This window comes from Patiria miniata, unplaced genomic scaffold, assembly GCF_015706575.1.
Source record: "Patiria miniata isolate m_02_andy unplaced genomic scaffold, ASM1570657v1 HiC_scaffold_10, whole genome shotgun sequence".
Classification (NCBI taxonomy): Eukaryota; Metazoa; Echinodermata; class Asteroidea; order Valvatida; family Asterinidae; genus Patiria; species Patiria miniata.
The window spans coordinates 16,967,784-17,039,872 of record NW_024037048.1 but is presented as its reverse complement, the minus strand read 5'-3'; the positions used below and the strand labels follow the sequence as shown (position 1 = coordinate 17,039,872).

The following is a 72,089-nucleotide window of genomic DNA, read 5'->3' as shown; positions in this document are numbered from 1 at the left end:
AGTTTTTAGTCACTGCTCAGGAAATCGATGGCACTATTTAAGACATGTGGGGCCGTCCACCCTTCACATCAACCGCGGGTCATCAACACCTTCGGACGACAACCAGAGAGAGAACTGACTGCAAAAACAAGATTTAGCTCGGTGAGTGTTTGAAACAATCATTTTCCCTCTGAAGAAATTTGTTGTCTTTTGCACAATGTGTTTGAATCAATGCGGGATTCAGATTTTGTTGAATGTTGCTGATTCAATGATTTTTCAAACAACGAGCTCGGTAGTAGGCTTGATATTTCCTCGTCTTTGTGTGTTTGTGAAATGTGGTAGCTTGAGGACTGAATTTTTTTTTTATGAACAAATGTTCAATTTCGTTTTACTATGACTCTGATACACGTTTGCTAGCAGCAAAGCCAGCGTGCTAATTCCGATCCAGAAGTTGTGCCTTTTCCCAACGACCACTTTGGAGTTGATAAAGTATCGCGATGATTTACAAATGTGTTTGAAATTAACTTGTTCAGACGGGCTTTGTTTGTGCATAACATGCACTAATCAAAGTCCGTCTGAAAGAGTTAATTTCAAACACTTTTGTAAATTATCGAGCTATTTTATTTCAGCTCTTAATGTAAACAGTTGGTGCGGATGCAGACCACGGTTTTGTGAGGTCAAATTTCAAGGCAATATAAATGAGGAATTCCTGTCTGGCAATATTTCCGCTACTACTTCCATTGTGCACTCTCATAAACAAATTGTCCAAATTCTTACTGGTTTCTTTTCTTGAACAAAAATCATTTGGATTCTTGTCGATATGGATAATACACTACAAAGTCACATTTATGGCCTTTTTTTTTAAATTAGGTTCGACTGTTAGGTTGGACTGTTTTCTGACCGCCGTTTTTCGCAAGTATAAACCATCAAGTTCCCTGCTGTGATTCAGAACAGTAAAGATGTATTGATCATTCAAAATAATATTTAAGAGGAACTACAAATCGGTGTTTCACATTTTCGGTTTCAAAAAAAAAGTCTCGCAAAACCTGGACTCTTTATAACCTGGCCAATATTTTTGGCACGGTCAAGCACACTCTTATTTTTTGCCTCCTTTTTTCCTATTGACTTTATCGTTTAAATTTTCAAACATGAAATCCTAGTGCAATGTACTCACATTATTTCCGGATATCACTCAAACTCAATCGGAATGAAAAGTTATGCGGAAGTTGGTCACGGAAGAACATATACAGGTATCCGGACATCTCAAAATGCCGGTCTTATTTTTTGTGTTATTACTTGGGGATATTCTCAGTGCCTTTGAACTTTGTTGTTCAATTGGCATTTTGCTTTAGTTCACAGTGCGCCATTCCGGTTTCATCAAGTTACTTTGAAGCATTGCAGGATAAAAGTGTCACTGGTCAGAATAGACTAGAGGACGCAAATACAAACGCACTGGATCATGATGATGCACACAGTTTTATACAAGTTCAATAGCTGGATGCATTTTGTAGAATTCGTGGATAGATTTGATTTTTGGAGAACGCATTTGAGATAAATAGTCAACCCGAATTACATTTTCACTGTACAGACATTTTTTGGCCGTATTGTACTTGTGGAATTCAGCTATGCCTCCCCACCAGACTCCAAGTTATCTCCTATAGGATTTTTAATGACTCATATTTTTGTTGGTATTTTTTTCAGCCAGCAATCCGCTCAAGTGTTGAGGAGTGCTTCCGCGAGAGAATTCAAGAACCGTGCTTAGGTGAGTGTCTGTTGACATTTTCTTCATTCAACCATCAGAAAAGAGCAGTGATTTTTTCCTGTTCCTTTTTTTTCTATGCATTTAATCTTTCGGTCAAAATTAGAAACCAGAAAACGTCATTACCTCTACGAAAAATATCATCCTGGCCATGATGGTTAGGCTTCTCTATTATCCCTTCTAAAAAAAATATATTCCAAGCCATAGTCTCCTCAATTATCCCTTTTAAAAATATCCTCCTAGCCATGAGTGTCAGTCTTCTCAATGATCTCATCTAGAAATTATCTTCCAAGCCGTGATGCTTTGTCTGTTCAATAATCTCGTCTAAAAAAGTATCCTCTAAGCCATGATGATTACTCTCCTAAATTATTATCCATTCGAAAAAAAAAAAGCTTCCAAGCCGTGATGGTTTGTGCGTTCAATAATTTCTTCTTCAAAAAAATCCTCCCATTCATAATAGTTAGTTTCCTCAATTATCCCTTCTTAACAAATATCCTCCAAGCAATAATGGTTTTTATTTCAATAATCCCTTCCAAAAAATCCTCCTAGCCATGATGTTTAGTCTCCTCAATTTTCCCTTCTAAAATATCCTCCTAGCCGTGGTGATTAGTCTCCTCAATTATCCCTTCTAAAATATATCATCCAAGCCATGATGGTTTTCATTTCAATAATCTCTTCAAAAAAAATCCTCCTTGCAGTGATGATTAGTCTCCACAGTAATTATCCCTTTAGAAAAGATCCTCCTATCCATGATGGTTAGTCTCCTTAATAATGATCACATCTAAAACATATCCTCCTTGCCAGGATGATAGTCTCCTCAATTATCCCTTCTAAAAAATATCCTTCTAGCCATGATGGTTTTCATTTCAATAATCCCTTCTAAAAAATATCCTCTTAACCGTGATAAGTCACCTCAATTATCCCTGTAAAAAAACCCTCCTAGCCGTGGTGATTAGCCTCCTCAATTATCCCTTTTCAAAAAAAATATCCTCCTAGCAATGATGGTTAATCTTCTCAATGATCTCATCTAAAAAATATCCTCCAAGTCCAGATGATTAGTTTCCTCAATTATCTCTTCTAAAACATATCCTCCAAGCCATGATGGTTTTTATTTTAATAATCCCCTCTAAAAAAAATCCTCCTAGCCATGATGGTTTGTCTCCTCAATTATCCCTTTAAAAAATATCCTCCATGCCATGTTGGTTTTCATTCAATAATCCCTTCTAAAAAAATCCTCCTAGCCGTGATGATAAGTCTCCTCATTTAACCCTTCTAAAAATATCCTCCAAGTCATGATGATTAGTGTCTTCAATTATCACATCTAAAAGATAACATCCAAGCCATGATGGTTTGTCTGTTCATATAATCAATAATAATAATGTTCAATAATCCCTTCTAAAAAGATACCTCCTTGTCATGAGTGTGAGTCTCCGCAATTATCCCTTCTAGAAATTATCCTCCAAGCAATTATGGTTAGTCTCCTCAATTATCACATCTAAAAATTAATTTCCAAGCCGTGATGGTTTGTCTGTTCAATAATCTCGTCTGAAAAATATCCTCCTAGCTGTGATGGTTTTTATTTCAATAAGCCCTTCTAAATAAAAATATGCTCCTAGCCATGATGAGTAGTCTCCTCAATTATCCCTTCTCAAAAAAAAATCTTCCAAGCCGTGATGGTTTGTCTGTTCAATAATCTCGTCTGAAAAATATCCTCCTAGCTGTGATGGTTTTTATTTCAATAAGCCCTTCTAAATAAAAATATCCTCCTAGCCATGATGGTTAGTCTCCTCAATTATCCCTTCTAAAAATATCGTACAAGCCATGATGATAAGTCTCCTCAATTATCCCTTCAAAAAATATCCTCCGAGCCATGATGGTTTTCATTCAATAATCCCTCTGAAAAATATCCTCCTAACCGTGATGAATAGTCTCCTTAATTATCCCTTCTAAAAAAATATCCTCCAAGCAATGATAGTTAGTCTCCTCCATTATCCCTTCAAAAATATCTTCCAAGCCGTGATGATTAGTCTTCTCAATTATCCCTTCCTTCTAAAACATATCATCCAATCCATGATGGTTTTCATTTCAATAATCCCTTCTACAAATATCCTCCCAGCCGTGATTATTAGCCTCCCCAATTATCCCTTTAAAAAATATCCTCGTAGCCATGATGGTTAGTCTCCTCATTTAGCCCTTCTAAAAAATATCCTCCTAGCCATGAGGGTTAGTCTCCTCAATGATCACATCTAAAACATTATCTTCCAAGCCTTGATGGTTTGTCTGTACAATAATCTCGTCTAAAAAAATATCCTCTAACCATGATGGTTTTTATTTCAATAATCTCTTCTAAAAAATATCCTCCTAGCCGTGATGATAAGTCTCCTAAATTATCCCTTCTCAAAACAATATCTTCCAAGCCGAGATCGATTGTGTGTTCAATAATCTCTTCTACAAAAATATCCTCCAAGCAATGATTGTTTTTATTTTAATAATCCCCTCTAAAAATCCTCCTGGCCATGATGGTTTGTCTCCTCAATTATCCCTTCTAAAATAATATCCTCCTCGCCATGATGGTTAGTCTTCTCAATTATCCCTTCAGAAAAATATCCTCCTAACCATGATAATTTTCATTCAATAATCCCTTCTAAAAAAATCTTATAGACTTGCGCCTGGAACACACCTTTTTGAACCGTAGCCTTTTTGTTTGTGGTCTTTGAATCAACATGCGATTCAGTTTCAAATTCTCCCTATTATAACTAACTTCGTTCGATGACGTCACAATGCTGAATTGTCGCAAAGACGTTTATGGTAATTCAAAGAATATCTACGGCTGCAGACCGGCAAATAAACTGCCATGGACCTCAGTGATAAATACCCCCACTTGTAAAGATCAGGACAAATACTCACAACTCTCCTAGGTGTTTGAGACACCCATCAAATTACAGCTTATTTCATCATCTTTTATTGTCTGTTCAATTTTTGCGGTATAATCCGATGACCTTTTGGGATAAAAATTCCATCCAAAGATGATGACCCTGTAGTCCTGTAGCCCATCGCCCAAGGCACAATCTGCCACTTCACAAAACACTGAACACTCAGGTTTATTAGGACAAAAGATATTGCTCAAACAGGGGCGGATCCTGGAATTTTTGCAGGGGGAGGGTCAGGCTCCTAAAGAAAATAACAAATTGTGACAGGCGAACGGGTAATATTTTGTGTGCATGTTTCACAGCGGGGGCTGGGGGGGGGGGGTGGCCCCCTCCCCACCCTCTGGATCCGCGCCTGTCAAACTATTTTGTCAAATTTGGACTTGAAATGCTTGTAATTTGATGTATGATGACGTCATAACGACGTCACTAAAATATCCACATCTTCACACTAAGGTTCATATTCATATCAGGTTTCGTCTTTCTGCAACTTCTTTTTGCATTTTAAATTCACCTAAATTTGACCTACCAGTAACCCCGGAAGGAAAGGTTAGACGACTTTACCTTCGAATATCAAAAATGTTTATCAATCTATAGTTAATCAGATTTCAAAGTGTGAACATGATTGTTCATTTTGTTTATGAGGTTTTGCAGTGAAAGTGCTTGTAATTAAATACCTGATGATGTCATTACTACGTCAGAGTATAAAAAGGTATACCTCTGAGCCAGTGTTGATGTTTGTTAAAGGTTTGAAGTCTGTACTGTTCAAAAGAAAAGTCGCAGATAATTAGTGTCAGAAAAAAAACCAGAAAGAAAGAAAGAAAGAAATTTCTTAACATTTCCAAACATTGATCGGGTAGTACCTGATCACCCAAATATATCAGGGTTTTGTTGTTCGGAATGAGGAATTCCTGTCTGACATTATTTCCGCCTCTACTTTCATTTCGCACGCTTCAAACTAAATTATTGTTCACATACTGACTGGTTTAGGTTTTGATAAAGTTGAAATCTTGTCACTATAATGGATAGCACACTGTACATTCACGGAAAGTTGTGTTGTCAAAACAAAGGCTATCAGTAGGACTTTTTTTAGTCATATCTGATTGCAGTATTTTGAAGAGTTTAAAACATCAAGTTCCCTGCTGATTTCAGAATAGTTTCAACTGATTGTGATTAATGCTTAAACAAATTCACGCACTATTAATACTTTTAAAAAGTGTCTTTCTTTGGTTTAAAGATGACATATTGCAAAAGCTCCAACCTTTATAAATAACCTCACCCATAAAATCAGTATGATCAACCACCCCTTATTTTCTTCCTTATTTTGCCATTTTAATTTTATCACTTTGATTTGAAAACATGCGATGTACTCACATTGTTTTTCCGGCAATCAGTAATTCAGGATCAACAGTTATGGGGAAGTTGGTCACAGAAGAACGTTTTTCAGGAAATCCGGACATCAAAAACATGCCTGTCTTATTGTGTGTTATTGCTCAAGCAGTACCCTTTCAACTTTGTCATTTCGCTAGAGTTCACAGTGCGCTTTGATCATCAAGTTTCATTCAATCATCGCAGGATGAACGTGTCATGAATATAGAGGGCGCAAATACAAACGGATCGGATCGTGATCGATGATGCACACAGTTTTATACAAGTTCAAACTGCTTTATTTAACTGGATGAATTTGTAGAAATCATGTGTAGAGTTGGTGTTTGTACAAATTGCTCAGGCTTTCTGCTCGCCTGAAGAGATTGAAGCAAAAGCTCTCGATGAATTCACTCATGTATTTGCATGTAGGGTTCCACTCAGCATGCCGCTGAGATTCTGTTGCATATTTGGACAAACAGCGATATTGATTTTTGGCTTATTTTTCGAAAGTTTTTGGTGATTGGTACAGATTTTTACAAATCTGAAATATTTTGTGAGACAAACTTCAGTTGACAAACAGATGGTGGCTTACTAGAGCCAAACCGGTGCGCTGATTTCCCATCCGGAAAATAAATCTTTATTTTACGACTGTAACTTGACTGCGGTAGTCCAGCTGTAGTGTTTGCGCCTCTACTTCCTTGGTATGAGATCGATTTCCCCCACAAATGCAGAAACTGTATGCTCATTGTGATTCCTATAACTACAAGTTCAAGAAACTTTGAATCAGTTAGAGGAACATATGATCAATTGCTCACAATCTTAAGTATGATGCAGCACAACTAACTTTTGAACTTTTAGCTTAGTTGATGCTATACATTTGACCAAAACAGATAAATTAAAGGGATTATTTTTTTTGGTTCTTGTCACTGAATTCCGTTGCTAACACACGTTAATAGTTTGCCCACCGGCACACTATTTCGAAAACTTCTTCAGTTTTTTAAGACGATATATCTTGTCTGATATAACACTATACAAACACGAAATAATTCAGTGTCAAAAACAAAGCTGGTCAGACTCGACTGGTTTTGAATCAAATTTTGGGAGCATTTTTTTAAAGAGCTCATTACATCAAGTTCCCTGCTGTGACTCAGAATAGTTGAAATTGATCGGGATTCGCACTTATTCAAAATAATTCACGCACTTGTAATAGTTCAGGTAAAAAATTACTGCGTTAACATTTTGGTTTAAAGAAAACAATCTTGCGAATGTTCGACTCTTTAACCTAAACAGTATATAGGTATGATCAACCACCCCCTTATTTTCTGCCTCGTTTTTTCCCTGTTTAATTTATCATTTTAATTTTTAAACATAAAATCCTGATTCGATGTACTCACATTGTATTCCGGCAATCACTCAAACTAATTCAGGATGAAGAGTTATGGAGAAGTTGGTCACGAAGAACGTTTATCAGGAAATCCGGACAACTCAAACATGCCTGTCTTATTTTGTGTTATCATTTATGTGGATACTCAGCACCCTTTGAACTTTGTTGTTAAACTGTGTCATTTCGCTAGAGTTCACAGTGCGCCATTCCGGTTTGATCATCAAGTTATATTTAATCACTGCAGGATGACCGTGTAACTGAATATAGAGGGCGCAAATACAAACGGACCGAATCGTGATGATGCTCACAGTTTTATTCAAGTTCAAATTGCTTTATCTAGTTGGATTCATTTGTAGAAATCATGTATAGCGTTGATGTACGTCTGTACATATTATTCGTCCCTTCTGTTCTGCTGTCAAGGGCGGATCTAGAACACTTTTTTGGGGGGGCCCAAAAATAATTTTGTCCTCTAAAAGTTGGTCAAAAAAATTACGGCGTGGGGTTCAGGGCCCGCTTAAGGGCCCCGAATGTTTTTTTTCTTTTGTTTGATTCGAAATGCTCTGTGGTGCGATCTGAGGCAATTTCTGACCACTTTAACCAACTTTTTTGAGTACACAAATAATGAAAACATATGGGACATTATTCAGTTAACAAACAGATGGTGGCAGATGCTAGTAGTCAAACCGGTGCGCTGATTTCCAATCCGGAACATAATTATTTTTGTAACGACCGTACCTTGACTGCGGTGCCCACCTGATTTCCGCCGCTACTTCCTTGGTGTGAGATCGATTGTCCTTGATAATGCAGAAAATGTATGCTCATTGTGATGCCTACAATTTCAAATGCAAGCAATTTAAAAAAGAAAACATAGGATTATTTGCTTTTGAATTTTTTTTTCGTGAGAAGCAACAAAATGGTTTAAAAAACTTAAGAAGGTCGCAACTAACCTGTTAAAGTTTCAGCTCAGTGGATACTATCATTGAGAAAAAGCAGAGAAAACGTATGCACTATTTTGTTGGATCTCGTAACTTGATTCCGTTGCTTTAAAACACTTTAACTATTTTTTTAATTTTAAAAACACCTGCAAAGTTTTCAACCGATATATCAGGCGAAATACTTTCACCGGGTATTTGATACCAGTCTTATCTTCACTCTCAGCATTGCAAGGTTTCTGTCATTAAATGTACTTTTCCGGGCAATTGCAAATTATCCTACGTGGCCTTAAATTCTTTTTGCATACAGATTTCTCTCAGAAAATCTGGGCATTTGTTTTTTAGTAGTTACTGCGTTTGATTCGAAAATATTAAATTCTTCAAAGAAGACATGAATATTGTTGCTCGTGCGTGGGTCTGTTCAGGGCCGTTGCATGCAGGACGCATTCCGCTTAAAAAATATATTATCCATCCAGATCACATTTCGCCCGACAGAGATTTTGATCTGGGGGTGTTTTACTTGTGAAATTCAGCTATGCCTCCCCCAACAGCCCCCAAGATTTCTCCCAGCAGATTTTCAATGACTCATTTTCGTTGGTATTATTTCCAGCTCGCAATCTGCTGAGTGCTGAGGATTTCCTTCGTGATAGAATTCAAGAACGTTACATCGAGGTGAGTGTCTGTTATTTGACGTACACTTTCCTGACTCAATCCTCAGAACAGAGCAGTGATTTTGGTGGGAGACTGTATTTTTTTTCTATATTTATACACCTTTTGGTCAAAATGTTAACAGAAAACATCGCTCGAGTGAAATTCCCTCCCTATAACACGCACCGTAGAACTATGCCAGACATTTTGGCCTGCAGTCTTTGCAAATTCCTCGTCAAACTCATCAGGGTGCCTCGAACTAATGGCGGATACACGCTGAAATTTCCCTTACATTTTTTTTTATGGACGTACATCAGTTTGTCAAAAAAGAGAACTAAGATGAAAACAAATATTGATCACACCAATATTTAGCTGCTGTGTTATCCGATTCTTTGGAATTTGTCTTCTTTTATTTTTTTTTTAAATCGGAATTGTGTTCGTAACCATTGTCCTATTTCTTTCTTGATCGTTGATCACTTTGTAATTCGTTTTTGATTGTTCACCACGTTCGGGAATCATAACATATAGCTTTTCCCACATAATTTCGCAACTTGTTCGTCCAATCTGAGAGACTGTTCATTACATTGAAAAAGGTCGCAGTTCGATATTTTTTTTAATATTTACACCCACCAAAGAGTGTAGGCAACTTTTTCGTGCAAAAGAAAATCCATTTCTTTTGTTGGTTTTCGATCTTGCACCGAGTATAGGCGAATCTGTAAGAGAAAGTATCCATTTTCAACGAAAGTGCAATGGAATAAGGAGTCTATTTAATTTGCAATTCGCAATTCGCCAATTGTATTGGCTACAAAAAAATTAGGGCCTAGGCCTATACGATTTTTTTTTCTTTCCACAGAGTGATTACAACAATTAACAAACTAATTACTTAATTGTCCTTACATAAAAACCTGTATTTTGACATAGTATTTTATCGGCGAGTGTTCTAAATGTATTTCCTTCTATCACTTTGACACTTTACATTGATACAGTTCTGTTCTGCTTTTTTTTCATATTCCCTTCCCAGGCATTCCAATCTTTGAAATAGCTGTACATTCCTTAATCCAAACTTTTCAAAAGCCGTGTCATTTTATACTCTGTTGTATCACTATAACACAATATCTTGCTAATACAACTTCCAAATATCATTGAACTGTGTTACTTTTGTAAACGTATGCATCAAAGTGAATTCCCGAGCGAGACTGATATTCAAATCACAAGAAATTCAATGCGCATGTCACGTAATTTGCTGCTTACTTTTCACGCGTGAATGAAGAATACCCTGAAACATGTTGAGCTTTCGCTAAATTCAACCGGGTGTGAAAAGGTCTGCATGTTTTATGCGATTTTGAAAAAAATGTTTTATTATTATTATTATTATTATTATTAGCAAAGTATGAAATTGGGCGGGAAACCCTATAAAAATTCATAGTGAATGAAAAGTTCATTTCTGCTTTAAAACTCATAGTGAACTGGAGTTAAAAGTAAATTTGCCTGGACAAGTGCAACGAAAGCTTAGAATGCCAACAGACTTTTGACCGAGTTACTAGTGTCTCAAAAAAAGATACATGCCTTCACAAATATTAATTTGAAAAAAAAATCGTTTCAATAATAACGTGTAAACAAATTGAAAGCTTATTTCACGAATCAGTCAATTCGAGAGAAATTGAACAATGCGACATTAAAACAGGTTGTTTTTCTTGACGAATTCGGCCGAGAAAACCTAATATTTTAATTACTTGACCCTAATAATTTGGTGAGTATCCTGTTTTTGAGTGGCAATGTATCCTAATGAGAAAAAAATCTCACTCATTTATCTTAATTGATAATAAAATAGTATTAAAATGTAATCTTAACCAGTATTCGTTTGTATGTTTTTTCAGCCTACACTGAATTCCTTGTGATCTCTTCTTGGACCTGATCTTCAAGAACGAACCATCGAGGTGGGTGTGGTGAGGTTTAATTAATGATTCTATCAGGACCGGGGAAGGGGCAAGATGTGCTCCGCCTCCCCCCCCCCCAAAAAAAAAAAATACTACAGCTCCGGAACGCTTCGCCCTATCGGAATGCATTTTTGGTGACCTTTCCTAACTCTTATTGACGGCCGAAATAAAAAAAATTCGATTCGATGGGTTGCCATGACAACCGGTTTTATAAACTAGGCTTTTCATAAATGTTAGCCCCTTGACCCCTCATACGCCACTGTTATATAACAAAGAAAACATTCTTTGAACAATAATTCCTCCAATCTCATGTTTTTGGGGTGTTTTTTGTCTTCAAATCTGACGGCGGATTGTCATGAATTTTAGACTAGTTCTCCTTTTTATCAAACCTCAATATTTTTCTCTACTCTTCCCTATTTTAAAAACTATTTTATTGAAAACAATTCTCACCTGATTTGTTTCAGTTTAATCATTGTTATTCTGTACAGAATGAAGATCTTCTTGGCAACCGTTCTTTCAATCGCCCTCCTTCTGGGTAACTCCGTCAACCTCCGAGCTTCTGTTACTGGGCCAGTTCCCTTGGACGGTGATGGTCCTGCGTCTCAGGCGGGCCAAACGTGCTGCCAGGAAACAGCTGCAATTGTAGGAATTTTACAAGGGTCAAAGGGTGATGCAGGTCAGCCAGGACCGTTTGGGCCTCCGGGTGAGCGAGGAATACCGGGTGAGAGGGGACTAAAGGGTGATGCAGGCATCGATGGTCACGGTCAGATCGGGCCGATTGGCCCTCGAGGTGACACTGGGCCTAAAGGTTCAGTCGGAAAAACCGGTCTGACTGGTGTCAAAGGTCAAAAGGGTGAGCCAGGGGAGACACCAGACGACTCCAACCAGCGGGTAGCATTCACCGTGGTGAGGACGAGCCTCTCGGATGCCTCTACGAGTGTCGACACCCGTTTGCCCTTTGAGGAGACCGAGACGCTTCTGCCGGGTACCACTTTCGATCTTGAGACCGGCGCGTTCACATGTGGTGTGCCGGGCACCTACGTGTTCATGTTTTCTGTGCGCAAATCTTCTTCCAGCAGCGGCCTGTGGGTTCATCTCCGGAAGAACGGCGACGCGGTTGTCGCTGGCGGTAGCGGTGATTCAAGTCACGAGGAGCAGGTGTCTGGGAGCGCGGTGGTGGTTCTGCAGCGTGGAGATACGATGTATCTCACAATGCACGGTAGGGCGTATAGTAGTTCCTATCACTACACCTCATTCAGTGGCTTCCTCCTTTACCCCGAATAAACACAATCCTACACATAGAGATACACGAGCATCGTGTTGCTGATTTTTTTAAATCGCTTTCCATTTTGCCGAAACAATAACCAATGAAATAAAAGAAATAATGTTTAATGACAATGTCACAAACATTAAGATATTATTATTAATGGTTTTGCATTGCGCATGCGCCAATCTGTATAGCCTACAACAATGGATTTGCCATTTTTTTATTTTTGCAAAACAAAAATATTTAGCTTTATATGCATGAGTACTGAGATATAGTGAAAAGTATGCGTTAAGTTTTTTGACAACGATTTTTTTTTGGACCCATTGTAGGCCTATCGAGAAGTATTTTGATGGAATATTTTTTCAAAGCAAGCTGGGTCATTATTTTTTTTAGAACAAAAGATTTGCAATATAAAAGCAGTGCCACCATATGTATCCAGAAATGTTAACTGCTAAAAAAAAAATGTGTTTATCTCGACCAACCTGGATTTTTTAGGCCATGTTTCTGACCGCCATTTTTTTTTATTGCCACATTTGGTCAACATATAAAATAACGTGTTTCTTTTCCCGAAAATAAATGCAACTTGTTTGTAGTATTGGGTATTTAAAACAGATTAATTAAACACAATAACTGTATCCTAATTGAAGCAAACAAAGTATAAAAGACATACAGACAAACAAAATATTTTGCTACCTACCTGGATAATTTTAGGGTGTTTACTGTAACATGTTATTTTCTTCACCTTATTTTCCCTGTATGCCCAGCACAGATGATGTCATTTAAATCAATCCCATGCATGTATCAATTTCATGTTTCAATTTCATGTCACGAAAAAAGTCTCGAGTGATTAAATCTGATTTTCTTATAGACTTTAAGCTTGGCATTTGGATTAACAATTGTTTGAAATATTCTAATGCTATTCACAGCAATTAGAACACACTGGTTTTTATTAAATGATTGCATTATTTTAAATGTTATAATATGTGAGAATTATGTAAAAGTAACAATTGACTTGCTATGAAAACAGTATGCATAAAACCTCATTCTGAGGATTACCAAAAGCACCGCCATTGTTTAAAAATACTCTCTTTTTTTCGCTTGGCTTCGTTATGAAAAAAACATGATTTTCATTACTTTCAGTTGAAACAGAAACGTGCCTACAGTAATGAAAAAAGTGGAGTTGGCTGTTGTTTTTAAAGCCCGAAAAAGTGCGACAAGTGTTTCTTGATTAAAAGACTCCAAATTATTTGAAGTCTTTTATTGTTCTTAATCAGCATTACTTGATTGCATTCAAGAAACTCACTTTGAAAACATCAGTGAAAGTGTGAGCCTGTTAGATGGTAAAGAAACAATCTCAACGAAATCAATCAAAACAAAGCACAAATTCCATTCAAGTGAGGAGGGTCTTTCAACTGGTTGGAATTGTCCTTTGTCACTTTATGGTATTTCAAGTGAAATTCGTTGTATCGACTTTTATTTGGATGCCATATTTGGTCAAATGATGCAATTAAGTACGCCCCTGCTGACAGCATATCCTTGGATAATGTCTCCAGCCAGCACATGTACATGTCAGCTGAACAAGTACGCTTCCTGGGAATAGGTAGACTCCTGCAAGAAATCAAAGAAAAGGTTATAATGGACCCTTCCTGCATGTCAATCAAAAAGTGCGCATTGACCAATCAGATCACCACTTTTGATCAGGTGACCACAGTAGCTCGGTAAGACTGGGTCACAAGCACTGTTAGATCTATTGCTCACCCCGCCCCCATTTTTTTGCACCAGCGGTTAACACCCCCCCCCCCCCCCCCCACCGAGTATTCTGTAAAGAGTGCCCTTTTTACACAAGTAACTTTTTAGTTTTTACACAAGTGTCCTTAGTTTTGTTTAAAAAGTTTCTTGTTTCGCCAGCGGCTTGTAAAGAATTTTTGGTATTTCGTGTAAACGTCAGCAATTGTGCCGCCATGAAAAGCGCCACCCATGGACCTACCGCCGTTTGCGAGAGTTAACCACGCCCCCTTAGACAACTCTATAAGCCGTTTTTCGGATACCGCCATCTTTGAATTATTTTTTTCGAGGGGGGGGGGGGGGGGAGGCATTACAATGAAAATACGTCTCATCATGCAACTGTAGCTGAGAATGATGGGATGTCTTTTCATTGTAATGCCCCCCCCCCCATTTCAAAGATGGCGGTATCCGCGAAACGGCTCATGGAATTTTGTACATTAATTTTTGTTTGTCTCAGATTTTGGCGTACCGCGTCCATTTGTATATCATGTTTAGACAATATTTCACAAGCTGCGTTGACGCAGTTGCACCGTGATAGGTTAATTGTCCGATAGTGGCCATTATCGCCGGTTTGAAAAGCACCCCATAGGAAGATGGTACCCAGCCCCGTCCCCCTACACCCCGCTTTTGGATTTTACGGAGGCCGGGTGACTAGTGAAAAAAAACCTATCTACATGTTCCTTCAGCACGAATTGGCGAGTGCCCTTTTCATGTCTAAATGACCCCCCCCCCTCCCATAAAAAACAACCTGGCTTAAAATCGTGCAATCTCTATAGACATTAAAAGTAATTTTCACAGCTCTCAAATAGCGAGCGTGTTGTTTTACAGTGGTTGATCTATAGGCGGTCACCCCACACCCCCCCCCCCCACCCGGCACAAATAATCTAAACATTTTCCAGACCCCCCCCCCATACCTGACATCGCAACCCCCCAGCCAAAGATAGATCCACCCCTGTTTAGGATTTCACGCTAGTTTCTGCTATAGTGAGTAGGTTTGCGTCATTGTGAAGTAGGTGCCCTTAAATTAGCCACTCATTATTTTCATGGGAATTGCCAACACTACAACAGACATTTTTGCATGACACTTAAAAATTACGGCTTTTACAAAAGTGTAAACAATCAGTTACACGGGGTAACTTCTGTGCTTACAGGGATAGCGCAGGATTTCTGTGCTAGTGTGCTAGATCATCAGCACAGAATTGTGTGCTTAAACCATGAAATTGAGTCTATTGAGTTAGTAGTGGCTTTGTGTACTTACATGACAATGAGCTGAGCCTCCTGGGAATGTTGGAGAAGCAATTCACGGATCCGCATCTGTCTGTTGGTCTGAAAGAAAAAGAAAGATTTCAGGCGAAAAAATGGAGTGATTTATTGATGTTTAATAAAGTCGAGTTCCATGCACTTGGCAAATCAAATGAACTGAGAGTTGTACGGAAAAATGGATTGAAAGTGATCAATCTCATTATTGAAAATCACCCACCAGAATGTCAAAGGTTGGACACAATTAACAGATGTTGCAAGACTGGACTTAAAAACACACAAACCAGGGACTAAGCGTAAAGTGGATACTGGGAAAGCTTTAAGTGTATTGTCTACATGCATGGACAAAAGAGGGCGCTTTATAGTCAAACTAGCAGAAGCCGGAATGAGGGACACTTCACTGGTTCACTCATGCTGGTTATCGTGTATTTGGTACCAGCATTTATAAGCCACGATGGCGCCCAAAAGGCCCTCGTTTATAGTTTTCTCTGTGGAGGGGGGGGGGGTGCTTGAGCGCAAGAAGGAGATTCTACCTTCTCGTTGAGCTTAGTGACTTCCTCCTTGCTGATCTTCCAAGGAAACTTCTCCGTGGTCTCTCCTGCTTCCTCATCCAGCATCCAGGGTTTGGACAGCTCCTTGAACCGTCTCAGGCTCTCAGTCCTTGGGGTTCTTGTTCAGGTCTGGGATGACCTCCACGTCCGAGCAGTTGATGCAGAACTTGCTGAGCATGTTGGCCATGTTCATCTTCTCCCTGTCCATTTGCTCCTTCTTGCTCGTGGTGGCAAAGACGCGCATCTTGCATTTCTCTCAGTTGGATTTCATGGAGAGAGGTGATCGATGAGTAGGATCAAGCCTGGGGGTGATGGGAGGTGGAGGCGGAGGTTCGCAAACAAAAATTATACAGAGCATTATTTCCCTTTGACATAAAGCATGTGTTTCCTTAGACATGCAGCCATCCAGAATAACCTGAGAGATCTCTGAAAGGCTCCATGAAATGAATTGGACACTGAAACATAAATAAAAATAATAAGGCCAACCAAGAACAAAAAGTGTGGTGTTTTCTATAACATATAAATAACAACTGTGTGGTAGGGTAGGTATAAAATCTGTTTTGGGGGGATTGACATTTCTATAGCCTAAAAATATAGGGTGGGATGATAGTCATAAAAAAATTACTTTTTTTCTCTATTTTGCATGCATTAGTTAACATGTGAATCATTCTGCACTACTGACCAACTTACACAAAAATAATATAAAGTTTATAGTTTTCACTGTGGGGGGAGGGGGGGGTGCTTGAGCTTGAGGATATATCAGGAGGGAATTATTGAGTAGACTAACCATCTTGCATAGGAGGATATGTTTTAAAGGGAATTATGGAGGAAATTGACCATCTTGGCTAGGAGGATATGTTTGAGAATAGGGAGGAGACTAACCAGCTTGGCTTGGAGGGTTTTTTTTTTAGAAGGGAATTATGGAATAGACTAACCATCGTGGCTAAGAGGATATTTTTTAGAAGGGAACTATAGAGAAGACTAACCAGCTTGGCTCGGAGGGTTTTTTTTATTAGAAGGGAATTATGGAATAGACTAACCATCGTGGCTAAGAGAATATTTTTTAGAAGGGAATTATGGAGAAGACTTATTCAATATTTTGGCTAGGAGGATTTCTTTTTCAAAGGAAAATATATGGAGAAGACCAACCATCCTTGCTAGGAGAATATTTTTAGAAGGGAATCGTGGAGGAGATAACCATCTTGGCCGGTAGGATGTTATTTAAGAAGGGAATTATGGAGGAGACGAACCATCATGGTTAGGAAGATATTTGTTTTAGAAGGGATTTATGGAGAAGACTATTCTTGGCTAGGAGGATATTTTTTTAAAAGTGAATTATGGAGGAGACTACCCATCTTGTCTAGGGGGGGGGGTGTTTTGTGAAAGGAATAAATGAGGATATTAACCACCTTGGCTAGGAGGATATACTGTTGTTGTTTTTTAAATTGTTTTATTTTTTTAGAAGAATATTTCATCAAGTATTAAATATCGTGACAAAGGACGAATTAGTTATAATGCAGGCTAGGGGGCTTACTTTGTTAATGAGGAAAAAGGATTATGAAATTTGAAGGAAGGAGGTTAATCGAAACATTTTCCAGATCCCCACCCATACCTGACATCGCACCCCTCCCCCCCCCCAGCCAAAGCTAGATCCACCCCTGTTTAGGGTTTCACGCTAGTTTCTGCTATAGTGTGTAGGTTTGTATAATAGTGAAGTAAGTGCCCTTAGTAGATTAGCCACTCATTATTGTCATGGGAATTGCCAACACTACAACAGACATTTTTACATGACACTTAGAAATTACGGCTTTTGCAAAAAGCCTAAAACAATCAGAGAGGATTACTCCTGTGCTGACAGGGATAGCGCAGGATTTCTGTGCTAGTTTGTTTTGTATTTTAAAATTGAATATTCAGTGATTTGTCATGATGACTGTGTTACATTATGAGATTTAATTTCATGAGAAACCATCAAACAATGAGAAAGAGCATACTCGAAAGAAATATAGTGTTTAAAAGTGAAAAATACAAACCAAATGAAAAATGAAAAGTCAACGTCCATGGAAAAATAATAATACACTATTTGTTTGAGCAATAACCCAAGCTCACCAGGTCAAGCTATATTTAGTTGTAAGTTCAGCAAGTGATCGGTCTTGATGTCTTACATGAGAAGATTAAATTTCGTGAGAAACCGTCCAACAACTAAACAAAATCTTTCGAGAAAGGGCGCGCTGAATAAAACTGTGGTCTCGCACCGCCAAGACGTACATCGGCAAGCCGTAGAATATTTTAAGATTCGTCCAATAGAGGGCGCGCCACATAAATAGTGGTCTCAACAACGCATCTACGCGTATGCTGCAAAATTGGACAAAAAGAACAATCTCGTTTCCGATGAATTACTCAAGAAATACGTAATGGATTCAATTGAAAATTCGTGCAATTAGTCTTCGCGTTGTGTAGCAGAAGTTGTTCGAATGGCGTGAGAAACTGTGGAGCTATAAATATAATATGATCGTAACAATCTAGTGTTTGAAACGCTAAAAATCCACGTTGACTTCCATTAGGATTGTATTTGTCGCGATTAAAACCCTGTATTGTTACGGTCATAATAGCTTGATTGTTTGACCTTTTCTTATGAAATTAAATCTGTTCATGTTAAACATCATGACAAATGAGTGCACGAAAATTCATTTAAATGTAACGTGTATTTCTTGAGTTGTTGCCTCCAAAACGAGTTTGTTCTGTATTTCAAAATTGAACATTCAGTGATTTGTCATGATGACTGTGTTACATTATGACATTTAATTTCATGAGAAACCATCAAACAATGAGAAAGAGCATACCCGAAAGAAATATAGTGTTTTAAACGTGAAAAATACAAACCAAATGAAAAATGAAAAGTCAACGTCCATGGAAAAATAATAATACACTCGTTGTTTGAGCAATAACCCAAGCTCACCAGGTCAAGCTATATTTAGTTGTAAGTTCAGCAAGTGATCGGTCTTGATGTCTTACATGAGGAGATGAAACTCCGTGAGAAACCGTCAAACAACTAAAAAAAATCTTTCGAGAAAAGGCGCGCTGAATAAAACGAGTGGTCTCGCACCGCCAAGACATACATCAGTGGTCTCGCACCGCCAAGACATACATCAGCACGCCGTAGAATATTTTAAGTTTCGTTTAATAGAGGCCGCGCCATATAAATAGTGGTCTCAACAACGCATCAACACCGATGCTGCAAAATTGGACAAAAAGAACAAACTCGTTTCCGATGAACTACTCAAGACATACGAAATGGATTCAATTGAAATTTTCTGCAATTAGTTTTCACGTTGTGTAGCAGAAGTAGTTTGAATGGCGTGAGAAACCGTGGAGCTATAAATATAATATGAGCGTAACAATCTAGTGTTTGAAATGCCAGAAATCCACGTTGACTTCCATTAGGATTGTATTTGTCGCGATTAAAACCCTGTATTGTTACGGTCATAATAGCTTGATTGTTTGACCTTTTCTTATGAAATTAAATCTGTTCATGTCAAACATCATGACAAATGAGTGCACGAAAATTCATTGAAATGTAACGTGTACATGAGTTGTTGCCTCCAAAATGAGTTTATTCTGTATTTCAAAATTGAGTATTCAATGATTTGTCATGATGACTGTGTTACATTATGTCAGTTAGCCAAAGGTTTGCTGTTTACAATTTCTTAGGTCAACTTGCGAGGCATTGTGGGACCCAACTGGAAAAAACTGCAAAAGGATTTTTGCGATATGTGCCCTCCATGATATTCTGATGCCCCCTGTGCCCCCTCCCCCCCCCCCCCCCCCCACTTAAAAGATCCTAGCTACGCCACTGAGCTAGGGTTACCCTAAGCTACCCGCCCGTCGAATGCACCCAGCTATATAAGCTTGGCTACCCCCCAGCAAAACACAGCCACAGCCGAGCCAAACCCGACCACCTCGTCCAGCAGCCCCATCAAACCCCGGCCCAGCCGGAAGTTGGATCCCGTCATGCTCAAGGGCGGATCCAGAACACAATTTTAGGGGGGCCAAAAAAAAATGGTCCCCCAAAAAGTGGGTCAAAAAAATTACGGCGTGGGGTTCCGACATTTTTTTGGATTCTACATGCTCTGTGGTGCGATCTGAGGCAATTTCTGACCACTTTAACCAATGTTTTTTTGAGGAAAAGATGTACTCATTGCCTGCCTTTATTGCGATGTTACATATATTGCGATGTTTTTTTTGGGAGGGGGCATGGCCCCCTTTGGCCCCCCCCCCTGGATCCGCCCTTAGTCATGCTACCCCAACCTGTACCCGTGCCCCTCCACCTAATGATCAAACCCGGACACGGTAAACAATCCACAAACCAGTTTCAAAATTGTAGTTCGACCGAGCCCCACCGATCACGCACGCAAAATGCCTCAATGCCTCGCCCCCACCCCAACGAAAGCACAACAAAACCGGCGGTGCCCTTACCCGCCGCCCGCTCCCAGCTTGGCAACCCCAGCACATCCCAGTCCCAGCCGAATCAAGTCCGATTATCTCGTCCAGCAACCCCAGCCCATCAGCCCGGCCCGGCCGAGCAAAGCCCAATTGGATCCTGTCAGGCTTACCCAACCCGTACCCGTACCCCTCCACTTAATTATCAAACCCCGACACAGCAGACAATCCACAACCTGGTTCTAAGAACTAAACTTCGATTGAGCCCCACCAAACCATCACGCCTGCAGAAGCTGACGGGCGACTTGTCTCAACGGTCGAGTTGTCTCAACGATCGAGTCGTCTGAACGGTCGAGTTGTCTCACCAGTGTAGTTGTCTCAACGGTCGAATCGTCCCGTAGTCGAGTTGTCTCAACGGTCGAGTCGTCCAAGCCCTTGCGTTACATGTACAGGAATCTTCAATCTGCCCCATAAGGGAATTACATATGGAGTTTGAGATTTCAATGGGAACAAAGGAAAACTAGAGCTAGGTGCTTCACGAAGCATGGATATCAGCCCGGCCTTTTGAAAGTAAAATGACCCCTACTGACTATTAGGTGGCCATATACTATTATTGCCAAATTATGTGAATATCCCATATCAGGCCTGGTCCAAAGATGTAACTGACCAAGTTTTACTAGTAAGAAGCAATTTGTATTTTTGAAGAAAATGACCACTGGTGACCACTTGGTGGCCTTTGACCCCACATGCTGGTCACTTAAGATAGTTCTAGGGTCAAGGAAGATCATGACCAAATTTGGCCGAAATGTGAAGAAAATGACCACTAATGACCACTAGGTGACCTTTGGCCCCACATGCTGGTCACTAAAGAAAGGACTCAGGTCAACGAAGATCATGTCCAAATTTGGCTGAAATCGACCACGAAATTTGGCAGATGTAACAAAATTACCACTGAGTGACCACTACCTGAAATCTACTAAAATGCAGTATGTGGTATGGGCTAAGGATATAATGGACGAACACTTGTTCAAATTAAGTGAAGAATTTTGGCAAAAAGTACAATGACCCCTACTGACCATTAGGTGACCATTGACCAAATTATGTGAACACCCCATATGAGGCTTGGTCCAGAGATAACTGACCAAGTTTGACATGAATAAGAAGCATTTTGTATTTTTTAAGAAAACGACCCCTTGTGACCACCAGGTGACCTTTGACCCCACATGCTGGTCACGTAAGACAGGACTCAAACCAAGGAAAACCATGTCCAAATTTGGCTTAAATCGGCCGCGAAATTTGGCAGATACAGCAAACTGACCATTGAGTGACCACTGCCTGAAATCTACTAAAATGCAGTATGTGGTATGGGCTAAGCATATAATTGACAAACCATTGTTCAAATCAGGTGAATAATTTTGGCAAAAAGTAAAATGACGCCTATTGACTATCAAGTGACCACGGGCCAAATTCTGTGTACACCCTGTATGAGGCTCGGTCCAGGGATGCAACTGACCAAGTTTGGCTATCAAAGGATGAAGACCGTGGGAGAAGGAGCATTATGTAATTTTCACTAAAATGAACCCTAGTGACCACTAGGTGGCCTTTGACGCCGATATGAGCACACCCAATATGAAGCTTAGGTCATTTGTCAATAGCGTTTGGCAGTTATACTAATTTAAAGACTCAAGATAAGAAAGAAGAAGAAGCTCAAGACGAAGACGAAGATACAGGAGGACCACAATGTATCAGCCGGTTGCACCGGCTGCAACCGGCTGATATAACAATAGAAGGGAAGCAAAGGTCTTCCCCACAAGTATATGCATGTAAGGCTGTGTGACGGTGTAGTCCAGATCTCTATGTTACAAACGATGAGCACTTGTACAATGGATACGACGTAAATTTTCCACTGTATTTAAGTATCGTCAACTTTCATCACTTTGGGGGTAAAATTTGAAAATGAAAATATTTCGGGCCGTAAATACACACATGGTTTGAATACTCCATTCGTTCAACACATAGACATTTGCTGAATACAAATATCTTCTGACTACCGACTCAATTTTTGGAAGGCACGTTATCTGAAGCAGAACTAGTTGTTTGGCCTTATTATGAGTTCGGCTCTCAGTAGCGTGAGTTGAAACGTATCAAAGATTGCGCCCCCCCCCCCCCTCCGGTTTGGAAATATTGTACTTCAAACCGACGTGGGGATTTTTGTCAACATTAGAAGCAATTGTCGCCATCTACTTATCAGTAGCAATAACGAAAAACAATACGAGGTACCACCACGTAAACAACTGAACCCCTATCATGTTCGCGTGCATGTCTTATCGTTTCAAACAACTGTTGCTTTCTCACGAAGTGGGAGAAACAATATCTGCCTGACGTTCATTCCGAGATAATCAAACCGCTAGCCTTAATCATGTTTACGACTACTTTGAAGTTACAGTGTTGGGTAATATCTGCATTGCCTAGTAAGTTATATATTAAATATATAAATATTGTTTTCCTTATTAAAAATCGTATTTGTTAATATAAATGGTCTCTTTATTAAAACAGTTATTCATTAATTAAACTTATCCCACTTGGTTGGAAAACGCAAGCGTTAGGCAGGGTTTTGCTGACCAAAACATTTTATGTTCTGGTTTCAGTAGCGTGAGTAACCATACAATGTTGAAGTCAGGGTTGTTAAGAAAAGGCGACTGACATGTTGAAGTCCACTCTTACAGAAAACAAAGACCTGGTGCCATGAACTGAGAATTTACAAATGTTTTTTTTTCACCGATGGATATTTTGAATTGTTCCAAAAATAGAGTAACACTGTTCAGAAGGAAGGAAGGGGTGTTTATATTAAACTCAACCTGTATCGTCTTCACACATGAATGATTTATTTCTTGAGGTTACAAAAGACGTGATAAACGCTTATTTTGTTTTAAGAACATAATTACATACTTTTTGAAAATAGCAATATATGTTTCTGTTTGATAATTTGTGCAGGTCAGTTTAGGCACAACAAATGATATGGTGTTTGTCTCCTTGTTTATAATTATTATTGTAACTGCGTAGCCCAATTCAGTCGAATGCACTGGTCTCCCATGTGCCGAGTAACGAGAAGACAATGTGAAAAAAATCACAGCTTTAGATGTGGGTGAAAAACTCTTGAAGAATATTCTTTGAAATATTCTAATGGAAGGCGAGGAAATTTACAGCTACACCAACTGACATCCTTGTTAGCTCTTGGCTGACCGATATCACATTGACATATTTACTTCCGCCTTATCGATCGATGATGTTAGATTGCCAGCACGCAGATGCCATTCACGAGCCGGGTCCAAGTTTATCAGTCACTGCTCGGCAAACCGATGACAGGATATAAGGCACTCTTGGCCGCTTCATCGTCACAACGACGGAGCTCATCCTGCAGACGACAACCGAGAGAACTGACTGCAAGAACAAGATTTTACTCGGTGAGTGCTTGAAACAATTATGGTCTTCCCGAGAGAAAAAGAATACATTTTTGCACATAGTGTGTTAATCAACGTAGAATTTAGAATATGCATATGAGGATTAATGTTGACACAACAACGACCGCGGTATAGGCTTGATATTATTTTCTCTTCTTTGTATGCATGTGAAATATACTTGCCTAAGGACTGAAACGGTGATTTTTATTTGCGTGGCTATGATACTGATACACGATTGCTAACAATCCAAGCAGTGCGCTAGTGTGGGATCCCCACAATTAGGTTCCATCATTTTTAAGCTCGGGCAGGAGCAACCCTTCGAGCTTCGAGCGCAAAACAATCACGCGGAGTAGCCACATGGAGAATTTTATCACCACACGTGTTTCTAGGTCAATAACCCCCCGCATGCCTGGACATGCACAAGATATAGGTCATTCACATGGCCAGGGATTGTTTACAACCTGTCTGAGCTCTGGGCGGCACGAGGGGTTGACACAAAGAGATCGGCGGCACAAAGGGGTTGGCCACTAAGATCTCCAACTACTGCACAAAGGCATTGGGCGCCATCTTGGCTGCTGTCTTTCAACACTCTTTACTCTGCAGTGGTTAGGGTCTGGCCAATGGGAGTCTCTACAGGCTTGTGGTGTATAGTAGGGGTGGGGATTACATGGAAGCTTGGCCTTATTGGCCCATTGAAAAAAAAAATGACCATATTTGGAAAATGTGGAGAAATTTATCACCGCCTCGCTTCTCGAAGCCGGGTTGTCACTTGGTGGTCGGTCGGTCGGTCGGCCAGTTGGTCTGTCTGTCTGTCTGTCCCTGAAAAAATGACCAAAAGTACGGTGTTCCATAATATGTGCCACCGGTGTCACATTTTTAGGTGTCGCATTTTTTTAAGCTCTGGCAGGGATCATTTTGATCGATTTCATACAAGACTTCATGCAAGACTTCTTGCTATACGACCAGAGCTGATTGTGCACTCGCACTTGTTTAGTTTAGTTGCAATCTAACATTGTTAGATAAACGTGCGACTGGTCGAAATAAACTCTCTGTACTTTCACTCTTAGAGGGCGTAATACATGTATAATCGGAACGGATGATCATGCACCCAGTTTCGCAGTTTCACAGTTTCGCTGTTTCATTTCGCTTGTTCACAGTGCTCCATTTCGGTTTCATCATTAAGTTACTTGTAAGCGATCATAGTGGTATTTCGCTAAATATATGGACTGTTTTCAGTTGTGCGGTTGGTACAGATTTTCACAAAAACTAAAGATTTTCTTGGACACAATCGGTTGACAATAAGATAGTGGATGATGCTATTAGCCAAACCGGTGCCCTGATTTTGTCATTAAGATTTGTTCAAAAACAATCCTTTGTTTGTAGTTTACTTCGTTTGATTTTATAAAAGTAAATCCTTCCAAAAATAAATATTTTTCGTGCTTGAGTCAGGTCAGGGCCGTCCGTTGGTGAACGCATTCTACGCAATACAAATGTTTGATCCAAATCCCAAAGATCTTTGACTCTGTTTTACTTGTGAAATTCAGCTATGCCTCCCCCTCCAGCCCTCAAGACCTTCGAGCGGATTTTCAATGACTCATTTTCGTTGGTATTATTTTCATCCAGCAATTTACTCGAGTGTTGAGGAATCCTTTCGTGGTAGAATTCTATAACATTACTTCAAGCTTATTGTCTGTTATTTGACTTTTACGTCACTCATTATGGAGCCCCAAAATTTTCCAATTTTTTGCCAGCTGAAATTTAGTTTTTAATTTGGAGATTCTCTCAGCACCCCGAAAGTGGATGGAACAATCTAAAAATTCAAATTTCATACTAAAAAGTGTAAAACGTTTTACGAAACCAGATCTCCAATTTTCTTCGAGCAAAAACTGTTTTGTTACTTTAGCCAACAGTTCTAATGAGGCGGATTTCCTTTTAATTGAAGCTCCTCCGTTTGGTTTAAGCATTTTCGTGAGCAAAACAGGTCCTTTTAGCTTCTGTCATCCTGAGCACGGCAGTGGTTAATTTTGTCCCCGTTTATTTTCCAAAATCGATTTCATAGTTCTGTTCAAAATCGTTCCACTGGCACAGGAGGCTAATTCCGTTGCATAGTTCAGCCATTATGCGTCCGATACGTTAATTTGGCGAGTTATGTTGTCTAAAAAAAAGTCCAGTATATTCTTCCCAAAAGAAAATTTGACTTATTCGTTTGTCAACTTTTGGATCACTACCAAATATCCATAGGCCTATAAGAGATATTTTGGTTTCCGCAAAACGTGAAATTGGCCCATACTTTTAGTAGTGAAGTTTTCCGATTTTTAGTTGGCCACTCTTGGGGCACCGAAAGAGTCAAAAGGTAACAACCAATTTTCTGCTTTGCACAATATCACGATATTTGAAAACGGGTTGCGCAAAATTGAATGACCTGCGCTTTGTTCCGTCACTGTGCAGTTTGCGCTTAGAAATTGCAAGTTTTGCAAGTTTTCAAACTGCATCATTTTTCATAAATCGTTGTCAATGTTTGGACGATTAACAGTCTTTGGTTGCAGACGAAGTTTCAAAATGTAGCTAACAAAATTTCCCAAAGATCATAAATGACGTCATCATAAGACAATCAGATTCAAAGTCACCCCTCCAATGAGTGTGGACTTTCTTTTTTGCGATGTTTACTCGCTGAATTCATGCTCATTGTGACTCCTTCGAATTCACACACTTTTGAATTAATTGACGTTTCTTGAAACTTGCAGGGTTTTTTTCACTGTTAGATGAGATATTTAACGAAATTGTTAACCAGCATTGAGATATTGAATCATTAGTTTACAAATTTTGAATTAGTTGCCACTAACAATAATTCAGGAGGAGTTTTTGTACATGGAACAAAGGAACTCCCCCCCCCCCAAAAAAATAAGGTTTACAAATAGCAGTTTTTGAGACGAAAAAAAATGTTTTGTTTTTGTTAAATTAAACCTGTGGATTCAAAATTTGTTGTGAGCAAAATTTGACAATATTGATGGAGAATCAACTACTTTCAAATTTCTCAAGTATGTCTTTTTGTAATCACCTCCTTTACTTCGAAATAAAAAAAAACCAACAAATCAATTAATTCAACAATTAAAGGTATGAATGTTGCTCATGCGTGAATCACGTCAGGGCCGTTGGTTAACGCAAAACAGTGACTATAGTCAAACAATAATCGAGGATTAGAGTCCCATTTCTCCAAACAGAAAACCTTACAGGCAATGCAGGTGTTTGCCTCCCCACCGGCCCCCAAGTTATCCCTGAGTGAATTTGATAACACTTTTAATCATTTTCGTTGATATAATTATTTTTCAGCAAGCAATCTGCTCGAGTGTTGAGGATTCCTTTCGTGACAGAAATCAAGAAGCTTCATCATGGTGAGTGTTTGTTAATGAACATTTTCTGCAAGGAATGTTACCCCACGAGACACCAATCTAGACAACATTTTTGTGAATGAAGCATTGCGTATATAACGACGCAATTTTCTTTATAAAACCCGTTCATTCAAGCGGTTTTGTAACTTTACAAAATTGTAGCAATGCGATTTTTAGCTATAGCAATATGAAAATTGACGTCAATTGGCATCACGTCTGTTTATGCCCCGCGGGGCATTCGCTCGTACCCCAGGCTGCCCTGCAAACAGGACGCTGGGATACTCTGATGAATTCACGCTCTGATTGGTTGGATTTTGCGTGACCAGTGACCTGCGCGTCAACAAGGTCATGACTCTGCCAGGTTTGAAAAGGCCGTTAAGACTGATTCATTTCTCTTTTATTCCAGTTTAGAGATGTTTTTTTCTCGTTAAAAAGCGTAATAATGTAGGAAATTCTGTCAAACTTATCTGTGTTGTAAATTTGTAATTCCCGTCACTTGCTCAGCCTCCGTTTCGAATCACGAACGGTCTGATTGCATCATGTGACGCTCAAAATTGTGTCCACATGGTCCGCAATGAAACAGAAATCACATCCGGTATATGGAATGTGCGCATTTTTATGGGAAGTTTTCGGATAGTATTTGCGCACATTGTCTAAATGCGGTCTTGAATAGCTGCAGCCAGATGCTTTATACATAGGTCATAGGCCACTTCCTTTACAAGATTCTGTAAAGCTCATCAGAGTATCCCAGCGTCCTGTTTGCAGGACGGGGTGTACGAGCGAAAGCGGGGCATAGCGAATACAGTCGTTACAGCGCCCTCATTTGTCAAGAATAATGTGAACCGAAGGCGGATTCGTTTACATACATTAAAAAAAATGATAACAGAAGATGACTGTGGATTAAACAAGTGTCAAAGAAATATTTAGAAAATTGAGGAATCGCCCTGCCATTGACGTATTATAGAACTCTGCATGCCTGACACGTTGGCCATTAAAAAAAAACAGTCATACAGAACATTGTAACCCTGTCAGGACCAGGGGCACAATGTTACCCCTTAAACCCCAGACCCCGCTATGACACGTTTTATAATAGTTCCGGAATGCTGTATTTGCAACCAATAATAAATAATCGTATTTTGTTATTAAGAAATTGAAATATGCATCTTTGCTGGAGTCAAAACCAACTTCTTTGCTTGAACCTTTCAAGAATCCACTTTAGATGCGAATTTGTGGTCACGTGACCAACTACAAGGCATGCTGGGAATCCAATATGGCCGACATTCGCGCAATACGCCGCTTTGTATTGTCAACTTTTTTTGTGCAATTTCTTTGGTTTTGGGATACTTTTTTGACAGTCCCTGCCAACCCAAAATGCAAAGCATTTTGTTAAATCGTCACCGTTTTCACGAAGAGGCGAATTTAGTATTTCACTGTCTGAACAAACATTCGAGATAATCCCGTTTAAATTTGGTCCTTTTTTCATTTGACAATTTGAAATTTAAAGATGCATAAAATATGCAAGATTTAGGTTTCAGAGGAAAGAAGAGCTTCATGTCTTCAGAAAGTGTAGCAAACTTTAAGAAAAATAGGTGATTAGTCTTGCAGAATTAATCAATTAAGAGAAGTGGCTGTTCGTGAAAACCAAAAACAAACCAATTAGCAAATTCGCCCCTTCGTGAAAACGCTTAATTAACTACGTGCAGATTTCGCCCTTCTGCGGTCTGAGTAAGTGCATTTTTTGTACAGTACGCACAGATTCTGCCCCACTGCGCATCCGCCTTGAAATTCGCCCGTTCGTGAAAACGTTTTATTGCACGCACATGGGATTCGCCCCTTCATGATATACGCACCATTGTGTTAAGCCCGGTTCATACTTCATGCGAAAGCGAAAGCGAACGCGAATCTGTGACGTCATGGCAAGTATTCGCGCTGCGAATTCGCAAAAGTTGAACACATTTCAACTCGGACGAATTTCGCAGCGAAAGTTTCATGACGTCAAATTCGCTTCGCATTTGCATTCGCATGAAGTATGAACCGGGCTTTACAATGTTTTTATTTATTGAAAATGTATTAATACCATAGAGTGCAGAAATTCGCCCCTTCGTGAAAACGCAAAACGGCACTTTTTGGCAAATTCGCCCATTCGTTAATTAGATTAATTAAGATTTTAATTGTTTTTTTTTAAGTATAGCCTCACCACGTTGTAGATATTGATATATTTATTCATTTTCACCAACAAAACCCACCAAATTTCGGAAAAAGGGACGATTTTCATGAAATTCGCCCCTTCGTAAAAACGGTGACGGAATTACCGGTGCTTTACTGGTGCCACGTTTGGGAGGAAATCACACCACAATGATAATTTTACAGGGCCCTCTAGTGTTCACTGAAGTGTATCCAAGTTATTTTGTTGATTATTGGCAACACGTCATCCTTTCCAAATTTTAGGAAAATGGCTATCGCATATTAATGATGAACATGTGACGCTCGGTTCCGAGAAGACTCAAACTACCCTGGTCCTTATTTCCGGCCGAATTCGCCAAAGTGATGTTTAAATTAATTTTTCTGCGTTCAAATACTATCATGATCATATTGGAGGAAATTATTTTAGTAAAATGCAGATTCGGAATTAAGAATCCACACTTCGAACATGTCGGAAAATTGTTTTCCACAATGAGCATTAATAGGGCCGTCTGCATGAAAACTTTCATTCCGAAAATTACCAATGCATCTTCACTGTCACAGCCGTCACTGCAAAAACTACTTTTGAGCCGGAAAGAAATCGTCGTATGATGAACTATCCAAAACACCAGAATGATGGTTGTACGGGTGTGGCGATACACATGCTAAACACGCCACAATGCTTGATTACGTATAAGAGCCTCGAAAAAAATCCCTTGTAAATTACCCTTAGGCCCCTCCCCCCCCAAAAAAGTCTCCGGTTTCTGGTATGGAGCTTGCCCAAAAAGTGGTGCGGCGACGCGGCTTTTTTTTTTTTCACCTGTTTTTTGTTTTGCTTCAAATGTCGGCTGATGACTGCAAATGGTGCCTGACTAAACTTAGTGCAAAAATATGGGAGTCCAGAGAGGCCACGTAAAGCTTATTCTCGATCATAACCACATCTAAAAACACGTTAAAATTGTGCAGCAACAGGTTCCAGTCCAACCAGTGAGTTTGGCGGTTTTGAGACATCATCTGTTATTGAAAAACTGTTCTTTATTTTGCCGACGCGCATGGCTACGGCGACGCGCGCGCATACCAGAAGCCGGAGACTTTTTTTTGGCCTTATTGCCACAACTCGACACGATCTCCACTCAATGGACTGTTAATGACGATACTTGGCAATGGTTTAACCCTAAAAGGGCCGAGGCGGAATCCGCCCCCCCCCCCTTTCAATTTTTTCCATTGATAGCCTTAAAAAATTGATAGCCTTAAAAAAACAAATTTGGGACCCGAGCGTAGCAAAAACTTTTCCGTGAATTTTCCCATATACGTCGTGTACACAGAGCACAATATTACCATTTACATATGAATACATCGTACATACGAATAATTAATTAGCCATAATTCCAAAACCTTTTGACCTATAGTCATGACATGACATTTCTTGGGTATGTTTATGATGAGGTGCTCTATGCATGTACCGAATTACAAAGGTTTTTGTCACTCGATGGCCGAGATCTTAGGGGGAGCGGAATCCGCCCCCCCCCCCCCCGGCTGAGAGATGGCCTGATAAGGGTTAAGTCGGAGAATACACGAGCAAGTGTGGACTCTTAATTTACGAATCCACTCGGGGTTTCGCGCCTCGTGTATTCTTAAATTAAAGGCAGAGTCGTCGCAAAAGAAACAGGACAGCTAAATCCCGATACACTTTTACTTTCTTTTTCGTCTAGGGGCAATGAATTATTTTAATTAGAAGCTGTTCAAATTTGTCAGGTATAAAATGTTGTAATGATTATAAAACGCTCATGCATTTTATTTTTAGAAGACGGAAACATTTTAATACAACTGACGTTCTCTGCTGTTCTCCCACTTTCTCCGAATTCTGGTTTTCCTCCTGTTCTCCGATATTTACCTCCCATATTTCTCCCTAAAAATGTTTTTTAGTGTTTCATTGTATCTTCTTTACAGATGAACATCTGTATGGCAACTATTCTTTCAATCGCCCTCCTTCTGGGTAACTCTGTCAAGCTACGAGCTTCCGTTACTGGGCCGGTTTCCTCGGACGGCGATTGTCCTTCATCTGATGAGGCGTGTCCAATGTGCTCCCAGGGACCGGCTGGAATACCTGGAATTCCAGGTCTGCCTGGCTATCCAGGGTGCAAGGGCAATGTAGGTCAAAAAGGTGAGATTGGACCAATCGGCCCAAAGGGCGAGATTGGTTCGATTGGACCCATGGGTGATGAGGGAGCAGTTGGGAGCCCTGGGCCTAAAGGGGACGATGCCATAGGCCTGCCAGGCGTGATAGGTCCAATAGGTCCAACTGGTGTCAAAGGTCAAAAGGGTGAGCCAGGAGAGACACCAGACGACTCCAACCAGCGGGTAGCATTCACCGTGGTGAGGACGAGCCACTCGGATACCTCTACGAGTCTCGAAACCCGCTTGCCCTTCCAGGAGACCGAGACGCTTCTGCCGGGTACCAGCTTCGATCTCGGGACCGGCACGTTCACGTGTGGTGTGCCGGGCACCTACGTGTTCATGTTTTCTGTGTGCAAATATCCTTCCAGCGGCAACCTGTACGTTCTTCTCCGGAAGAACGGCGACGTGGTTGTCTCTGGCCTTAGCAATGATTCAAGTCACATTGAGCAGGTGTCTGGGAGCGCGGTGGTGATTCTGCAGCGTGGAGATACGATGTTTCTCGGCATGGCTGGTAGGGCGTATCGTCACTACACCTCATTCAGTGGCTTCCTCCTTTACCCCGAATAAACACAATCCAACACACCCAGATACACGAGCATCGTGTTGCTGATTTTTTATCGCTTTCCATTTTTGCCGAAACAATAACCAATGAAATAAAACAAATAATATTCAAAGACAATGTCACAAAAAAAATATTATCATTAATGTTTTTGCATTGCGCATGCGCCGATCTGTATACTACAATGGATTTGCCATTTTTGTTGTTGACTTTTTGCAAAACAAAAATATTTAGCTTTATATGCACGAGTATTGAGATATAGTGAAAAGTATGCGTTAAGTTTTTTGACAACGATTTTTTTCATTGTGTTGATTGTAGGCCAATAGGGAAGTATTTGGATGGAATTCTTTTCTCAAAGGAAGCTGGGTCATAATTTTTTTTTCGAAACAAAAGGTTTGCAATAAAGCAGTGCCACCATGTATCCAGAAATGTTAACAACTAAAAACAGATTGTGTTTATGGCGTTATCTCGACCAACCTGGATTTTTTAGGCCATGTTTCTGACCGCCATTTTTTTTTATTGCCACACTTGGTCAACATATATAATAACGTGTTTTTTTGCCCGAAAATAAATGCAACTTGTTTGTAGCGTATTGGGTATTTAAAACAGATTAATTAAACACAATAACTGTATCCTAATTAAAGCAAACAAAGTATAAAAGACATACAGACAAACAAACACAATATTTTGCTACCTACCTGGATAATTTTAGGGCGTTTACTGTAACATGTTATTTTCTTCGCCTTATGTTCCTGTATGCCAAGCACAGATGATGTCAATTAAATCAATCCCATGCATGTATCAATTTTTATTTCATGTCACGAAAAAAGTCTCGAGTGATTAAATCTGATTTTCTAATAGACTTTAAGCTTGGCAGTTGGATTAACAATTGTTTGAAATATTCTAATGTTCATTGTTGATAAATACTCCATTTTTTCGTTTGGCTTGGCTTCGTTATGAAAGAAGTAAACATGATTTTAATTACTTTCACTTCAGTTGAAAAAGAAATGTGCCCACAGTAATGAAAAAAGTGGAGTTGGCTGTTGTCTTTAAAGCCCGTAGAAGTGCGACAAGTGTTTCTTGATTAACAGACTCCAAATTATTTGAAGTCTTCCATTGTTCTTAATCAGCATTACTTGATTGCATTCAAGAAACTTACTTTCAAAACTTCAGTGAAAGTGTGAGCCCGTTAGATGGTAAAGAAACAATCTCAACGAAATCAATTAACACAAAGCACAAATTCCATTCAAGTGAGGAGGGTCTTTCAACTGGTTGGAATTGTCCTTTGTCACTTTATCATTTCAAGTGCATTTCTTTGTATTGACTTTTATTTGGATGCCATATTTGGCATCCCTGCTGACAGCATATCCTTGGATAATGTCTCCAGCCAGCACATGTACATGTAAGCTGAACAAGTACGCTTCCTGAGAATAGGTAGACTCCTCCAAGAAATCAAAGAAAAGGTTTTAATGGACCCTTCCTGCACGTCAATCAACAGTGCACATTGGCCAATCAGATCACCACTTTTGATCAGGTGACCACAGTAGCTCAGTCAGACTGGGTCACAAGCACTGTTAGATCTATTGCTCACCCCGCCCCCATTTTTTGCACCAGCAGTTAACACCCCCCCCCCCCCCCCCAGTATTCTGTAAAGAGTACCCTTTTTACACAAGTAACTTTTTAAAGATGGCGGTATCCGCGAAACGGCTCATGGAATTTTGTACGTTAACTTTTGTTTGTCTCAGATTTTGGCGTTCTGCGTCCATTTGTATATCATGTTTAGACAATATTTTACAAGCTGCGTTGACGCAATTCCAACGTGATAGGTTAATTGTCCGATAGTGGCCATTATCGCCGGTTTGTACTTACATGACAATGAGCTGAGCCTCCTGGGAAAGTTGGCGAAGCCATTCACGGATCCGTATCTGTCTGTTGGTCTGAAAGAAAAAAAAAAGATTTCAGGCGAAAAAATGTCGTGATTTATTGATGTTTACTAAAGTCGAGTTCCATGCACTTGGCAAATCAAATGAACTGAGAGTTGTACGGAAAAATGGATTGAAAGTGATCAATCTCATTATTGAAAATCACCCACCAGAATGTCAAAGGTTGGACACGATTAACAGATGTTGCAAGACTGGACTTAAAAACACACAAACCAGGGACTAAGCGTAAAGTGGACACTAGGAAAGCTTTAAGTGTATTGTCTCCATGCATGGACAAAAGAGGGCGCTTTATAGTCAAACAAGCAGAAGCCGGAATGAGGGGCACTTCACTGGTTCACTCATGCTGGTTATCGTGTATTTGGTACCAGCATTTATAAGCCACGATGGCGCCCAAATGGCCCCCGTTTATAGTTTTCTCTGTGGAGGGGGGGGGGGGTGCTTGAGCGCAAGAAGGAGATTCTACCTTCTCGTTGAGCGTAGTGACTTCTTCCTTGCTGATCTTCCAAGGAAATTTCTCCGTGGTCTCCCCTGCTTCTTCATCCAGCATCCAGGGTTTGGACAGCTCCTTGAACCGTCTCAGGCTCTACTCCTTGGGCTTCTTGTTCAGGTCCGGGATGACCTCCACGTCCGAGTAGTTGATGTGGAACTTGCTGAGCATGTTGGCCATGTTCATCTTCTCCCTGTCCATTTGCTCCTTCTTGCCCGAGGCGGCAAAGACGCGCAGCCTGCATTTCTCCCAGTTGGATTTCAAGGAGATGAGGTTGGGATGAGTAGGGTCAAGCCTGGGGGGGGGGGGCAAGGGCGGATCCAGAACACAATTTTTGGGGGGGGCCAAAAAAATTTGGTCCCCCCCAAAAAAAAGTGGGTCTAAAAAATTACGGCGTGGGGTTCGGGGCCCGTCAGGGCCCCGAAAAAATTTTGGATTCTAGATGCTCTGTGGTGCGATCTGAGGCAATTTCTGACCACTTTAACCAATTTTTTTGAGGAAAAGATGGTGGTGTACTCATTGCCTGCCTTTATTGCGATGTCACATTAAAAAAAAAAAAAAATTGGTTTCGTTTTGGGGGGGGCCATGGCCCCCTTTGGCCCCCCCCCTGGATCCGCCCTTGGGGGGGGGGTGGTGGGAGGTGGGGGCTGAGGGGGGGGGGGGGTTCACAAACAAAAATTATACAGAGCATTATTTCCCTTTGACATAAAGCATGTGTTTCCTTCGACATGCAGCCATCCAGAATAACCTGAGAGATCTCTGAAAGGCTCCATGAAATGAATAGGACACTGAAACAAAATAATAAAGCCAACCAAGAACAAAAAGTGTGGTGTTTTCTATTAGGAAAAAAAAAAGTCGGTTTCTGGTCGGCGCGCGCGTCGATTTTAATCATGCGCGTCAATCTTTTTTTTCCAAAATGTTTCGCGGTAGCTCCGACAGCGCCCTCTATTGCCGCATCTCCTCAATTTTTTGTTAACAAAGAGCACCAAGGAATTGGAAATTGCTAGAGAGCACCATCGAGAGCACCAAGGCAAATTATGGAGGACACCAATGTACATGAGGACACCAAAAAAGCAAAATAGTACCCCACCTTGGGCCAAGTTCGTGCAAGGACAATAGTTGACCAATGGTTAACTAACGTTTGCCCGAACTCTGTCTAGCGATTGACTACGCTAGTCGACTATTTGGAACCAGCCTACTGGGGTTGGTTGCTTCGCTGGTAACCAATAGCAGTGCGTATATATTCATAACGCTAGCAGAGAGCCAGGATCCGGAAGTTTTGCGATGACATTTTGACCAGCATTTGATTAGAGACGTTCGCACGTTGCTATCAGTGCGCAGGCTTAAGGTACGTCACAAATCAACCACTAGTCGACTAATGGTCCCTGCCCGAACTTGGCCTTGTCTGTACAATCCAAGCTTGAAAAAAAAAAAGCCAAAAAAAAAAAAGCCACGTCCCCGTGTCAATTCCGGAACTTTGGTCTGACCAGAGACCAAATATTTTTTTTGGGTCTACATATATAAGAAACAACTGTGTGGTAGGGTAGGTAAAAATCTGTTTTTGGGGGTTTGACATTTCTATAGCCTAAAAATATAAGGTGGGATGATAGTCATTAAAATTTACTTTTTTCTCTATTTTGCATGCATTAGTTAACATGTGAATCATTCACACAGCAATAACTTACGATCAGCACTGCTCCGCATATGAGAAGGCTTGTGCTCTTGGTGATATGGGAGACGAAGTGAACCAGGGCAGGCCTGCATCCAGGGCGACCAGTCAATGCAATAATCTGTGGCCTGTACAGGGAAATACAACAATCCACAAATTGAAAGGAAGAGGGAATAGAACCTGGGACCTCCGGATTGCCGTTCCAGTGCTCTACCAACTGAGCTACCAAGCTCCATCGTGTTTAGTCTCCCACTTTGTCAATGTCTATGTTAAGAATAGGCATTGGTCAGAGTTGTAATGACTCAAGTCGACTCGAGTCACAATTTTATGCAAAATTTATGTACACATTACTTTGCGAATGCAGTACGGTACAGCTGCCGCTTGGGTACAACTCTAGAATGCAGGTCCACTATATACACTCTACGTCTTGTTTGTCTATTTTTCATGACTAGTTATCTGACTAGAATTCAATTCAACGCGTCACTTAATTTGTAAGATATAGCGTGTCCAGCTGGACTGTCGTTTCTGTGCAAAAGTGAGGCAAATGTTCTTTTTGGACTTCAGGCAGCCTATCGCCAAGTTTTTGTATATTCTTTTTAATATTTTCTAACTCCGAGTCATTTTATTTTTTCAAGTCATTAAAGAAACACAAGTTAAATTCAATAGGGTAACGCGTTATTTCACTTTGTTTTGGGGATTGTTTCAATACATATCTAATTTACATTATTGGATCTATATAGGGATAATAGTTTTCAGCCATTTCCAATTGGTTAATTATCAACATTACCTTTTTAATAAAATTGGTCAAAAACTTCACTTAAATTTCCTCTAGACAATGCATCCTAGCTTTTCATTCACCATGTTCACACGACTTTCAAAATATTTATAAAAGAAATACCAAAAAATGCTCTGCTCAAACCACAAAAATAGCTGCCTAAAATTTGAATGAATGTCCGAAAGCAGGTTTTTGGTTATCACAATATTTGTTTGTCTTTAAAGTGTGAATAAAAAGTCTAGACCGTCTTAGGGCGGTAGTCTTATTAGTCTTACGTTATCGAGTTGTCTGCTGCGCTAGTCGGACAATAATGGGATATCATCAAACAACAGGCGGCGCCCTTCACAATTAACGGTGTCAAGTGACAATCTCATACCACATTAATTTCCCGCATTAACTAAACAAAAATAAAAACGGATAACGAAACCATTTCCCAATTCCTAAGCAAAAATAAAAACGGATAACGAAAACCACTCCCCCACTTCCCGACTCGAAAGCAAAACGGAAAACGAATAACGATTCTAAAATCCCAAATCATATCTCGAAAGGAATTGGGATTTTTCAATGCATGATGGGAAATTTCGGACTACGAAACTTTTTTGCAACCTCGTCCCCAGGGCTAACTTTATTTTGTAACTTTCTTTCCTGTATTAAGTACCTGTCAGTGCGTACCGCTCAACACTACGTAAACGAGATTGTATATGACACCGTTAATTGTGAAGAGCGCCACCTGTTGTTTGGTTATCCGATATCAACATTATGGACGGTAGTGGTAGGCTAGGCCTGCGCCTGTACATCAGGTAAGTCTGGACTATTAACTTGTCAAAATTCAACTTCCTTTCGGCGTACTGGAAAGATTCCCATATCTGGACATCACTCATTTTTCCCTTCAGTGATTTATGCCACCATTCCTGTCTAAAATTGTAAAAAATATTGGATTGGCAGGGAAATTTGTTACCAAAAAACTATAGTCGGACTCCCTACCCTAGCCTAGGCTTATCGTGGCATCCCTTTATCGCGGCACGGGAAAATTTCTCTTTTTGTGTTGCCTAAACTCCTTTAACTTTAAGTGGCGATTTTTATCCAGTTCTCCAGGCCATAAGGACTTACTGCCGAGTCGTATCAAAAGGACGATTAAAAAATGTTGTGTCTTTCGGGACTTGAAATTTTAACGATTTTTAATAAATATTCACATTTGCCAAAACCTGCAAATTTTCCCTCACTGTGTCTGCTAAAAAAGGTACCGTCTATACTCTAACATTAATCATTAATGGTGCTCTGTCCATGGAAGTTCCATTGTCTGGTTCCCCTCCTACAGCTGCAAACACAAAATGAAGTTGAAGGACGACATAGGCCTACTGCGAAATCGTAACAACTTTTACAGGATCAAAATAAGGACAGCGCGTAAGAAAAAATAAAACGGCACACCGTGTAAACTCAATGGCGCCCCCAATCACCAATCAGTAGATAGATTTGTCACATTAATTTTCTTCTCCTTTCGGGGAAGGGCAAGGTTTTAAGAAATCATCCTGCAGGGATATAGTCTTTCAAAGTTTAATCAACTTGAACGTTACAGGGAAAATATCAGACTGTATTCAGGGGATGTTTTGGTAAAACATTAACTATAGAAAAAAAGTTGAGATTATATATTATAAAAACCACAATTCCCACATACCGCGATAATAGGGAGTCCACCTCCATTCGCACATTCCGAGCATGTCTATTTTCACAGGCATTTGAAAAGGAAGAGTTATACAACCTAAGAGACAGGACAATTCAGGAAGGTTAGCGGGCAATCTCTATTGAACGTTACAAGAAACGTGATAAGTACATGTACCGCGATAATACGGCGTTCCATCCTACATGCTTACTGACACTGCCAGCATCCTACTGTCTGAAAAAACACCAAGGACATTTCACTAAATGTCCAGAACTCCAGGTATGGGATCTTTCCGGAGTATTTTTTAACCCTAACCCACCTCACTCCTCCAAAATCCTCCTGGCGGTTTTGGAGGATTCTAGAGGATTGAGGATGAATGGTGATTGAATCAAATGAGGATTCTGGAGGATTGAGGATGAATGGTGATTGAAGCTCATGATGATTCTGGAGGATTGAGGATTGAATGGTGATTGAATCACATGAGGATTCTGGAGGATTGAGGATGAATGGTGATTGAGGATTCTGGAGGATTGAGGATGAATGGTGATTGAAGCTCATGAGGATTCTGGAGGATTGAGGATGAATGGTGATTGAAGCACATGAGGATTCTGGAGGATTGAGGATGAATGGTGATTGAAGCTCATGAGGATTCTGGAGGATTGAGGATGAATGGTGATTGAAGCTCAAGAGGATTTTGGAGGATTGAGGATGAATGGTGATTGAAGCTCATGAGGATTTTGGAGGATTGAGGATGAATGGTGATTGAAGCTCATGAGGATTTTGGAGGATTGAGGATGTCATGGTGATTGAAGCTCATGAGGATTCTGGAGGATTGAGGATGAATGGTGATTGAAGCACATGAGGATTCTGGAGGATTGAGGATGAATGGTGATTGAATCACATGAGGATTCTGGAGGATTGAGGATGAATGGTGATTGAGGATTCTGGAGGATTGAGGATGAATGGTGATTGAAGCACATGAGGATTCTAGAGGACTGAGGATGAATGGTGATTGAAGCACATGAGGATTCTGGAGGATTGAGGATGAATGGTGATTGAGGATTCTGGAGGATTGAGGATGAATGGTGATTGAAGCACATGAGGATTCTAGAGGACTGAGGATGAATGGTGATTGAAGCACATGAGGATTCTGGAGGATTGAGGATGAATGGTGATTGAAGCACATGAGGATTCTGGAGGATTGAGGATGAATGGTGATTGAATCAAATGAGGATTCTAGAGGATTGAGGATGAATGGTGATTGAAGCACATGAGGATTCTAGAGGATTGAGGATGAATGGTGATTGAATCAAATGAGCTAGGATTCTAGAGGATTAAGGATGAATGGTGATTGAATCAAATGAGGATTCTGGAGGATTGAGGATGAATGGTGATTGAATCACATGAGGATTCTGGAGGATTGAGGATGAATGGTGATTGAATCAAATGAGGATTCTAGAGGATTGAGGATGAATGGTGATTGAAGCACATGAGGATTCTAGAGGATTAAGGATGAATGGTGATTGCATCAAATGAGGATTCTAGAGGATTAAGGATGAATGGTGATTGAATCAAATGAGGATTCTGGAGGATTGAGGATGAATGGTGATTGAATCACATGAGGATTCTGGAGGATTGAGGATGAATGGTGATTGAATCAAATGAGGATTCTAGAGGATTAAGGATGAATGGTGATTGAATCAAATGAGGATTCTGGAGGATTGAGGATGAATGGTGATTGAATCACATGAGGATTCTGGAGGATTGAGGATGAATGGTGATTGAATCAAATGAGGATTTTTGAGGATTGAGGATGAATGCATTTTGTGGCAGGACTGTATGATGATTTTGAAGGATTTGGCATTGGTTATCCTTCATTTAAACACGAGTGCAAAATTTTGGGATGAGGAGGATTTTGGAGGATTGACGATGAATGCATTTTGAGGCAGGACTGTCTAACAATTTTGAAAAATTTAGGTGGAGTTGCAAAATTTTGGAGGATTGAGGATGGTTCTAAGCAAAAAGGGCCTAGGGGGTTATTATGCTTAAATTGCATACATTGTGAGACTTTCTTTTTATAGCTCCATGATTGTATAGTAAGTCTTCCAGAACTGTAAGTGTAAGGGTTTTAAACTAAGTTCAGGAAGTATGGTCATACTCCTAGAAGAACTATATCATGATGCTCCGCGGGGCGGAGCCTCATAGACACAAAACCCCGCAAAATTGTTTGCAGCACAAAACACTAAGTACAAAAACGTCATGAACGTCCATCAAAACACAGCGAGCGAACTGAAAATCATCGATCGAAAAAATGTCAAAGGTCAACGTCATTGGTCAAGGTCTAGGTCATTCCATTGACCAGTAACTATCCTACTACATGTACTTGTAATTTCACACCTTATATCAACAAACTCAGGCCGAGGGGTTTCAACAGCACCGCTGTATTTGTTGCAGTGAATGTTTATTGATTCATTTTATTTCATCAACAGCTTTGAAAATGGAGTTGAGGCCAGACAGACAGGGGGCATAGGACTGCATATTTGCTCTCAGGTCATTTTATCTAATGCATTTAATGTTAGACACTATTCGTTTTTGAACTTTTCTCCAAAAAGGTGAAATATTTATTGCCATTATTACCCTCTGTATACTCATTACCAATTTTTTTTAGAATTATTCTTGACCATTCTCTTGACCACTTTGATCTTTTGTAAATTTGTCAATTATTTGGGAAATTGTTCTCAAATTTCACAGTAATTATTGTCCACCAAATTCATCAAACAATGACCTTTCCAAAAAATAGCAGATGAAAACAATATTTGAACTAAACCTTATGAATTAGAAGATTAACACTCCGACGCAGAAACTAGCCCTTTTGGGGACCCAATTAGGTTAATTACCTTAATAAAAAAAAACATTTCAAACCAATTCTGGTGATCTTCCATCTAATCCTAGCAAGGGACATCCTCTACGGATATATGCAGTCACCTTTAGTGTGTGACCCCGGGTCAGGCATATCTGAGCCTGACAACCTGGGCTGCCCATATACATATGCACAAAACAAGGTCACTTGCGGGTAGCCAAGTGCACGACTTGACCACAGACTATGTATACAACATCTGTTTCCTGTCAATGACCTCCTTATTTATAGTCTACAGACATGTCGAGATTGTGTACATCTATACAGTGTTGTGTAGCCTCAAACCAAGGCGCTAAATATCTGGGGACCCCTTACTGTAAGCGTGTTAGTAAATAGGCTTTCTGCGTCGGAGGGTTAAGATGTTAAAATAACTTGTTTTCCTTTGTTTCTTGAAGTTGACAGAGTTTGAAGGTTCTACCAAGGATGTCAACTGTGGAGCACATACAGGATGCAGAGCACAGTGATGACGTATCACCATGGCAACGCGTACCGCTCAAGATCACTTGAATGAGATTGTACCTGACACCGTTAATTGTAAAGAGCGCCACCTGTTGTTTGGTTATCGATCAACATTATGCAGCAGATAATGCAGCAGTAGGCTATATAGGCCTGTACGTCAGGTAAGTCTGGACTATTTATTTCTCAAAATTCAACTTCCTTTCGGCGTACTGGAAAGATTCCCATATATCTGGACATCACTAATTTTTCCCTACAGTGACCTATATCACCATTAAAAGGGATAATATGTCCAAAAATGTCGGATTTAGCAGGGAAAAGTTGCTACCATGGCATGCCTACCTGAGTGAGAAAACATGTCAAAGGACATTTCCTAGTCTTTGTTGGTCAGTGACGTCTGAGGTATGGGAGTCTCTCCGGAGTATTTTGGAATGCTTTGCATACATTGTTGGGTAAGACCTCTTTTTATAGCTCCATGATTGTATAGTCATATAGTCAGCAGGGCCAGGGCCTATTGTTTTTAGTTCACCGCACCTACCCCAATTAAGAACCCAGTATCAATGCACACATATAGTGGTGTTCCCTAACGTGGCGCACTGCGACGTTTCTCCTGACTTTCCTCATGCACAGTTGCCAAACTTCTTTGTTGATAAACTTCAAATTCATTCAGTTGTTACTGGTACTTTTTCAGTAGTGTTTGCCATTTAAATTCTGTAAACAATTTCACTGTCATACAATTCTGAACAAAACTTAAAAACGGTGGTGTCCGGAAATTGGTCCAAAAATCAGTTTTTAAATTAGTGTTCCCTAACGCAGCGCACTTGCGTAAATCTTGGAAAATTCCAGGTTAACACTAAAAAAGTTATTTAAAGTTAACAAATTCTAATTAATAAATATCATTTATGTCTACATTAGCCAACTAGAAGAATGTCAGAAAATTATTTTCTTATTTTTGGGTGAGTATATCAGTGGTTAGTTGGAGGTAGATTGTTTCTCGATGATAATTTGAGTTAGAAATATGATTCGGGTTTGTAACATTAGGGGTTGCCCTTCAGGAAAGTCAAGTTTGGATTGATTTGGGGGTCAAAAGGTCAAAGGTCAACGTCATGGTGAAGGTCTAGGTCATTCCATTGACCAGTATTAACTATTCTACTACATGTACTTGTAATTTTGCACCTTATATCAACAAACTCAGGCCGAGGGGTTTCAACAGCACCGCTTTATTTTTTAGGAAAGTTGCAGTAATGTTTATTGATTAATTTTTTTTCATTAACAGCTTTAAAAATGGACAGGGGGCATAGGACTGCATATTTGCTCTGAGGTCATTTTATCTAATGCATTTAATGTTAGACACTATTCGTTTTTGAACTTTTCTCCAAAAACCTGAAAATATTTATTGCCAATCACCCTCTATTATTCAGGACCAATTTATTTTTTGGAATTATTCTTGACCATTCTTTTTATTTGGTGAACAATTTTGACCATTGTCTGACTAGAGGTGTTTGCATGTTGATATTAGTGCTCAGGCATCAAATTACGTCAGGAATCGACCACTAGTCTCGCCCCCAACTTGCTCATAGTTGTTTCTGTGGCATGGTTTAGCTGTATTTGTCCTTTTCGGCGGAAAAAAGTAGTGCAGGTGGGAATATTATCAGAAAAACCAAGATGACATTTTTGTGTGTTTACGTTTCTAGAGTTACTTCTACAACGACGATAGGTTCAACTACAACTATGCGCAGGCCAAAGCCACAGCAGGCAACTACAAGGAAGCACAGGAGGTAGGTTGGACTCCCGGACCCAATTTTTGTTGTTGCGCCCTCAATAGTTGGCCAGTCATGGCGCAGTGACTCGTCATGGTGCCTGAACTAGTCATGGTGCCTTTCATTTGCAAACATCAAAAAACCAAAACTACCAAGTTATTATGAAATACCTGACTGTTAGGGAATAATAGTCTCAAGCATCCTGTGAAATCACGGCACCTGGTGTGCTGTCATTTTCAAGACAAGTGGAATTTTGTATCAATTCCCACCGATGGTCGGCCCTGTTTGAGAGAGAAGCCCGACTTTCTGTCTGTTCTCATCCATATACTGTTGCCGTATACCTAGATGTAGAACAAAAAGATATTCCAATAGCTTATTTTCCCACGTGCTGCATCTCTTTGGAATTCCTTGCCTGGTGCTTATTTCCCTCCAACCTATGATCTGTCCTGATTCAAGAGGAGTGTGGAGTGCTGTAGCCTCGTGGTTAAGGGCTTTGGATTCGTGGTCTGCGGGTAAAGCTGCAGGTTGTGGGTTCGAGTCCAGCCTGGGGTCATGGTGCGTGTGCCCTTGGGCAAGGCACTTTGTCACTCATTGCTTCTCCCCACCCAGGAGTAATAGGCTATCAGCTTTGGTCCAAAAAATGGGCCACCGGTACCAGACGATCGAAAAGAGCAATGCTCATAGCGATTTTTTGAAAGGCACATCTAGAGTTGGAGAATGTGTGATAGCTTTGCAGTGTGAGTGGTGGCAGTGTTATCACTTTTGATTTGTGTTTTCAAAATTGCCGTCAATATGCTTGAACCGGATCAATTGTATGTAGTGTAACAAGCATGTTTTGGCAGCCATTTTAAAAAAAAGAAAAAAAGGGATAGCACCCAAAAAGCTGCCACCGCTGCAATGCTGTCACATATTTTCTGATTAGATGGGTGCATACCTTGCCAAAAATCACAATGAGCATTATTCCCCTCATTTGATACTGACCAAACCCCCACACTGATGGCTTATAAGTGGGTGCCTATGAGGGCAGAGATGGTGTGGTTGATTTAGCTGCTTTGCTCCGACTTGTAGCCCTCCTATCTGGAGTGGCTTTTAGCCTTGTGCCTCCTAGACCACTGTTTTGGTGGCAACACTTGGTTTTACCATGATTTAATTGGAGTGGGTTTCGTTTCTCTTGTTTTGCAGATTTTTGTGCTCATTCAGAGTGAGAAGATCAAGAATGACTACACGTGTCTCTGGTTGGCAAGATGCTGTGAGTATTACCGTCAATTGTGAATGACGTTTCCTCTTCCAACTTCCAAGTTGCTAATTTTGGGAATGAATCCACCTGTTAAGCCTCAACTCATAATGTATTGACCACTCACAATTGTGACTGCACAACCAAATGTCCAACTAAAGTCACGACACGTCGCGTGCATGCATTTCATGTACTGCTGGAAAATCCAGCGTGGCATTAGGGAGATGCACATGTTGCCCATGTGTGAGGTAGACTGAAGGGTCTCTAACAATGACATAACCAGCATGCAATCATCGCCCTGATCGTATATTAAGGATGTGACTTTGCGTTTCATTTTGTAAACGTTAAGCAAATATTTTAAGAACCGTTTTAAACGTTTAGCCATTGACAGTGGCTTTTGCCTACCCATTATGTCTGATCTGCAGTCCGGCGTGATTGACATGATAAATCAACAATGGTTGACATAGTAAATAGCAGGCAGTCGTTGATAAAGTAAAAATGTAACTACGTGTTCCCCAAATGTAATCAAGTACTACGGTGCTTCTAAGGTTTTGTAAATTAAGGAGGATTTGAAAACAACGTTTATTATTGGTGCTATGTGTGGTTATCTCCAAGGAAGATCGCGTGAACGGAGGTCCCTTTTGTATAATTCGGGTTTAGTTTAAATGTTTTGAAAAATTTGTAAGCGGATTTAAAGTTTTTTTGTTTAAACGTGTAAACATCACATGTTAATCATATACTTGCCATGTTGGATTTGTTCTATCACATTTTAAGCAGATTGTACGACAGAAATTTGCTACATTGAACATCCCTTTTGGCTCCCAAATATTGTACACAGTTACACTGAGCATTGCTGGCCGAAAATTGCTAAAACGAGCATCCACTGAACCGAACCATCTTTTGTGGACACAATGTGTTTTCTTACAGCAGTATCCTATGTATTTATAACCTTTCTTTGTGTTGTTTTTGTTGTTCAGACATCGTGAATCGTAAGGCCAGACTAGCCTGGGAGTTGTACCTTAAGATGGAGACGTCTGGCGAATCGTTCAGCCTGCTGTAGCTCATTGCCAACGACGGCTACAAGGTAAAACATCATCCCCTATTTTTGTCCGTTGTATGTTTGGTAAAGATTTTGGCATTTGCCCAAATTAGTATCCAGTCACTCAATCTCAACCTGCAGCCGATTTCACGAAACACATTTGTCACTTCGTCCAAACGCAAATCGTAGAGGAGACATAAATCTAAAATATAATGCAAGTGTAGAAAAGAATGCAGTATCCAGACGCTACTTCAATTGTTGTGTACAAAGTCTACGGAGAGTCAAGAAAACTTTCCAAGTATTTCCGAACAAAATTGGAAGTGTTTCTCAGTCCCAGATTTATGTTTGTGAAACATTTTTGCAATGGCTGATCTTTATTGAGATGATGTGTGAAGACAAAAGCGGCATCAGGTTGCAACATTGTTCCCCACGTGTAAAATCAACGAGAATACAAATTCCGGTCAAAAAAAAAAAATAATTCGTTGCACATTACTACTTTGTGTCATTAGCTTGAATAATGAAGGATGCACTTTTTTGTCGCAAACTTTAGTAAGCATGTAGAGGGCATCATAAAATATTAGAATAGCCAAAAATCCCAAACTGCTTAAAATATTGATATGGGACAAGTTCATCACTTTGTCAACACAGTGGCGATATGATAAAAAAATTCAGGTTTTTCATTTTAACTTCTGATATTTTTTGCTCGACCTCAAATAGGCTTATCGCGGCTTTTCACGTACGCGCCCAGTCTGACAATGTAAATCACTCGTTTGATTTTGGGTGTAGCTGTTCACGTTGATCGAAATTTACCTGGAAAAGGGTGATGGGTGTCAATTGAACTAAAATCGTGAACTTCAATGAAATAAAACTCGTACAATCCTTGGTTTCAGTACGAAACACACGTGTTCAACGGATGCAGAGAAGCCCATTTCTTTTGTTCAATTCCTTTGTTGAATCTGGCGTTAACAATAAAATGTTTCCATTGAGGCGAAAGGATTAAACGCCGCGATCTTTTTTCACGCTTGAGTGCCTCTGAATGGGGAATATTGAAGCGGAAAATCATGATTTACAGCACTTAGGCAGCATTTAATTTTTATCCCACATAATGATACTTTTTGAAGAGGAAATTGCATACTGAATACATCTATAGTTTTAAAATGCCAAAATTCGCCGTATTTAAAAAGTTGAGGTAATTTTTTTGGAAAAATTTCACCCAAACTTTCCTCATCCTGACGTAGGCGGCGCTTTATATATTTCATTCTCAGTGCGCATTGTTATCGCGCTAGCCGCCGCCCCATCTGAGTATCACCCGCTATCCACTGTACCCAATCTTATCCTAGCATCACAATTTCAATTTATCTCACCAATAAAAGTTGAATAGGTCTACAACTAAAACATAAGATAATTAAGGTATGTGAAACAAAATGCAATCCGAATAAAAGTCAACTTTAATGCAACAAAAGAGACGCGTATAAGGATATTAATAAAAGGGCCCCGGTATACCCATGAAGCAAGAGGGGGGCGGGAATTTGTTTTGTCGTGTGAGATGGGGGGAGGGGGGAACAAGCGAAATATTTTTACTAAAAGTCGTTAGTGGAAAAATGGTTATAAAAAAGGGTTATAAACCGTACATGTATACAAAACAGGCAGCCAGCCCCGCCCCCATCCCCTTGCATTGCCATACACACACGATAATGCGCTAGCCAACTCTGAATACGGTGCACGTGCGAGAATGAAATGTATATAGCGCCGCCTACGTTCGGATGAGGAAAGTTTTAGTGAAATTTTTCCAAAAAAATTACCTCGACTTTTTAAATACGGCGAATTTTTGAGTTTTGAAACTACAGTTGTATTCAGTATGCAATTTCCTCTCCAAAAAGTATCATTATGTGGGATAAAAATGCTGCCTAAGTGCTGTAATTCGTGATTTTCCGCTTCAATATTCCCCATTCAGAGGCACTCAAGCGTGAAAAAAGATCGCGGCGTTTAATCCTTTCGCCTCAATGGAAACATTTTATTGTTAACGCCAGATTCAACAAAGGAATTGAACAAAAGAAATGGGCTTCTCTGCATCCGTTGAACACGTGTGTTTCGTACTGAAACCAAGGATTGTACGAGTTTTATTTCATTGAAGTTCACGATTTTAGTTCAATTGACACCCATCACCCTTTTCCAGGTAAATTTCGATCAACGTGAACAGCTACACCCAAAATCAAACGAGTGATTTACATTGTCAGACTGTGTTTTACGTCTAAGCGCTTCATGGGCGCGTACGTGAAAAGCCGCGATAAGCCTATCTTACAGTTATAATTAAAGAGAACTAACAGAGTATTTGAGCGCGTTAATGGTCTGCTGGACCGGCGTAGGACTCCCAATCCATCGACTCAGGTTCGAGTCCCACCATGATTATATTGATACTTAGTTTTCTTCTTTTTTTTCTTTCCCAAAAATAAATTAAGTGAACTTATCTTCCTTTTTTAAAGTGAAGTTTTGTTTTCAGAATCAAATACATCAAAAATATAAACACTAAAATTGTATTTTATATTCTTCTCTCATTTTTAAAATATTATTTAATCCTCCATCCATGATAGGATTAAGAAATTGAAAACTAAAGAAGAGACAAGTTTGGATTTTTTTTCTGAAAATGATTTTCATTTTAATTCTGTCAACTGCGTTTAACACTTTATATGAAACTTAACACATAGTTATCACTGACTGTGTTATTATTGAAATATATGAAGAGCATTTCATTGCAAAAATGAAACATATGTTAAGGGTAGATATAACATTTGCAAGCATAAAAAAAACGACATGGTCAAATTTTCACAAAGTACTTCACTGGATTGTTAGGGAATGACAGTCAAAAGCTTAGCATCCTGTAAAATCATGGCTCCTGGTGTGCTGACATTTTCAAGAAAATTTTTATTTTTCCAACACTGGTTAGCCAACCAGCATTGGGAAAAAAGTGGCTTTAAAAAACAGTTCCTAATTTTTCATATTTAGTTACTTCGCGTTATCGTTAAAATTGATTACACACTGGTGAAAGGGTACAAGCCTGCTAGACTGATTCTCTGACCTTACAATTCCCAAAAGTCTACAAATTGCTCTGCTTCATCTTAAGTGGTTCAGGGAACCAGACTTCAAGTACATGATTGGTTTTCTCGGTTTGCCAACATATACAAGCCCAAAACGTGAAACAAGTCAGTTGAACAATATTTGCTATAACATAATAATCCTCCAAATCCATTTACTTTTGAAAATTGCAGCAAAGGCAAATGTTGTACATTCCCTTTAACCAAAACATTTCACGCATGTCAGTACTGCATGCGTACAGTTTAAAAGAACCAATGATAAGGACTAGTAACTGGGTTTTGGCATTAAAGATGACTCATTGTCCAAAATCAACAAATTATTTTGTTTTTCAATTACCAATTTTCCATCTTTTTGTTATTTTAACAGAAGAAAACAACTCTTTTGTTCTGTTTTGGGACATTTAAAACCCTCGGAACAAGTAGCATTTAATTTGGTAGCTTTTTCATGCAAACAGGTCCCCTTCCCTACTGAGTACACGAGACTGTTTGCCTGCATTATCATTTCTGACAGGGATATCGGGAACCAGTTTTCCCTACAAGAACTGACTTATTACAGGGCTACATATAATGACAATCTAAGTATAATTTATTACATAACCAAATATGGGCCAAATTCGATGTTCTCATGCAAAAGTGCATACTTTTTGTATTGTTTGAATATACAGCAATTAAGAACTTTTCTTGGGGGTCGGAGTCTCAGTAATTGCACAGACTGTGGTTATAAAAAAATCTAAATTTCATGTATGTAGACGCCTACTAAGGAAATAGGATTACTGAAATATACTGAAATAACAGCTAACATTGACCCAGGATCGCATGGACCAACAAAGGGCATGAAAACGACTCTGCTGTGTTCAATCGATGGGTACGATGCACCCATACCCAACCTTGCATCATTCAATGACTGTTTATTGCCTATAAGCAAGTAACTGAAAACTTGGTAAAAGGAATTACATGGAGCACAATATTTGAGTGAATAACCAAACCACATTCCTCTGAGTTACTAAACATGCAAAACAATCTAAACCGCATGGATGTTTATTGAAGGCAGGACCAGTCCAATTCAGTCCAGGATCTGCAATCCAGTATCCTAACTGGTTCAGCATCTGCAATCCAGTATCCTAACTGGTTCAGCATCTGCAATCCAGTATCCTAATTACTGGTTCAGCATCTGCAATCCAGTGTCCTAACAGGTTCAGCATCTGCAATCCAGTATCCTAACTGGTTCAGAATCTGCAATCCAGTATCCTAATTGGTTCAGCATCTGCAATCCAGTATTCTAACTGGTTCAGCATCTGCAATCCAGTATCCTAACTGGTTCAGCATCTGCAATCCAGTATCCTAACTGGTTCAGCATTTGCAATCCAGTATCCTAACAGGTTCATCATCTGCAATCCAGTATCCTAACTGGTTCAGCATCTGCAATCCAGTATCCTAACAGGTTCAGGACCTGTGATAGCTGGGTGACCCTCTCGATGATCTTATCCTGTCTGTCTCCACCAACCTGCTGATCAAATTTCTGCAGGAATCAGTCTGGATGCCACATCAGCTGCACGGAGCGTACAAACCCCCACAGCTCGGCAGCACCCTCGCCGAACATAATGTAACGCATCAGCCCCTGGAACAATCTTGTCTGAGACCGAGTTGCCATGATGAAACATTCACAGCATGTCCTCCATGGATCCCAGCTGAGTCAACTACTGTTCCTGTACTTGCACTAATAGCATCTTGTTACACAACTGTAGATACTCATCCTGTGTCACTGTCTTTGTTCTTTGTCTCAGCTTGTCTTCCTCTCTGCTGTATGATAGCTGAGACTCTTTGTATCGCTGCTGCTGTTCTGTCAGTGATCTGCTGCTATGGCGGCTCAGTCGTCAAATGAATCCTGATGATTAAACAGATCATTAAACAAAATTAATTCTGAAAACATTATTAATACTGACTTTTAATCTTGCAATATGAATCTTCGTTTTGACAAAAAAAAACCTCACTGACATCTTTGCTTTATCCAGACTAAGTTTTCCACATGCAGGGACAGTAACATATATTCCAGGGTTATAGTAAAAATTACCTCCATCGAGCTTCATAAACAGCCCCAACAACTTCAACAAGCATGATGCTCAAGTTGCTAATAAGAGTTGCAACAATAGGTGTGAGCTATTTCGCTTGACTCCCAGTCAAGAAAGCGTACGTATAGTTTTTGTTTTCCTCAAAAGCTTCTTGAAAGCCCGGAACGCACCCACTCCTTTGATTATCTTTTTGGAACCGAAATATAAAATCTGTGTCGCCAACATACCCTGCAGTCCTATAATAAACCCACACTACTGGGACCTGGCATGGAGTGCTCTGAAACATGCAAAACACAGTATTGATGAGAGTCCCAAATTTTCGGACAAGCATAAACCTGCGGAAAGAATTTTGCAACCTGACGCTGCCGTTTCCTTCATATATCATCTCATTGAAGGACAGTCATTGCAAAAATGATGATAAGACATGAATCTGGGACTGAGAAACATTTCCAATTTTAATGTTAAGAAATACTTCAATTTTCTTGACTCACCATAGACTTTGTACCGCTAAAGTGGCGTCAGGTTGCAACATTCTTTCCATGTCTGCTGCCCATTGGAGATCAACCTGCTATCTGTACTGCCATCAATTGCATCATATGCTGCATTCATTTGACTCTGTGTCTTGCATCACTGGCTGCTCATGGCATGCACTCATCAATTTCTATTAAAAACCATAGGATACAGACAGAAAGGCACTTGTATTACATAAATAAAGCCACAGTGAGTTGCTATTTGCTGGGCGTGTTTTCTTAGTTGAACCTAGCCCGAAAATTAGGGACTGTCCATGCAAACTGAAGTCAAAGTCTAGCCCGACTGCGTCTGGCCGGCCGTACAGTACTATCGCAAGCTCTGTACGGCCAGACGCTCAATGCTTCCACACACACTGAATTTTTTTTCCCGCTGATGTAGCGATTTTGCTACAGATTTTGATCAAGATTATCTTTTCGTCCAGGACACAAAGTTCCATCCACAAAATGTAGGTGTGTTTAACGCAAAAAATAACGGGCAATTTTGAGTCAAATTTCACGAGGCAAAAACACACTCGGTTTCCACAAGATAACTGAAGAAATATCTGTTGCATTAACTTAGAATGTATTCCGGGATCCCTTTGCAAGTTTTCCAACAACTTTGAGGCAATTTAGAATTTTTGTTTTTTCCTCAATAAAAAAATACAAGGGGTTAGGCCAAAAAAAAAGTCTCCGGTTTCTGGTATGGAGCTTGCCCAAAAAGTGGTGCGGCGGCGCGGCTTTTTTTTTTTTAACTGATTTTTTTGGTTCAAATGTCGGCTAATGACTGCAAATGGTGCCCGAGTAAACTTAGTGCAAATAAATGGGAGTCTAGAGAGGCCACATAAAGCTTATTCTCGACCATAACCCATTCTAAAAACACATTACAATTGTGCAGCAGCAGGATTCAAGTCAAACCAGTGAGTTTGGCGGTTTGAGACATCATGTTTCATCAAAAAAAAAACTTTTTCATTTTGCCGACGCGCATGGCTACGGCGACGCGCGCGCATACCAGAAACCGGAGACTTTTTTTTTTTGGCCTTAGCCTCATATTTTTAATTCAATTTGGCCAACAAAAAAAAAAATTCTCCAAAACAATTATGCAAACATTCCTTGGAAAGTAGGAGAAGCTTCGATCAACATTCATCGACCCATTTTGTTTTTTAAATATCAACCACATATAACCTTATATGGTAAGGAATTATTTTGTTTCCCCTTCTTTTCTTGCGCAGTTTTATCAAACGAAAAGCAACGATTTCTGATTTCGCAATCTACCTGAAACGAAAGCTGGACATTGTTCGTTGTGCAATTTTCTGAACGACATAGACACATTGGTTGCGCAATGCATTCCAAACGACGCAGATACGTCTTGAGACCATGATTATGTGCACCAAGTATAAAGCATGTTATCTTCTAGAAATACAATCAAAAATATTTTGAGTGTTATTTTTAATAAGAATGTCTTTTATTTCAAGTCATTACCACTATCTACCACTATAGCTATAGTACGCGGGTATGTATACATGCATTTTGGAACAGTGCCCTCAATAGTCAGGTAGCGTCTAAGCCCAACCCCCTCCACCCCAGCTTTTCAAACTTTCCAAGTTGGTGGCTCCGCAAATATGAACAAGAGATTGCCTCTGCTGGTCAAGAGGCCTAACTGTAGCCTTTCCACAAGGTCATCCTGACAAGCGCCGGCAGTTAACCGAGGGACGAAACAGCGAGGCGTTTTGAACGGCGACCTGACACACGTCGAGTGAGCTACAAGCGAGGTTTTCCAAATCCTAGCTTCATTCCAATACCGGATCCAGCTCTATTGCCAAGCCGCATGCCCGAAACCGGTTTACGGAACGAAGCCGGAGTTTGAGAAACGCCGGTATGTCTCATGACCTCGATGACTTTCGGTCGTTTTGTAAACATAGGCTTCGTGCCCGGCTTCGGAACAAGGCCATGTAAGGCCCCTAATCAGACAAGTGGCTTTGTCATTTACGTGTATGGTATGGTCCCACTGGTATGGGGGAGGGGAGGGGGAAGGGGGCCATGTGGTCGTTCAACTATCCCACCCCACCCCCATCGTCGCTACGTCATTGCTTCAGAGATTATTATAAATCGAGGTGGTTCGCAATACAGAATGGCAAACTCTGGTGTGATTTGTCCGGATATCACCAGGGCTAGTTCAGGGTGAATCGTGCGCTTTATGCGGAGGCCACAAACTAGCAAATGTAGGAAGTCTGGTCGTTCCATACAAGCCTTTCTCGTTTAAATCACTTAACATGCTTTATTGGAACTGTGTCATTACTTTAGGTAGTGAGCGTTTGCTTTTTAGGTCCATCATCACCGGTCATACATTCTAACATTTCTGGAAACGATTATTCGAACTGGGAGATATTCAAGTGTAAAAACCTTTTCCACATTTAGAAGGCCACGATTATACACGGGCCGTATATGATGCGTAAAGTTCATGGAAGTTTATTTAACTGTATTTTATTTCCTCAAAGTCCCAATCAATGAGCAAAGCCTACCTCAGGGGCATAACTACGGGGACACGGGGCATTTACCCCACCCCCTGTGGAAGCCGGCCCCAGCCCTCCCCCGCCCCATTTTGAAAACCTGAATTAAAACATTCACTGTAAGCTGTAATAATACGTTTATTTTGCATTTAGTGCAGCCTTTGAAAAAAAAACCACGCACCTCAGGTGCCCTACCCCAAGTTAAACCCAAGTTTCTCCGCTGGCTTGAGTACGATTTAATTCCTCATAATCCCGAATATATCCACACAATTTAATAGACTGAAGCGCCAACTGTACATTGAATGAATCACGGCCGGTGTATACGTCACTTGTCTATCCACCAATCACAGTTTGTCGGTGACAAGTTGGTGACGACAAGTCGGTGACCACAAGTGAGTGGTCTGTGACTGACAGATTGTGTGTGTCAATCATAAATTCCATATTTGGATGTGTCACCGACATCCATACAATATCCACCAATAAGAAGCGGCCATTTCAATCTCGGTGACTAGTTTTTATGGTGACTATATAGCCTCAACGACATTAACATTGCTTTCATATCATTAATATGAAGCGAGTCGGTGATGTGTGATTGACGGCGCACAGGAGCCATGCAATCACAATCCAGGTCCGAGTTTTTAGTCACTGCTCTGGAAATCGATGGCACTATTTAAGAAAATGTGGGGCCGTCCACCCTTCACATCAACCACAGGTCACCTTCGGACGACAACCAGAGAGAGAACTGACTGCAAGAACAAGATTTTGCTCGGTGAGTGTTTCGAACAATCATTTTTCTTCTGAAGAAATTTGTTGTTTTTGCACAATGTGTTTGAATCAATGCGGGATTCAGATTTTGTTGAATGTTGCTGATTCAATGATTCTCCAAACAGCGAGCGCGGTGGTTGGCTTGATATTTTCTCGTCTTTGTGTGCTTGTAAAAATGTGGTAGCTTGAGGACTGAAAGAAACCCAAGATTTTTATGAACAAATTGTTCTTTTTCATTTCACTATGACTCTAATACACGTCTGCTAACAGCAAAACCAGCGCGCTAATTCCGATCCAGAAGTTGTGCCTTTTCCCAACGACCACTTTGGAGTTGATAAAGTATCGCGATAATTTACAAATGTGTTTGAAATTAACTTGTTCAGACGGGCTTTGTTTGTGCATAACATGCACTAATCAAAGCCCGTCTGAAAGAGTTAATTTCAAATACTTTTGTAAATTATCGAGCTATTTTATTTCAGCTCTTAATGTAAACAGTTGGTGCGGATGCAGACCACGGTTTTGTGAGGTCAAATTTCAAGGCAATAAAAATGAGGAATTCCTGTCTGGCAATATTTCCGCTACTACTTCCATTGTGCACTCTCAAAAACAAATTGTCCAAATACTTACTGGTTTCTTTACTTCTTGAACAAAAATCATTTGGATTCTTGTCGATATGGATAATACACTACGAAGTCACATTTATGGACTTTTTTTTATTTAGGTTCGACTGTTAGGTTGGACTGTTTTCTGACCGCAGTTTTTCGCAAGTATAAAACATCAAGTTCCCTGCTGTGATTCAGAACAGTAAAGATGTATTGATCATTCAAAATAATATTTCAGAGGAACTACAAATCGGTGTTTTACATTTTCGGTTTCAAAAAAAAAAGGCTCGCAAAACCTGGACTCTTTATAACCTGGCCAATAATTTTGGCACGATCAAGCACACTCTTACTTTTTGCCTCCCTTTTTCCTATTAACTTTATCGTTTAAATTTTCAAACATGAAATCCTAGTGCAATGTACTCACATTATTTCCGGATATCACTCAAACTCAATCAGAATGAAAAGTTATGCGGAAGTTGGTCACGGAAGAACGTATACAGGTATCCGGACATCTCATTGTGTTATTATTTGTGGATATTCTCAGTGCCTTTGAACTTTGTTGTTCAACTGGCATTTTGCTATAGTTCACAGTGCGCCATTCCGGTTTCATCAAGTTACTTTTAAGCATTGCAGGATAAAAGTGTCACTGGTCAGAATAGACTAGAGGGCGCAAACACAAACGCACTGGATCATGATGATGCACACAGTTTTATACAAGTTCAATACCTGGATGCATTTTGTAGAATTCATGGATAGATTTGATTTTTGGAGAACGCATTTGAGATAAAAAGTCAACCCAAATTACATTTTCACTGTACAGACATTTTTTTAGCCGTATTGTACTTGTGGAATTCAGCTATGCCTCCCCACAGACTCCAAGTTATCTCCTAGTGGATTTTTAATGACTCATATTTTTGTTGGTATTTTTTCAGCCAGCAATCCGCTCAAGTGTTGAGGAGTGCTTCCGCGAGAGAATTCAAGAACTGTGCTAAGGTGAGTGTCTGCTATTTGACATTTTCTTCATTCAACCATCAGAAAAGAGCAGTGATTTGGTAGGAGACTGTTCCTTTTTTTCTATGCATTTAATCTTTTTGGTCAAAATGAGAAACCAGAAAGCGTCATTCAATTACCTCTACGAAAAATATCATCCTGGCCATGATGGTTAGGCTTCTCAATTATCCCTTCTAAAAAAATATATTCCAAGCCATAGTCTCCTCAATTATCCCTTTTTTAAAAATATCCCCCTAGCCATGAGTGTCAGTCTTCTCAATGATCTCATCTAGAAATTATCTTCCAAGCCGTGATGCTTTGTCTGTTCAATAATCTCGTCTAAAAAAGTATCCTCTAAGCCATGATGATTACTCTCCTAAATTATTATCCATTCGAAAAAAAATACAGCTTCCAAGCCGTGATGGTTTGTGCGTTCAATAATTTCTTCTCTAAAAAAATCCTCCCATTCATAATAGTTAGTTTCCTCAATTATCCCTTCTTAACAAATATCCTCCAAGCCATGATGGTTAGTCTCCTAAATTATCCCTTCTAAAACAATATCCTCCAAGCCATAATGGTTTTTATTTCAATAATCCCTTCCAAAAAATCCTCCTAGCCATGATGTTTAGCCTCAATTTTCCCTTCTAAAATATCCTCCTAGCCGTGGTGATTAGTCTCCTCAATTATCCCTTCTAAAATATATTATCCAAGCCATGATGGTTTTCATTTCAATAATCTCTTCCAAAAAAAAATCCTCCTTGCAGTGATGATTAGTCTCCACAATAATTATCCCTTTAGAAAAGATCCTCCTATCCATGATGGCTAGTCTCCTTAATAATGATCACATCTAAAACATATCCTCCTTGCCAGGATGATAGTCTCCTCAATTATCCCTTCTAAAAAATATCCTTCTAGCCATGATGGTTTTCATTTCAGTAATCCCTTCTAAAAATATCCTCTTAACCGTGATAAGTCACCTCAATTATCCCTGTAAAAAAAACCTCCTAGCCGTGGTGATTAGCCTCCTCAATTATCCCTTTTCAAAAAAAAAATATCCTCCTAGCAATGATGGTTAATCTCCTCAATGATCACATCTAAAAAATAACCTCCAAGTCCAGATGATTAGTTTCCTCAATTATCTCTTCTAAAACATATCTTCCAAGCCATGATGGTTTTTATTTTAATAATCCCCTCTAAAAAAATCCTCCTAGCCATGATGGTTTGTCTCCTCAATTATCCCTTCTAAAACAATATCCTCCTGGCCATGATGGTTAGTCTCCTTAATTATCCCTTTAAAAAATATCCTCCTGGCCATGTTGGTTTTCATTCAATAATCCCTTCTAAAAAATCCTCCTAGCCGTGATGATAAGTCTCCTCATTTAACCCTTCTAAAAATATCCTCCTAGCCATGATGGTTAGTCTTCTCAATTATCCCCTTAAAAAATATCCTCTAAGTCATGATGATTAGTGTCTTCAATTATCACATCTAAAAGATAACATCCAAGCCATGATGGTTTGTCTGTTCATATAATCAATAATAATAATGTTCAATAATCCCTTCTAAAAAGATACCTCCTTGTCATGAGTGTGAGTCTCCGCAATTATCCCTTCTAGAAATTATCCTCCAAGCAATTATGGTTAGTCTCCTCAATTATCACATCTAAAAATTAATTTCCAAGCCGTGATGGTTTGTCTGTTCAATAATCTCGTCTGAAAAATATCCTCCTAGCCGTGATGGTTTTTATTTCAATAAGCCCTTCTAAATAAGGATATGCTCCTAGCCATGATGAGTAGTCTCCTCAATTATCCCTTCTCAAAAAATATCTTCCAAGCCGTGATCGATAGTGTGTTCAAAAATCTCTTCTAAAAATATCCTCCAAGTCAAGACGATTAGTCTCCTCAATTATCCCTTTAAAAAATATCCTCGTAGCCATGAGGGTTAGTCTCCTCAATGATCAAATCTAAAAAAAATAACTTCCAAGCCTTGATGGTTTGTCTGTACAATAATCTCGTCTAGAAAAAAAATCCTCTAACCATGATGGTTTTTATTTCAATAATCTCTTCTAAAAAATATCCTCCTAGCCGTGATGATAAGTCTCCTAAATTATCCCTTCTCAAAACAATATCTTCCAAGCCGAGATCGATTGTGTGTTCAATAATCTCTTCTACAAAAATATCCTCCAAGCAATGATTGTTTTTATTTTAATAATCCCCTCTAAAAATCCTCCTCGCCATGATGGTTAGTCTTCTCAATTATCCCTTCAGAAAAATATCCTCCTAACCATGATAATTTTCATTCAATAATCCCTTCTAAAAAAATCTTATAGACTTGCGCCTGGAACACACCTTTTTGAACCGTAGCCTTTTTGTTTGTGGTCTTTGAATCAACATGCGATTCAGTTTCAAATTCTCCCTATTATAACTAACTTCGTTCGATGACGTCACAATGCTGAATTGTCGCAAAGACGTTTATGGTAATTCAAAGAATATCTACGGCAGACCAGCAAATAAACTGCCATGGACCTCAGTGATAAATACCCCCACTTGTAAAGATCAGGACAAATACTCACAACTCTCTAAGGTGTTTGAGACACCCATCAAATTACAGCTTATTTCATAATCTTTCATTGTCTGTTCAATGTTTGCGGTATAATCCGATGACCTTTTTGGAACAAAAATTCCACCCAAAGATGATGACCCTGTAGTCCTGTAGCCAATCGCCCAAGGCACAATCTGCCACTTCACAAAACACTGAACACTCAGGTTTATTAGGACAAAAGATATTGCTCAAACAGGGGCGGATCCTGGAATTTTTGCAGGGGGAGGGTCAGGCTCCTAAAAAAATTAACAAATTGTTGTGACAGGCGAACGGGTAATATTTTGTGTGCATGTTTCACAGCGGGGGCTGGGGGGGGGGGGGGGGGTCGGCCCCCTCCCCACCCTCTGGATCCGCGCCTGTCAAAATATTTTGTCAAATTTTGACCTGAAATGCTTGTAATTTGATGTATGATGACGTCATGACGACGTCACTAAAATATCCACATCTTCACACTAAGGTTCATGTTCATATCAGGTTTCGTCTTTCTGCAACTTCTTTTTGCATTTTAAATTCACCTAAATTTGACCTACCAGTAACCCCGGAAGGAAAGGTCAGACGACTTTACCTTCGAATATCAAAAATGTTTATCAAGGTATAGTCAATCAGATTTCAAAGTGTGAACATGATTGTTCATTTTGTTTATGAGATTTTTGCAGTGAAATCGCTTGTAATGAGGGTACCCGATGACGTCATTATGACGTCAGAGTATAAAAAGGTACACCTCGGAGTCAATGTTGATGTTTGTTAAAGGTTTGAAGTTTATACCATGTACTGCACTGTTCAGAAGAAAAGTCGCAGATAGTTATTGTCAGAAAAAAACCAAGAAAGAAAGAAAGAAAGAAATATATTTCTTAACATTTCCAAACAATGATCGGGTAGTAGCCGATCACCCAAATATATCAGGGTTTTGTTGCTCGGCATGAGGAATACCTGTCTGACATTATTTCCGCCTCTACTTTCATTTCGCACGCTTCAAACTAAATTATTGTTCACATACTGACTGGTTTAGTTTTTGAAAAAGTTGAAATCTTGTCACTTTATGGATAGCACACTGTACATTCACGGAAAGTTGTACTGTCAAAGCAAAGGCTATCAGTAGGACTTTTTCTAGTCATATCTGATTGCGGTTTTTAGAAGAGTTTAAACATCAAGTTCCTTGCTGATTTCAGGTTAGTTTCAACTGATTGTGATTAATGCTTAAACAAATTCACGCACTTTTAATACTTTAAAAAAGTGTCTTTCTTTGGTTTAAAGAAGACATATTGCGAAAGCTCCATCCTTTATAAATAACCTCACCCATAAAATCAGTATGATCAACCACCCCTTTATTTTCTTCCTCATTTTGCCATTTTAATTTTATCAATTTAATTTTAAAACACGGAAACTCTGGTGCAATGTACTCACATTGTTTCCCGGCAATCACTGAAACTAATTCAGGATCAACAGTTATGTGGAAGTTGGTCACGGAAGAACGTTTATCGGGAAATCCGGACATCAAAAACATTCCTGTCTTATTGTGTGTTATTGCTCAAGCAGTACCCTTTCAACTTTGCCATTTCGCTAGAGTTCACAGTGCGCTTTGATCATCAAGTTTCATTCAATCATCGCAGGATGAACGTGTCATGAATATAGAGGGCGCAAATACAAACGGACCGGATCGTGATGATGCACACAGCACAACGTTTTATACAAGTTCAAATTGCTTTATTTAACTGGGTTAATTTGTAGAAATCATCTATAGAGTTGATGTTTGTACAAATTACTCAGGCTTTCTGTTCGCCTGAAGAGAATGAAGCAAAAGCTCTCGATGAATTCATTCATGTATTTGCATGTAGGGTTCCACTCAGCATGCCGCTGAGATTCTGTTGGATATTTGGACAAACAGCCATATCGATTTTTGGCTTATTTTTCGCAAGTTTTTGGTGATTGGTACAGATTTTTACAAATCTGAAATATTATGTGAGACAAGTTTCAGTTGACAAACAGATGGTGGCTTACCAGAGCCAAACCGGTGCGCTGATTTCCTATCCGGAAAATAAATCTTTATGTAACGACTGTAATTTGACTGCGGTAGTCCAGCTGTAATGTTTGCGCCTCCACTTCCTTGGTATGAGATCGATTTCCCCCACAAATGCAGAAACTGTATGCTCATTGTGATTTCTATAACTACAAGTTCAAGCAACCTTGAACCAGTTAGAGGAACACTATGATCAATTGCTCACAATTTTAAGTATGATGAAGCACAACTAACTTTTGAACTTTTAGCTTAGTTGATACTATACATTTGACCGAAACAGATTAATTAAAGGGATTAATTTTTGGTTCTTGTCACTGAATTTCGTTGCTAACACACGTTAATAGTCTGCCCACCGGCACACTATTTCGAAAACGTCTTCAGTTTTGTAAGACGATATATCTTGTCTGATATAACACTATACATACACGAAATAATTCAGTGTCAAAAACAAAGCTGTTCAGACTCGACTGGTTTTGAATCAAATTTTGGGAGCATTTTTTTAAAGAGCTCATTACATCAAGTTCCCTGCTGTGATTCAGAATAGTTGAAATTGATCGGGATTCGCACTTATTCAAAATAATTCACGCACTTGTAATAGTTCAGGTAAAAAATTAAGTTAACATTTTGGTTTAAAGAAAACAATCTTGCGAAAGTTCGACTCTTTAACCTAAACAGTATATAGGTATGATCAACCACCCCCTTATTTTCTGCCTCGTTTTTCCCCTGTTTAATTTATCATTTTAATTTTTAAACATGAAATCCTGATTCGATGTACTCACATTCTATTCCGGCAATCACTCAAACTAATTCAGGATGAAGAGTTATGGAGAAGTTGGTCACGAAGAACGTTTATCAGGAAATCCGGACAAATCAAACATGCCTGTCTTATTTTGTGCTATCATTAATACTCAGTACCCTTTGAACTTTGTTGTTAAACTGCGTCATTTCGCTAGAGTTCACAGTGCGCCATTCCGGTTTGATCATCAAACATTCAAGCATTTCAGGATGAACGTGGAATATATAGAGGGCGCAAATACAAACGGACCGGATCGTGATGATGCACACCGTTTTATTCAAGTTCAAATTGCTTTATCTAGTTGGATTCATTTGTAGCAGCGTTGATGTCTGTGCACATTATTCGTCCCTTCTGTTCCCTGTCAAGGGCGGATCCAGAACACAATTTTTGGGGGGTAGCCCCCCAAAAAAATTGGTCCCCGGAAAGTGGGTCAAAAAAATTACGGCGTGGGGTTCAGGGCCCGCTTAATCATGGGCCCCGAATTCTTTGTAATTCTAAATGCTCTGCGGCGATCTGAGGAAATTTCTGACCACTTTAACCATTTTTTGTTTCGAAAAGATGGTAGTGTACCCAGTGCGTGCCTTTATTGCGACGTCACTTAAAAACAAAATGGTTTTTTTTTGGGGGGGGGGCATGGCCCCTTCCCCCCCCCCCCCCCGGATCCGCCTTGTCCGCTGTTCGTCTTGAAATATGAAGAACAAGCTCTGTTTGCATGCAGGGTTCCACTCAGCATGCCACTTAGATTTCGTTGAATATTTTCTTGAAATATGGCGATAGTAGTATTTGCTGAATACTTTGAAAGTGTTTGGTCAGTTGGTACAGAAATAATAATAAAAAAAATATGGGACATTATTCGGTTAACAAACAAATGGGGGATGATGCTAGTAGTCAAACCGGTGCGCTGATTTCCAATCCGGAACATAATTATTTGTGTAACGACCGTACCTTGACTGCGGTGTCCACCTGATTTCCGCCACTACTGCCTTGGTATGAGATTGATTGTCCTTGATAATGCAGAAAATGTATGTTCATTGTGATGCCTACAATTTCAAATGCAAACAATTCAAAATAGAAAACATAGGATTATTTGCTTTTGAAATTTTTTTTCGTGAGAAGCAACAAAATGGCTTTAAAAACTTAAGAAGGTCGCAACTAAACTGTTGAAGTTTCAGCTCAGTGGATACTATCATTAAGAAAAAGCAGAGAAAACGTATGCACTATTTTGTTGGATCTCGTATCTTGATTCCGTGCTTTATAACACCTTAACTATTTTTTTTTAATTTTAAAAACACCTGCAAAGTTTTCAACCGACATATCAGGCGAAATACTTTCACCGGGTATTTGATACCAGTCTTATCTTCACTCTCAGCATTGCAAGGTTTCTGCCATTAAATGTACTTTTCCGGGCAATTGCAAATGATCCTACGTGTCCTTAAATTCTTTTTGCATACAGATTTCTCTCAGAAAATCTGGGCATTTGTTTTGGTAGTTATTACGTTTGATTTGAAAATATTAAATCCTACAAAGAAGACTTGAATATTGTTGCTCGTGCGTGGGTCTGTTCGGGACTGTTGCATGCAGGACGCATTCCGCTTAAAAATATATTATCAATCCAGATCACATTTCGCCCGACAGAGATTTTGATCTGGGGGTGTTTTACTTGTGAAATTCAGCTATGTCTCCCCCAACAGCCCCCAAGATATCTCCCAGCGGATTTTCAATGACTCATTTTCTTTGGTATTATTTCCAGCTCGCAATCTGCTGAGTGTTGAGGATTCCCTTCGTGATAGAATTCAAGAACGTTACATCGAGGTGAGTGTCTGTTATTTGACATTTTCCTCACTCAATCATCAGAACAGAGCAGTGATTCGGTGGGAGACTGTATTTTTTCTACATATTTTATACACCTTTTGGTCAAAATTTATAGCAGAAAACATTGCTCGAGTGATAGGGCCTATACAGGGTGAGTCAAAAAAGCGAACCCTAATGTCGGGACCATAATAGTGAAGTTCTGCATGTAGCCCTTTCAAAATCTAGGATATGAAAAACCAATTCATAGGCTTTTGTTTGGTACAATAATCATTCAAATCACTCATGTACGTTTAGTACATGAGGTTAAGGAATTTTAAACACAACCACCGTTTTAAAGTTCTGTCAACGGATCACGAGAAAGTAAGTGTTCTTTCAGCAAAACGAAAACAAATCACATATGCGTGAATTGTTTTCGTTTTGCTGAAAGAACGCACACCTTTTTGTGATCCGGTTGTGTTTAAAATTGCGTAACTTGAAAAGTACATGAGTGAGTTGAATGATTCTTGTGCTAAAAAGAAAGCTTATAAATTGGGCTTTTATATCCTTGATTTTCAAAGTACTACATGCAGAACTTCAATAAAACAATAGTCCCGACATTTGGGTTTCGATTTTATTTTTACTCACCCTGCAGTAGTGAGGAATTCCCTCCCCTAACATGCACCGTAGAACTGTGCCTAACATTTTGGCCTGCAGTCTTTGCAAATTCCTCGTCAAATTCGCCAGGGTGCCCCAAACTAATGGCAGACACACGCTCGAATTTCCTTTCACATTTTTATGGAAATATTACTTTGTCAAAAAAAGGAACTAAGATGGAAACAAATGTTTAGTTATTGTGTAATCAGATTCTTTGGCATTTATCTTCTTTTTGTATCCTTGTTCATCGTGTTCGCATTTTTTAAAATCAAAATTGTGTTCGCAACCATCGTCTTCATTCTTTCGTGATCGTTGATCACATTGTAATTCGTTTGTTTGTGATTGTTTATCACGTTAGGGAATCATCATAGCATAGATTTTCCCGTCCAATTTTGCAAGTTGTTTTTGCAATCAGACAGACTGTTCATTACATTTCAAAAAGTGGCAGTTAACGCATTCGATTTTATTTGAATATTTACACCCAGCAAAGAGTGTAGGCAACTTTTTCGTGCAAAGAAAATCCATTTCTTTTGTTGGTTTTCGATTTTGCACTGAGAACAGGCGAATCTGTAAGAGGAAGTTTTCATTTTCAACGAATGTGCAATGGAATAAATCGCCAATGGCCCCCCCAAAAAATATGATTTTTAATTTTTGCAACAATTAACAAACTGGTCACTTAATTGTCCTTACATAAAAACCTGTATTTTGACATAGTATTTTATCGGCGAGTGTTCTAAATGTGTTTCCTTCTATCACTTTGACACTTTACATTGAAACAGTTCTGTTCTGCTTTTTTCATATTCCCTTCCCAGGCATTCCAATCTTTGAAATAGCTGTAGATTCCTTAATCCAAACTTTTCAAAAGCCATGTCATTTTATACTCTGTTGTATCACTATAATACAATACCTTGCTCATGCAACTTCCAAATATCATTGAACTGTCTTACTTTTGAATGCAAATGTTTTATTATTAAATTATAGTAAAGTGTGAAATTGGGCGGGAAACCCTATAATATTTCATATTGAATGAAAGATTTCATTGCTGCTTTAAACTACAAAGAGAACTGGAGTTAAAAGTAATTTTGCCTGGCCAAATGCAACAAAAGCTTAGAATGCCAACAAACTTTTGACCGAGTTCCTATATTGTCTCAAAAGTAGATACATGCCTTTAAAATGATTGGAAACGTTTCAATAATAACGTTTAAACAAATTGAACGCTAATTTCAAGAATCAGTCAATTCGAGAGAAGTTGAACAATGCGACATTAAAACAGGTTAGTTTTTCTTGACGAATTCGGCCAGGAAAACCTATTATTTTAATTACTTGACCGTAATAACTTGGTGAGAAATTTTTCCTGTTTTGGGGTGGCAATGTATCCAAATGAGAAAAAAAATCTCACTCATTTATCTTAATTGATAATAAAATAGTATTCCTGACTAAAGTGTAAACTTAACCAGTCTTCGTTTGTATGTTTTTTTCAGCCTACACTGAATTCCTTGTGATCTCTTCTTGGACCTGATCTTCAAGAACGAACCATCGAGGTGGGTGTGGTGAGGTTTAATTAATGATTCTATCAGGACCTGGGAAGGGGCAAGATGTGCTCCGCCTCCCCCCCCCCCCCCCCCCTCCAAAAAAAATACTACAGCTCCGGAACGCTTCGCCCTATCGGAATGCATTTTGGTGACCTTTCTTAAATTTTATTGGCAGGCGAAATAAAAACAAAATCGATTCGATGGGTTGCCATGACAACCGGTTTTATAAACTAGGCTTTTCATAAATGTTAGCCCCTTGACCCCTCATACGCCACTGTTATATAACAAAGAAAACATTCTTCGAACAATGATTCCTCCAATCTCATGTTTTTGGGGTTTCTTCCCTTCAAATCTGACGGCGGATTGTCATGAATTTTAGACTAGTTCTCCTGTTTATCAAACCTCAATATTTTTTACTACTCTTCCATTTTTAAAAACTATTTCATTGAAAAAAATTCTCACCTGATTTGGTTTAGTTTCATGCTTTGTTTACGTACAGAATGAATATCTGCGTGGCAACCGTTCTTTCAATCGCCCTCCTTCTGGGTAACTCCGTCAACCTCCGAGCTTCCGTTACTGGGCCGGTTGCCTCGGACGGTGATGGTCCTGCGTCTCAGGCGTGTCCGATGTGCTGCCAGGGGCCGGCTGCAATTCCCGGCATACCAGGTCTGCCTGGGTCCCTAGGTCAGCCTGGGTCAAAGGGCGAGCCAGGTCAAAAGGGTGATATTGGACAGAGTGGACCTATGGGTGAGCGTGGAGCAGCTGGGCCTCAAGGGGACGAAGGCATAGGCCAGCCCGGAAAAATTGGTCCAAGAGGAGTCCCAGGTGTTGTAGGGCCAACGGGGGAAACTGGTGTCAAAGGTCAAAAGGGTGAGCCAGGGGAGGCACCAGACGACTCCAACCAGCGGGTAGCATTCACCGTGGTGAGGACGAGCAGCTCGGATACCTCTACGAGTTACGACACCCGTTTGCCCTTCCAGGCGACCGAGACGCTTCTGCCGGGTACCAGCTTCGATCTCGAGACCGGCACGTTCACGTGTGGTGTGCCGGGCACCTACGTGTTCATGTTTTCTGTGTGCAAATATTCTTCCAGCAGCGACCTGTGGGTTCATCTCCGGAAGAACGGCGACGTGGTTGTCTCTGGCCGTAGCACTGATTCAAGTCACCGTGAGCAGGTGTCTGGGAGCGCGGTGGTGGTTCTGCAGCGTGGAGATACGATGTATCTCACAATGTACGGTAGGGCGTTTAGTGATTCCAGTCACTGGACCTCATTCAGTGGCTTCCTCCTTTACCCCGAATAAACACAATCCAACACATAAAGATACACGAGCATTGTGTTGCTGATTTGTTTAATCGCTTTCCATTTTGCCGAAACAATAACCAATGAATTAAAAGAAATAATGTTCAATGACAATGTCACAAAATATTATTATTAATGGTTTTGCATTGCGCATGCGCCGATCTGTATACTACAATGGATTTGCCAATTTTTTTTGACTTTCTGCAAAACAAAATATTTAGCTTTATGCACGAGTATTGAGATATAGTGAAAAGTATGCGTTAAGTTTTTTGACAACGATTTTTTTGTACCCATTGTAGGCCTATCAAATAGTATTTTGATGGAATATTTTTTTAAAGCAAGCTGGGTCATCATTTTTTTAGAAACAAAAGTTTTGCAATAAAGCAGTGCCACCATGTATCCAGAAATGTTAACAACTATAAAAAAAATTGTGTTTATGGTGTTATCTCGACCAACCTGGATTTTTTAGGCCATGTTTCTGACCGCCATTTTTTTTTATTGCCACATTTAGTCAACATATAAAATAACATGTTTTTTTTCCAAAAATAAATGCAACTTATTTGTAGTATTGGGTATTTAAAACAGATTAATTTAACACAATAACTGTATCCTAAAGCAAGCAAAGTTTAAAAAACATACAGACAAACAAACAAAATATTTTGCCACCTACCTGGATAAGTTTAGGGCGTTTAATGTAACATGTTATTTTCTTCGCCTTATGTTCCCTGTATGCCCAGCACAGATGATGTCAATTAAATCAATCCCATGCATGTATCAATTTTTATTTCATGTCACAAAAAAGGCTCGAGTGATTAAATCTGATTTTCTTATAGACTTTAAGCTTGGCATTTGGATTAACAATTGTTTGAAATATTCTAATGCTATTCACAGCAATTAGAACACACTGGTTTTTATGAAATGATTGCATTATTTTAAACGTTATAATATGTGAGAATTATGTAAAAGTAACAATTGACTTGCTATGAAAACAGTAAGCATAAAACCTCATTCTGAGGATTATCAAAAGCACCACCATTGTTGATAAATACTCTCTTTTTTCGCTTGGCTTCGTTATGAAAAAAACAATGATTTTAATTACTTTCAGTTGAAACAGAAACGTGCCCACAGTAATGAAAAAAAGTGGAGTTGGCTGTTGTTTTTAAAGCCCGTAAAAGTGCGACAAGTGTTTCTTGATTAACGGACTCCAAATTATTTGAAGACTGGTATTGTTCTTAATCAGTATTACTTGATTGCATTCAAAAAACTCACTTTGAAAACATCAGTGAAAGTGTGAGCCCGTTAGATGGTAAAGAAACAATCTCAACGAAATCAATCAAAACTAAGCACAAATTCCATTCAAGTGAGGAGGGTCTTTCAACTGGTTGGAATTGTCCTTTGTCACTTTATCATTTCAAGTGAATTTCTTTGTATTGACTTTTATTTGGATGCCATATTTGGCATCCCTGCTGACAGCATATCCTTGGATAATGTCTCCAGCCAGCACATGTACATGTAAGCTGAACAATTACGCTTCCTGGGAATAGGTAGACTCCTGCAAGAAATCAAAGAAAAGGTTTTAATGGACCCTTCCTGCACGTCAATCAACAGTGCACACTGATCGACCTATCAGATCACCACTTTTGATCAGGTGACCACAGTAGCTCAGTCAGACTGGGTCACAAGCACTGTTAGATCGATTGCTCACCCCGCCCCCATTTTTTGCATCAGCGGTTAACACCCTTCCCCCCCCCCCCCCCCCCCGATTATTTTGTAAAGAGTGCCCTTTTTACACAAGTGACCTTTTAGTTTTTACACAAGCGGTCCTTAGTTTTGTTTAAAAAGTTTCTTGTTTCGCCAGCGGCTTTTAAAGAATTTTTGTATTTCGTGTAAACGTCAGCAATTGTGCCGCCATGAAAAGCGCCACCCATTGACCTACCGCCGCTTGCGAGTTAACCACGCCCCTTAGACAACTCTATAAGCCTTTTCGCTGATACCGCCATCTTTGAATTTTTTTTTTTCTCGGGGGGGGGGGGGGGGGCATTACAATGACAATACGTCTCATCATGCAACTGTAGCTGAGAATGATGGGATGTCTTTTCATTGTAATGCCCCCCCCCCCCCCATTTCAAATATGGCGGTATCCGCGAAACGGCTCATGGAATTTTGTACATTAAGTTTTGTTTGTCTCAGATTTTGGCGTTCTGCGTCCATTTGTATATCATGTTTAGACAATATTTTACAAGCTGCGTTGACGCAATTCCACCGTGATAGGTTAATTGTCCGATAGTGGCCATTATCGCCGGTTTGTACTTACATGACAATCAGCTGAGCCTCCTGGGAATGTTGGCGAAGCCATTCACGGATCCGCATCCGTATGTTGGTCTGAAAGAAAAGAAAGATTTCGGGCGAAAAAATGGAGTGATTTATTGATGTTTAATAAAGTCGAGTTCCATGCACTTGGCAAATCAAATGAACTGAGAGTTGTACGAAAAATGGATTGAAAGTGATCAATCTCATTATTGAAAATCAGCCTCCAGAATGTCAAAGGTTGGACCCAATTATCAGATGTTGCAAGACTGGACTTAAAATCACACAAACCAGGGACTAAGCGTAAAGTGGATACTGGTAAAGCTTTAAGTGTATTGTCTCCATGCATGGACAAAAGAGGGCGCTTTATAGTAAAAACAAGCAGAAGCCGGAATGAGGGACACTTCACTGGTTCACTCATGCTGGATATTGTTCATTTTGGTACCAGCATTTATAAGCCACGATGGCGCCCAAATGGCCCTCGTTTATAGTTTTCTCTGTGGACGGGGGGGGGGGGGGGGGGGGGGGGGGGGGGGTGCTCGAGCGCAAGAAGGAGATTCTACCTTCTCGTTGAGCGTAGTGACTACTTTCTTGCTGATCTTCCAAGGACACTTCTCCGTGGTCTCCCCTGCTTCCTCATCCAGCATCCAGGGTTTGGACAGCTCCTTGAACCGTCTCAGGCTCTCAGTCCTTGGGCTTCTTGTTCAGGTCCGGGATGACCTCCACGTCCGAGCAGTTGATGCAGAACTTGCTGAGCATGTTGGCCATGTTCATCTTCGCCCTGTCCATTTGCTCCTTCTTGCCGTGGCGGCAAAGACGCGCAGCTTGCATTTCTCCCAGTTGGATTTCATGGAGATGAGGTGATCGATGAGTAGGATCAAGCCTGGGGGTGGTGGGAGGTGGAGGCGGAGGTTGGGGGGGTTCACAAACAAAAATTATACAGAGCATTATATAAAGCATGTGTTTCCTTAGACATGCAGCCATCCAGAATAACCTGAGAGATCTCTGAAAGGCTCCCTGAAATGAATTGGACACTGAAACATATAATAAAATAATCAGGCCAACCAAGAACCAAAAGTGTGGTGTTTTCTACTACATACAAAAAAACAACTGTGTGGTAGGGTAGATAAAAATCTGTTTTGGGGGGTTTGACATTTCAATAGCCTAAAAATATAGGGTGGGATGATAGTCATTAAAATTTACTTTTTTTCTCTACTTTAATTTGCATGCATTAATTAACATGTGAATCATTCTGCCGACTACTGACCAACTTACACAAAAATAAATATAAAGTTTATAGTTTTCACTGTGGGGGGGGGGGGGGGGTGCTTGATCCCAAGGAGGAGATTCTACCTTCTCTTTGAGCGTGGTGACTTCTTCCTTGCTGATCTTCCAAGGAAACTTCTCCGTGGTCTCCAGGCTGCTTCCTCATCCAGCATCCAGGGTTTGGAGAGCTCCTTGATGATTGTGTTGGTCTTGATCTTACCCAACCAACAGCACAGAACTCCATCTTGGGCAAAATCTTGTCCTTGTACCAGCCTTCAGAAAAAGAAAAAAAACAGTCAATTGTTATTTAATGATCGTTAACTTGGTTATCGTTAAGATCGGAGTAAACCTGAAGTTAACACAACCTAGATATACCTCACGGTATACCAAACGTTAAATCTGACACCGTGGCAGCAAGGAGATTTCCACCTTTCTATGAATATGCCTTTGAATGAGCATGACGACTATTTATAAAAGATATAGACATATATCATACTCGGCAATAGGGAAAGTCAGTGGAAAGAACTTGGGACAGGTGTGTACAAAGTTACACGCAAGACTCAGACTTGTTTTTAAGCGAATTACTGAGAAGACGACCATAATTATTGGTAATGAGGATACTTTTATTATGGAGTAGATTAACCATCTTGGTTAGGAGGATATTTTTTTTAGAAGGGAATTATGAAGGAGACTAACCATCTTGGCTAGGAGGATTTTTTTTTTAGAAGGGAACTATGGAGGAGACTATAACCAGCTTGGCTCGGAGGATATTTTTAGAAGGGAATTATGGAGGAAATTGATCATCTTGGCTGAGGATATGTTTAAGAAGGGCACTATGGAGGAGACTAACCATCTTGGTTTGGAGGTTTAAAAAAAAAAATTGATCATCTTATGGAGAAGACTAACCATCGTGGCTAGGAGGATATTTTTTAGAAGGGAATTACAGAGGAGACTTACCATATCTTGGCTAGGAGAATATTTTTAGAAGGGAATCATGGAGGAGATTAACCATCTTGGCTAGGAGAATATTTTTTAAAAAAGGGAATTATGGAGGAGACAAAGCATCATGGTTAGGAGGATATTTGTTTTAGAAGGGATTTATTGAGATGACTATTACCATCCCGGCTAAAGGACATTTTTAGAAGGAATTTATGGAAGAGACTAACAATCTAAGCTAGAAGGACATTTTTTAAGAAGGGAATTATGGAGGAGACGAACCATCATGGTTAGGAAGATATTTGTTTTAGAAAAGAAAAGATTAATGGCTAGGAGGATATTTTTAGAAGGAAATTATGGAGAAAGCTACAACCATCTTGGCTAGGGGAATATGTTTTTAAAGGAATTAATGAGG

General features: G+C 39.7%; 4 long non-coding RNA genes across 5 annotated transcripts; 2 read left to right on the top strand and 2 right to left on the bottom strand.

Annotated features, from left to right (window-relative positions):
• Positions 1–13,566: 13,566 nt before the first annotated feature.
• On the bottom strand, positions 13,567–34,446 carry LOC119739093. Its single transcript, XR_005272534.1, has 3 exons — positions 34,409–34,446; positions 33,872–33,939; positions 13,567–13,809 (listed from the first exon to the last, which is right to left on the bottom strand). It is a non-coding gene; the product is annotated as an uncharacterized LOC119739093 (long non-coding RNA).
• A 3,181-nt stretch (positions 34,447–37,627) lies between these two features.
• Positions 37,628–43,654, top strand: LOC119739083. Of its 2 annotated transcripts, none has more exons than XR_005272532.1 (3): positions 37,628–37,676; positions 41,849–42,073; positions 43,604–43,654. It is a non-coding gene; the product is annotated as an uncharacterized LOC119739083 (long non-coding RNA). The 2 variants fall into 2 exon arrangements; XR_005272533.1 differs by lacking the exon at positions 37,628–37,676 and adding an exon at positions 38,715–38,815.
• Positions 43,655–44,859: 1,205 nt separating this feature from the next.
• Positions 44,860–45,981, top strand: LOC119739077. The gene is made up of 2 exons (XR_005272531.1): positions 44,860–44,918; positions 45,881–45,981. It is a non-coding gene; the product is annotated as an uncharacterized LOC119739077 (long non-coding RNA).
• Positions 45,982–50,749: 4,768 nt separating this feature from the next.
• LOC119733996 lies at positions 50,750–51,654 on the bottom strand. Its single transcript, XR_005272001.1, has 2 exons — positions 51,595–51,654; positions 50,750–50,919 (listed from the first exon to the last, which is right to left on the bottom strand). It is a non-coding gene; the product is annotated as an uncharacterized LOC119733996 (long non-coding RNA).
• Between the last annotated feature and the right edge of the window lie 20,435 nt (positions 51,655–72,089).